General features: G+C 31.2%; 4 long non-coding RNA genes across 5 annotated transcripts; all 4 read right to left on the minus strand.

The window, feature by feature from the left end:
- Window positions 1-5,511: 5,511 nt before the first annotated feature.
- LOC143074754 (uncharacterized) lies at window positions 5,512-7,685 on the minus strand. The gene is made up of 2 exons (XR_012978058.1): window positions 7,530-7,685; window positions 5,512-5,794 (listed from the first exon to the last, which is right to left on the minus strand). It is a non-coding gene; the product is annotated as an uncharacterized LOC143074754 (long non-coding RNA).
- Window positions 7,686-12,198: 4,513 nt separating this feature from the next.
- On the minus strand, window positions 12,199-14,127 carry LOC143074755 (uncharacterized). The gene is made up of 3 exons (XR_012978059.1): window positions 14,039-14,127; window positions 13,305-13,362; window positions 12,199-12,470 (listed from the first exon to the last, which is right to left on the minus strand). It is a non-coding gene; the product is annotated as an uncharacterized LOC143074755 (long non-coding RNA).
- Window positions 14,128-23,970: 9,843 nt separating this feature from the next.
- Window positions 23,971-32,735, minus strand: LOC143074756 (uncharacterized). The gene is made up of 3 exons (XR_012978060.1): window positions 32,636-32,735; window positions 25,518-25,575; window positions 23,971-24,218 (listed from the first exon to the last, which is right to left on the minus strand). It is a non-coding gene; the product is annotated as an uncharacterized LOC143074756 (long non-coding RNA).
- Window positions 32,736-40,716: 7,981 nt separating this feature from the next.
- LOC143074757 (uncharacterized) lies at window positions 40,717-41,883 on the minus strand. 2 transcript variants are annotated; one of them, XR_012978062.1, is made up of 3 exons: window positions 41,842-41,883; window positions 41,446-41,509; window positions 40,717-40,999 (listed from the first exon to the last, which is right to left on the minus strand). It is a non-coding gene; the product is annotated as an uncharacterized LOC143074757 (long non-coding RNA). The 2 variants fall into 2 exon arrangements; XR_012978061.1 differs by lacking the exon at window positions 41,842-41,883 and adding an exon at window positions 41,708-41,785.
- Window positions 41,884-72,089: the final 30,206 nt, after the last annotated feature.

Here is a 72,089-nt window from a genome sequence, read left to right on the forward strand (position 1 = left end):
AGCCAATAATGCAGTGGTAGTGTGACGCATACACTGCACTAATTTCTCTAAACCAAAATATCAAATCTTCTACATTCTTGTTTGTACGCCCTACAGAGAGTCAAGTTGTAAACAAGTATATCACTGCTCTTAACTGATTCATAACAAACTTGACATATATATATTACAGTTAATTGCTATTAATAAGTATTGCAATATGCATTTTGTTTTAATAAATTATCAGTATTTAGTTCTAATATAATCTTAAAGCAATCCTAATTCTATCTCACTTTTGAATTATAGTTTTTCATGTGTGACGTCATGCTGTTTCTAAATTTCATAAATTCAAATGTGGCATAACGTTTGCCTTTTCACCATCGTATGTGACGTCATTTTTTAATTGCGTTGACGCCTGGATTGATTCGGGTGTGTCTATGCTGCATCATGTATTCGGGTTTAGTTTTCTGTAATAAGTTAATACTTCAGTTTCATTATGAATATATCTTTCACATTCATTTGTTAAAATTTACTGTTTGCAATAGCATGAATCGTTCTATATAAAAGTGTTCTTATCCCGGGCATAAAAACAATGCCGTATTTGGCAAAACCTTTTCAACTTTTGATCTTCAGTGCTGTACAACTTTGTACTTTTTTCACTTTCGATCTTTTATATCTGGGCGTTATGTATTCGGGTTTAGTTTTCTGTAATTAGTTAATACTTCAGTTTCATTATCATGATTATGTATATCTCTTTCATATTCATTTGATAAAATTTACTGTTTGCAATAGCATGAATTGTTCTATATAATACGAATGTTCTTATCCCGGGCATACAAACAATGCCGTATTTGGCAAAACCTTTTCAACTTTTGATCTTCAGTGCTGTACAACTTTGTACTTTTTTCACTTTCGATCTTTTATATCTGGGCGTCACTATTGAGTCTTGTGTGGACAAGACGCGTTTTTGGCGTATTGAATTTTAAACTTGATGCTTTTGTTGTCTATTAATCATGCTTTTCTTTGTCTAATATGGTCTCCTTTTTGTTTGTATTGTAGTCCTGTAATATTATGTTGTCATTTCAATGTTATATTTAACTTTGCCATTAAAGTGCGAGGTTTGGCATGCCATAAAACCAGGTTCAACCCACCACTTTTATTCCCCTTTAAAAGTGTCCTGTACCAAGTCAGGAAGATGGCCATTGTTATAATATTGTTCGTTTCTGTGTGTGTTGCATTTTAACGTTGAGTCGTTTGTGTTTTCTCTTATTTTTTAGATAAGACGTGGCACGGTACTTGTCTATCCCAAATTCTTGTATTTGGTTTTGATGTTATATTTGTTATTCTCGTGGTGTTTTGTCTGTTGATTGGTCCGTTTCTGTGTGTGTTGCGTTTCGGTGTTGTGTCGTTGTTCTCCTCTTATGTTTGATGCGTTTCCCTCGGTTTTAGTTTGTTACCCCGATTTTGTTTTTTGTCCATGGATTTATGAGTTTTGAACAGCGGTATACTACTGTTGCCTTTATTTACCCAAATAAAACAAGCCTTATCCAAACAATGAACTACTATGATCTAATCTAAACAATAACCTTTTAAATTTAGTGTCTTCTCCGCATCTAGTAATTGTTTTACTTTTATTTGTCAGTGCTTTTAACTACTACCAAAGAACTTGTTATCAACTTTTATAATAAAGCTCATTGAAATGATGATTAATTATATTTGGAGTGTTAACAATTCTTTAGATAAACTACGTGCTTTTGATGGTCTTTTTAATTCTGTTGACAGTTATGCATTTTCGTATCTCTACACTACACTTCCATTCAACTTTATCGAGAAAAAGTTTAAGTATTAAAATTGTCTCCGGGTCAACATATATGTACATTTCGGGGATAAAGTGTATCGACAGGTGGTATGTAAACCAATGGGTACTAATAGCGTCCATTAAATATCAGTTTTTTTTTCCTTGAATCTTTAGGTAGATCATAAGTATAAACTTTTTGAGACATAATTTTCTTATCATTTGCCAAAAGGAAGATTTTAATATGTTTTTTTTTTAAATATAATCTAAAGTATGGGTCACTATTTTGAAAGCTATAAGTCGTTGAAAATTGCCAAAATTTGGTTAAATTGTTCATGAAAAAACACATTTGTGTGCATAAAAAAAATTCTATGAGATGGAATTTTAAAATAAATTGTGTTAAGATAGGTTTTATTATATGTTTTAAGAAAATAAAAAGAAAAGTGTCACCGAGTTTGTTTTCTTGCTACAAGTAAAAATAAAAACATTCCCTATTAGTCCAGTATAGTTTTGTTACTAAAAAATTTATCTCCCCTTAAATTGCTCATTCGAAAAAAAATTCTATAAACAACAAAATTGATATTTGTTTAAATATTTTGAATAATACAATAATACAAAGGTTATCTTATCAATGTTGTAATTAGACCTTTGAATTTTGTTTACATTAGCACAAATATCGATTCTGTCGTCAACAAATTAAAACATGACTATATTTGGGGGATAAATTAATAGACAACGAAGTTCATGTTCTATAACGAGATTACTTAATCTCTATAAACCATTATACATATTAATTCAAAAGTTAAATCCTAACTATACTATTGCTTGTCGATACTTTTGGAGGTTCGCTTTTTCCCATTGACCTCCATTTTTCTTTTGATAAATCTTTTACATGTTTAATTATAAGCCATTAAAAGTCTTATAAAATCTATTTATTTTAGAGAATTTTAACTTGTCAATGATTGACTGTAGCTATGAAAAATCAAGATAGAACATTTTCCCGCTAAAATTTCAATGGCTAATATCTCAAAAACAAGCACATTGAACTCTATCTTATTTTTGCTTTTTGATTCCTTATTTAATCTCCTATCAACACATACTAGTGTTATTCATTTTGAGTAGCGAACTTCCTTTATTGTTTTTGGCTTTTAAATAGCTCTCAAATCGTACTTTCGTGGTGTTAATTTTGATCTGTTGATTCTCCAGGTAATGAATTATTGTTAATTAATTTTGGGTTATCTCTGGTTTGTGTATGTATCCAACCTTTGGTAAGTAACTAATGCGGTTTGCGACAGTAAAATTAGGTTTTACGAAGGCCAAACTAAAATACAATACTGTTATCTCCATTCTAATGCCACATATTAAAATAATGGCTTACAAATGGCATAAATGAAAAAAGTCCGCGAAACTGTTGCATTGTATTTCGAGTGTAAACAATGTGACGTCATATGTATACTCTGTATGTCAAACTTTTCATACGCTTTCAGAATAGTTTCAATATAGACAGAAAGAAGATTTTAAGGCTCAATATGTGACTCTTGTTTATTTTTTCAGAAATTACATACCACAAAAAAATCGGAATTCAAAATGGTGGCTTTCTTAGTTACGGATTGGTAGGGCGTGGAATTTAACTCCTCAATATATTTGTCAACGTCCTATGAAAATTATCGTTACAAACTAATTGCATTAGAGTGTTCTTTTCTGTTCTCGTACTATGAACAACAAATCTATTGATTTTGTAAATGATGTACCCGTACTCCATGTAAACAAAATTATTTTTATTTGTGTACGCTATTATTCAATTTAACGGTGTTAAATTAATTATTTGCTTTTCAATGTGAGACAGGTTCCGTGTTGAAGGCAATACTTTGACCTTTAATGATTTACTTTTACAAACCGTGACTTGGATGGAGAGTTGTCTAATTGGCACTCATATCACATCTTCTCATATTTTATAGTGTTCTTTAAAGGGGCACTAGCTGTCAAATTCATGTTCACCGATTTGACTCAAGTTATCATATTTGTTTTTCAAACATTGGAAAATATTTATCCAAATCATAAAAAGTCTAAAATAAACAATTTACAGGCCATGGGGTCGATAATAACTAACTTTGTTTCGTGTTTATTTTAGACTATACTCCATCTTATTAACTGTCAAGTTGACCTCCCGGAGACCTCCGATGCCCATATAAGCGATATAAACATAAATATAGATATAAATAGATAGCACAACTCGTGCAACTGGATTCTTCTAGGTCTGTTTAATTTCATTCATAGATTAAAAATATGTGTTAATCATCGTTTTTTTCCTGTATTAGAATGTTTTGTTTGAATATCGAATCAGTCAATCAAACAATTTACTTTTGTTTCACTTTCAATAAAATTGAGAAAGGAAATGGGGAATGTGTCAAAGCGACAACAACCCGACCATAGAGCAATCAACAGCCAAAGGCCACCAGTGGGTCTTCAATGTAGCGAGAATGTTGACATTCTTTTCCTTTAAATAATCAAACACGCACACAATTCATGCGTGATCCATCTCTAGCTAAGGGGCTACATTGACATTCACATGAATACAGAGTCAATGAGGTCGAATTATTCTTGCAAGTGAATATGTGTTGGTATGTGTTTAGGGGGAGTGGACTTATATCTGTCTGTTACATTAACTTGGTAAAATCATCCGCTTATCACAATGATGACAAACGGCTTTGTCATTTCAATATAACCTAGTCCTCAATGCTGTTCAACTTTGTACTTGTTTGGCTTTATAACTTTTTAAAAAGAGGGGCGAAAGATATCAGAGGTACACAAAATATCAGAGATTGAAAATAAACTGACAACGCCATGTTTAAAAAATAAAAAAGGCAAACAGACAAATAATAGTACACAAGACACATCATAGAAAACTAACGACTAAGCAACACAAACCATACCAAAACCTAGTAATCTGAGCGTCACTGATGAGTCTGATGTAGACATACGCGAGTATGGCGTATCAAATTATAAGCCTGGTACCTTTGTTAACTATTAGAGTCAAAATATGTTATCAGGATAATGGTCTAATTTAATGATCATTGTATATAAGATAGCACATTGGTAAACATGTAACCTATTATAGTCAACTTTTTTTGTCGTTTGGTCTTTGGTGGAGAGTTGTAATAGGCAATCGTAACAATTCTTTGTTCTCCTTCGTAATATATAAAAGATAATCCTCATACTCTTCGAAATTAACAAAAAAGATTTCAGACCAAAACCATACAATCCTTACAACAATTCCGATTGAATTCTTGTACAACCTAATATTTATAAAAGTACAAACAGTGAAAGATATCCTTATTGACAGTTCAGGTCAAAATACATAAGTTAAGAAATGAGATGAAATATACATGTCACAGATGAATATAAAATGACCTATGTGTCTTTCAACAACCATCTTAACCTTCAGTTAGAATTTTCGATTAGATATTATAACTTCACATAAAATTTTCGTACACGATCGATGGTACTAAGTTGAAAGGATGTTTATGTCAATGCTCATGAGTTTTATCCTCTTTTGTGACTAGATACGAGGTGGTTTTATTTACCCTTATGGTGATATTTATCTTTATAATTTAACGAACAAGTTAAGAACTGGAGCAGACCTGGTCGTATGTTGTATCTTATATTATAAGTTTATTTGGACAAATGCAATCAACATAATTACTGAACTTAAAAACTAGCATCTGTGAAATTGTGTGGTATGTATTATTACAAATATTTTTATTTACTATCTATTTACAATAATACGAATAAATCAATTTTCAAATTGCGTTATTTATTTCGGGTAAATACGTTGGTAAACATTCTTCTTGTTCTGTATTTCATTTCTGATTATCCAAGTACACAACCATGACAACAGCATTCCATATTTCCGACGCACTCGGCTTTACCGACACATAATTTTTTAACACAGTCTGGTCTGCAACCTTCAACGGCGAATCCACAGTCAACCATACTAAAACACTTTTTTGCAGCGTCAGTATACTTTAATCATTGAAGATAATTTACAGTCAGTTGTTAAAACAATCTTGTAAGTAACAGGTAACGAATATAAATTCAGAAATGTTATTTATAGTTACTTAATGTAAATACTTACATCAATAGATTTAGTAAAATCAAATCATAGTAAATCTTTCCTTTGAAATCACAAGTTGCTATGTAATGTTTACTGTCATAGAATTACTAGAATTAGATAGAACTACTATCATATGATATTTCATTTATTAAAATCTTTGACATTAAAAAATGTACAACCTCCAGGTATAAATCCTGTTCAATGTTTGACTATATTTGTGATCCTAATCAATTGTATCAGTTCTTTGATGTTTATTGTATAATCAAATTTCAAATATAGATCTCGAGTCTCTGACAAAATAGTGTTTATCGAAACCCACATAAGTTACTGCATTGTAAGTTTGTACCGTTGAATGTTATTGACGATCAAGACTTATTATTTCAGCAACCATAAATATTTATGTTCTAATAGCTTATTGGGTGCTTAAAATGATTAATGCTAGTTAAATTATCTGTATCAAATGTTTCGTAATTTACAGGATGGATTTGGTGACTATTTCTATGTCTCTTTGTTTCTAATGTATATTTAACTCATTGAGAACTACAACACATCGCAATACTGTAATATATGAATAACATAAACGTGTTCATGTCATGTATATCAATACGAAAGCGACTTTTTTTTCTAAAAATGTCCTGTACCAAGTCAGGAAAATGGCCATTGTTACACTGTGTGTGTTACATTTCATTGTTGTGTTTCTGTTGTGTCGTTGTTCACCTCTTATACTTGAAAGCGTACTGTGGGTTAAGCTGTACGTTGAGTCGCATTTTAGATAAATACTATCAAGTACTATGTATCAAGCAAATCTCGATCTCAAACGCAAAATAAATATCTACATTAGAGCCTACTAGCTTTATCTCTATGTCCTATCTTTCAATTGTTGCGAAGCAATGAAACTAGAAATAAATGTAAAGCATTGGACCTAGTTATGAATTGAACAGGTTCGAAAAGAGAGGCGAAGAAGAAGAGCATGCTACCCTGATCAGATTTATCAACATTCGAAAATGAATTCTTAATCAGACAAAAATGTACTTCTAGAAATGTTACAATGATGTTCATACATTTAAATGATTAACAACACAATTCCTACATATTTCATACCACATGTCGTGTTTTAAATAACGAATTGTAGGTATTACTAACATTGGACTTGAGTTTGTCTTGTGTATATTTTAAAAGCCTATGATACATATACTAGAGCACTAACAATACGGACGGGTATAAACAGACCATCTTGTATTGTTGTCTCTGAGGACATCATCTATATAACTGAGGCCCATTGAAGACGCAGGTGGTTAGAATAGGTCTTGTTTTCGAAGGAAACAACATTTAAGATATGAAACATGGCTACGTTTTTAAAATTTGACTTTATATGTAGTGAATTAGAATCCTGAATTTCTGATTCATTTTATTTCAAAGGGTAACCAAATACGCCAGACGAGCGTTTCGTCTACATCATTGACGCTCATATCAAAATGGATAGAAAGCGAAACAAGTGTAAAGTTGAAGTGCAGTAAGGGCCCATAGTTCCAAAAATGTGTCAAATACGGGTGAGGTAATCTATGCATAAGATAAAACAAGTATATCGAATAATTCAGATATTTACAATCATTCACGGTTGTCAGTACGGCTAAATTAACTTACCTGTCATACAGAATAAGATGAAACAAACACAAATGTAGGCTTTCATAATGCAGTAAAGGTTGTCCTGTAAAATAAAATAAGATTAAACAAACATAAATGTAGGCTTTCATAATGCAGTAAAGGTTGTCCTGTAAAATAAAATAAGATGAAACAAACACAAATTGTAATGAATATGTTAATGTTAACTCATTCAACTCATTCTCAACTGTCTTCAATTGAAAGGTAAATTTGACCCCTTACAATTGTGTAACCAAGAAAGTTCATAAAAAAAGATGATTCAGATCGACAAAAACTATAAGTTGCATGAAATGATATTCATTTTTTCATAAAGTTGAATTTCATTAAACATACCTGTATCTTTATAACAAAATTCATGATACAAACGAGTAGCATCTGATGGTCTATATATAGTAAATAAAGTGTAGCGGAAACGGATAAAGGATATAGAGATTGTAACTCGATCTCCGTTTGGGAGGGGTCAGTTTTCCAGGTTAGTAAGCGGTTAGTTCTAAGTATCTAAATAATAAAGAAAGGTGTCAAAACATTTTGATTCATCATAATTTGCTGATATTGTGGCATTTCCTTTTGCTTTTCTCTTCAATATTGTTATTTCCTTCAGGATATTATTTTAATATTGTCATTGCCGTTTACATGTCTCTTTTATATTGTCATTTTCTTTGGCATTTCTCACAAATATTGTCATTTTCCGTTGCATTTCTCTTTAATATTGTTATTTCTTCGTTCATGTTCCATCTATAATGTCATTTCCTTATGCATGTCTCTAATATTGTCATTTCATTATGTATGCCTCCATAAGATGGATCGGGTGACTACCACCATATTGAATTTTGAAGTTGGTGTAGATCTTAAATGAAATGTGCAAGTTTGGAGAGTATTTTTTAATTCATGTGGAAGACTTTTAATCTAAACATAAAAGAATTATATATGTGTTTTATTTTATTCATCTCTGTATTTTCTTTAAAAATACAATATTTGTGTGAGATAACTCAGTTCCAGTTATTTTATAATAAAAAGTGTTGTATATGTACATATTTTGATATGAAGCGGCGAAAGGTCGGTCAAAAGTACTGATAAATGTTCAAAAATTAAAAAAAATCATAGGTCACCGTGCACTTTCCCAAGCAAATCGACAATAAGGCATGTAAGGTACTGTTAGTTAATACATAACAAGTTCAATTTATACTTCATATCCCTGATGATGTCTATTTCAAAATGGTAGATAAACTCATTATAGAAACCAGGATTACAATTTTGTATTTGCACCAGACTCGCAGTTCATTTAAACTTTTCTTTAAAATCATTTGATTCATTCTTTTATAGATACACATATTTGATTGTTAAATGTGGCTGTAGAAATTTTTATTTAAAAACTGTATTTAACATCCTAAATTTTACGGTAATATTGCACTAAACGCATAACTTATGTGATCCATGTTAACTCACGGAACCTTTAACAAACGTATTATACTAAGCGATCTCATCAATATTTCAATTAAATTTTTGAATATTATTTACATTGTCCCAAAAATTGATTTTGTCTTCATAACTAATTTTGTTTTCTTTTGGATGTAATAAACATCCGCGTTCATCTTTATATATAAAGATACTTTATTAATAGCAAACGTACGTTATATTTGTTACGTTCAGAGGACGTGTTTTTCATGACATGTTGACATGAATATCAATTATGTGATAATTTTTATACATTTCCTGATACAAAACTTTGAATTTTTCGAAAAGCTAAGGATTTTCTTGTCCCAGGAATAGATTACCTTAGCCGTATTTGGCACAACTTTTTGGAATTTTGGATCCTCTATGCTCTTCAACTTTGTATTGTTTGGCTTTATAACTATTTTGATATGAGCGTCACTGATGAGTCTAATGTAAACGAAACGCGCGTCTGGCGTACTAAATTATAATCCTGGTACTTTTGATAACTATTTTCAACAGACTATCGGCATTCCAATGGGAACGAATTGTGCCCCTCTTCTTGCCGACTTGTTTCTTTATTATTATGAGGATGACTTCATACAGGAACTTCTTTGGAAGAAATATAAGAAGTTAGCAATATCATTTACCTCTAATTTCCGCTATATAGATGATGTTCTTTCACTTAATAATTTAAAATGTGGTGACTATGTCGAATGCATCTATCCCATTAAACTAGAGATAAAGGATACAACATATACAATTAAGTCGGCCTCATATCTTGACTTACATCTAGAAATTGACAATGAGGATTTTACTATTGATTGTTTTTGGCTTTTAACAAGCTTTCATTAACTGCGGATACTCTCAAATGGTTTGACCTGTTGATACTCTTGGTTATGCATTTTTGTTATTTACTGCTTTGTTATTGTGTGTTATATTTCGTCGCATTGTTTTTTTTTCCTTTGAAAAGTATTTAGTAGGTCGATAAAATTTCACTTCTATTTTCGTAATATGGACAACAAATGGATCATTTTTTAAAAACAATATATTCATACTACAATTATTCTTTACAACAGAGTTATTTCTATTTACCTGTGTATGTTAATATTTTGTTTAATGGCATTTTGTCCAAGGAGGGACGGAAGATACAAGAGGAACAGTCAAACTGAATAATCGAAAATAAACTGACAACGGCATGGTTAAAATGAAAAAGACAAACCGACAAACAAAAGTACACATGCCGAACTATAAAACTAAAGAATAAGCAACATGGACCCGTCCAAAATCTGAGGGTGATCTCAAGTGCTCCGGAAAGGTAAGCAGATCCTGCACTACATGTGGCACCCGTCGTGTTGCTCATGTTATAACAAATCAGGTAAATAGTTAAAATCCAAGGTTATAGTTGCATTTCTGGTGTTGGTTAACATCTCACCTCTTTTTAATTGGTTGTGTGTTAACAATGTGTCATAGATCAAATGTATTCGCTCAGTGTATTAATTGAGTAAAGCCAGTTTGAAAGACGATTTTTATATCACCGACTATTGACCAAATGTTTGAACAGGTTACCTTTCCAGTGGTAGGACACACTGGTGCCAAGTCAAGTAATAGCAAGATTAAGAAGTAAAACCAAGCTTTCAATCCATATTCTGGAGGGAATATAATTACTTTATATTTTCCTTACACGACAGAAGCATCGGAAAAAGTTAATTTTCCTCTCAAATACATTAATTATATATGTTGTTCAGTGGTTGTAGTTTATTAATTTGGTTCATATTGTTTCTTGTTTTAACATACAATTTATTGTTCGTTTTCCAGTTTAAATGGTTTAACACTAGTCATTTTTGGGGCCTGTTATCGCTTGGTTTTTGGTCTGAGCGCAGGCTCCGTGTTGAAGATCGTACATAGACATACAATGGTTTACTTTTACAAAATGTGAATGAATTGAGGTTGTCTAATTACCACTCATATCACATCTACTAATATATATTTATTATTCCATAATTTGTCTTTTATAAATTAATTTTAGTTTGGATTATATCAATTTCACGGTGCTCGCTAAGTTTATATCCTGTCTTTGTGTTATTGTGCTATGGCAATGTTTTTTTTATTCTTGCCTAAAGTGCTTTATCGATATGCCTTTTTGATTTCATTTGTTGACATAATTGTGTTTTTACAGTGATTAAGAAAATATTACTCAATGTTGACTTCTGTTCCCCTATTTTTGACATTTCTACAGATTCAATCTGTTTGCTTAGTTCATATATCGTCGTCAATGTAATGGTATTTTCATTAGGGACTTTTCGTTTTTAATTTTATTCGGAGCTCGGTATTTTTGTTTTATTTTACCTTTGATTACTATAGTAGAAACCTTGTTTTGAATGATCTAAAATGTTTATGAAAATGTGTACAGTTACTTGCCGTGTCAATGCCTTTTGATTTCTTCTTTTCTAGCTGGATGATAAACCCGTCTCTTAAGGTTACAAAACAGATTGAAACGTCTACACTAGAACACCAGCCTAACGATTCAGTGAACAAGACATACAACTTGCAGTTACGCACGAATCACTCCGTTAACATTTTGAGTTAAGATATGTATTTACTCATATGGGTCGTTATTGTAACTGGTATAGATTGTATAAAAAACCCCACTTAATGTACCAAATAACTTCTATAGAATTAAGTTCTAAGGCATGCATTGTATTGTACTCAATAGCTTTCAGTTATTTCCCAAATCATAAAATTACAAATGGGGAATATATCAGGGGGACAACAACATCCATTTACACATTTAACACTATTCGTAACCTTTGAACTTAGTTACTGGAATATTGGTAGGTTTTTAGTTTATCTAATGTGCCTTTTCCAAACCAATTCAACATGTTTTGTGAATAAATAATGCAGAGCCGACCTCTCCTTAAATGTTTAATGAAACAAATCATCCAAAACATCTGAAGAATTGAAAAATTCATGTATCCAATGTGTGCGTATGGTCATCTCTTGAAAACAACTAAACGCTTTTCCGAACATCGGTCACATTTATTTGTTTATGCGAGGCATTTATGATCAAATAAACCAAATGCGCGAAGAAATAAACAAAAAGCATGACGAAATAAACCAAAAGCAGTCCGGTTAAAAATCATGTTCAATAAGTGTGATAAATAATAGTTAAGTAGCAACACTCTAATTCGTGAATCCATCGACAAATAAAAATGCTAGAATCATTTAATCATGTTTATTATTAGATCGTAGATTAATATAACAGATTCAATATGCATAAATAAACACGTTCTCTGCACTTCAGAAAATGTTATGATTTGAAATTTTCCTGTTGTTATTCTGACATACAACCATCACAGCAACATTTCTTTTCGTTGATAGAACAGAAATGTTTGGAGCCACATCCATGGTCGAGACATCCCTGTCTGCAACCATCATTGTTTTTACAGTAACTACTGAAGCACTTAACAGCAGCATCAGTATGATCCAAACCTATAACATATTGTTCCTTATACATTAGATAATCAGTTAAATAGTCGGGTTACGATTTTGATTTTCATATAAAAGGTGAATCGAATAATACAATATATATATATAATTAGAATGTGAGTTTCCTATAATATGTTGGGGTTGGGGTTGTTATCATGCTAAGTCGCTTTGTCAATGATGATTATGTATCATGTGTCTTGTGGCTTGTATCTAAATGCAGTATTTAAGAACATATTATCAGTATGAAAGACGTTCGCTTTACTGATTTTTGAACAGCAAGCTTTTTAAAAGATTGTTATAAATTGATAGTTTATAAGGAACGGAACTTATGAAGAAAACAAAACGAAAAAAAAAAAAACCTGAAAAAAAACAGGAGCAGCCAATATCGTTAACATCTAATGTTTTGTTTTATTTGAATAAAAAAAAACAAAAAAAAACGGAAAGGGTTGGTTAACGGCTTTAATGAGTAAAATTTGAAAGCTTGGGTTGGTTATTATTCTTGTAATAGTACAAAAGTACCAGTTTGAGTTCGTATCAAGCAATCCTGCCATAGTGTGCCATCGCTCTTCGTACTTACTTGAAGAGTTTTCAGTAATAGTAGTTAATGCAGCTATTTAAATGCAATTTCTTTTGGAAGTCTGATGATTATCTCAGTATTTCAGTTAAACAACCAATTGATATTGAAATATTTTTCTGTCATGGACACTTGTTCGTTGGCAACCATACAAAAAATGGAGTTCATTGACATTTTAATCGTGGTTTTAATAGTAGAAAAACTGCAATATCTATTAACATTCATATCTTTCAATTGTTTTTGTGATAATGATATGAGCTTACCTGACAAACAGATCAATACGATGCAAAAGACACAGAAGGCTCTCATTGTGCAGTAGTCCTGCAAGATAGATTGCATTAATGTAAAATAAAAGCAAAGAACTTTTCAGTTCATCAATATCAAAGCTTTTGTTCGGAAATTTATCAAATGGAAAATAAATGTATATTAACATTTTCACCGTCTTTGTTTTTTTTAGCTCTAAATATACATATTACCTACACATATAAAACACATTGACTGACATTAACGACAACTTTTGCACAACTGTTCTATGGTCTAATTCGAACTTGTTCCATTTGCCTTCATTTACGCTTTTAAAGAGTCGTTAGTCAATGAAACACGCTTCTGGCGTACTACTTTAAAAGTCTAAATATACATAAACAGATGAATTTTATGTAATTTCGTGTAAAACAGGTAAATAAACTTATCATGAATACCAGGATTAAATTTTGTTTCTACGCCAGAAGCGCGTTTCGTCTACAAAAGACTCATCAGTGACGTTCGAATCCAAAAAAGAGGACAAATAAAGTACGAAGTTGAAGAGCATTGAGGACGAACATTCCTAAAAGTTAAGTCAAATACAGCTAAGGTAATCTATTCCTTAGGTAGAAAAAGCCTAAGTATTGAAAAAAAATTGAACAGTTTATAGTAAACAGTAAACAGTTAAAAGTGAATAAACTCTACAATTGCAGTCATCGGAACGCTAAAACATAGTTATAAGGTGATAAAAACTTACCTGTCTTGTTTGAGTAATGTATAATAAAATTAAACGATATTCGTCTACAATTATAATAGTTTTTTTTCTTGTAAACTGTTATATAGTGTAACATAAGATAAGACGGAAAAGGATATAACTATCAACGTTATTTTTTATTGGTCGGACATAAGTCCAGGATATGTGGTATTTCTGTTTAAGGAAAAATGATTCTATTTAACGGGAGCATAATGAATAAACTGATTAATTTAACTCAGTCGCTTGAGGACTTGTTATGTTATTCCATCATTTGATAATTTGATCACAGGATTTGTGAGGACGATATATATTATTTTATACGTTTTTTCTTACGTAGTACAAGAAACCTGGTTTTTTTTTTAACTTAACATGGTCTAAAACTGATAAAACCTTGTCAATGTACACGCATATTAGCGGAAATCAAATCATCTTCATTACTTATAAAATTTCTACTTTTTACAAGTTAGTTATAATGCATAAGCTTTGAAAAAATTAAAATAGAACGATTCAAATCGAATACAATTAAAAATACTAAGAACGACCTGCATGTCTAATATTGCGTATGGAATTTGATACAAGATTTCATTGAGTTAATTTTGCTATCATGATTTCATGTGCAAAAGACTGCTGATCACAAGAAAAATATTGAACCAGGAACTTATGATGGTTAACTTAAAGTCATTCCTGAAAACATTTAAGGACACAAGGAGGGTTTAATTGCCTTTTTTTTTTTTTTTTTTTAAAGATGTGAGACTCGGATGAGGATGGATATCTTCAAATTATTGTAACTCAATCCTCTTTTCCTCGATTGTGACATAACCTTAATTATACTAACCACGACACAAACATGGATGTCAGACGTGGTGAAACATCAGGACAGCGTTTTTGATAAACCGAGAGATATCACCCCATTTTTTTTATGCGGTGCGTGTTTTTCCGTCTTTATGTGTTAATGAATTGGTTTTCTTTTTCTTATCAATTTAGATTGTGCCTCTGTTATTAGAAACCGCCATAAGTCGAATTATTTTTAAGTGCTTAATTGTATTTTAAAAAGGATGCGGTCCGGTATCAAATAAGGGTATCTGAAAATCTTGAAAGAACATCATTTTTTCGAAACTGAGAAAACAATTACGTTCCAACTACTTTGTTCTTTCAAGGGTGGTTGGAGTCTGGTCTCCCCTTCCCCAAGTTTCTTTGTTCTGCATGTTTTGATTTGTTCTGTAAAATTTAAGCGGAAATGTCGAACACACAATAAAACATGGAAATATTTCTGCGGGAATCAAAATCAAGACCTTCAACGTTTGAACCCACTTTTCCACAGGACGATTGGATACAAACTCACTGTAACTTTAACATATTCAAACATTGTATCTAGGATTATTAAAGTGTGTATACTCTATTAAATAATGTATAAAGTATATTTGATCATTGTATGGTATTCTAAAACAGATGTTATCAAGCTTTTTAAAAAGTTTGAATTTAGTATAGAAGATCTAGAGCTTTGGGTGTAAAATAGTTATCCTACTCGACGTTATTGTGTCAATGGATATAAGAATATGTGGTGTGAGTGCCAATGAGACAACTCTCAATCCAAATAACAATTTTAAAAAAGTAAACCATTATAGGTCAATGTACGTAGCCTTGGTGTATGATCAGTCTTTGACCAGTGTGGGGATCTTATTCTGACACACCATCCCCTCATATAATAACTGTTTCGAAAACTATATGGTCTGCTTCATACTTTATTTTTTACGTCATTCTAGCATCCTTTATGAACTTTTTGAAGACGAAATGCACGTCTGGCGTATAAAATTGTGATCTTTGTAATCCATGATTATTTTATTTTTGTTTTTCTTTTTTTTTCTTTATAATGACATAGATGGACGACTTTAAATAATAATGTTTGACAAATGTGATAAATCAATCTTTCCGATTGCCAACTTTACATTTCATAGTAGTGAAAACCATTGCTTAGCAGGATTATGTTTGTACATCTCAGCGTATACTAGTTCCTTATGTCATGTCCGTGTATGATACACTATATAGCATTTGTTTACCGGCTTTTGCTCCCAACACAAATCTGCACTAAATAGAAAACAACACGTTTAATAATTTAATGCGTCCGAAGCGCTTTTCTGGATTTACCTTCATCAGGAACGCTCAAAGCCAAACATTTGAAATCCGAAGATGTATAAGTACCGAAAATCGTTGAAGAGCTATATGTCAAAAATACCTAAAATAAATAGCCAAATTCATCTAAAGCCAACTTTGCCTGAGGGAGTTGAAACCTTAGTTTCATAATAATTTCAAAATTTATAAACGTAACATACTCGTTTCAGAGTTTAGAGGACTTACATTGATAATTCATAAGCTATTAATCACCATTACGAATTGATTTACTACTACATGTATGTGTCTCATTCTTAGTTTTAAATACAGGCAACAGTAGTATACCGCTGTTCGAAAGTCATAAATCGATTGAGAGAAAATAAATCTAAATTAAAAACCAAAACCAAGGAAATCAACGAATCAACAGAACCCTGAATTGCAGCAAAAACAATAGACAATGTAAAAACACACAGAAACGAACTATAAGATAACAACTGCCATTTTCCTGACTTGGTGTAGGACATTTAAGAAACAAAATGTGGGTTGAACCTGGTTTTGTGGCTAGCCAAACCTGGCACTTTTATTGCTTTGTTAGATATAACACTAAAATGACAGAAGTACATGACAGGACTACAATACAAAAAAAAAATAAAATGCAAGATTATTCAGTACAGAGAAATACACAAATAAACAATACAATAGTATATTTTCACATGCTAATAGTTATTAAAGCTACCAGACTTGTAATTTAGTACACCACACGCGTGTTTCGACTTCTTAAGACTCATCAGTCATATTTGTTATTTTCATCGGATTTTGTCTAATGCTTAGTCCGTTTCTCTCTGTGTGTTACATTTTAATGTTGTGTCGTTGTTCTCCTCTTATATCTAATGCGTTTCCTTCAGTTTTAGTTTGTTACCCCGATTTTGTTTTTTGTCCATGGATTTACGAGTTTTGAACAGCGGTATACTACTTTTGCCTTTATTTATTAATCAGTCACGCTCAGATAAAAATAGTAAGACAGCCAAACAAGTAAAAAGTTGAAGAGCACTTAAATATCCAAAATTCCAAAAAGTTGTTAAAATTTCAAAGACAAGAAAACCCTGTTTGTTATTCAAGAAGATTTTGATAGCTTTTTCTGTAATTTATCGAAGGTGTAAACTCGTGTCATAAAGTACATTTTGTATGAAGCTATTCAAGACATGAAAAAGGCCAACTCTTCTGAAATATTGATATACATTTGTATACTTATGATAATCATTCTTTCCAATTCTGATTTTGTACAATGGAGGATAGGGGAAAGGAGTCTGAGTATGTATTGTTGAAAAAGTTGATCGAAGGAATCCAAGTAAGCATATTGTGAGGAGACGGAATGGAGTATAGGTGAGGGAAATGGAATCCAAAAATCCATTGTCAAGCTTAAGGTTAAGGGAATCCTAATATTAATTGTGGAGGTGTGAGAAGAGAGTATCTTAACTATTAACATTGTTGCTCTTCAGTGTTTTTGTTGTTCCGTTGTTTTTCTCTTATAGGTGCTGTGTTACCATTGTTTTTTTTTTTTAACTCTTAATCGATTTATGACTTTAATAAAATTAACGGTACCAATTTTCTTGCACCAGATGCGCATTTCGACAATACATGTCTCTTCAGTGATGCTCGTGGCCAAAATATTTGTAATCCAAAGCTTATATAAAAGATGAAGAGCTATAATCCAAAAGGTCCTAAAAGTATAGCCAAATCCGTGAAAGGAATCAGAGCTTTGCATGAGGGAGATACATTCATTAATTTATAATAATTTCTATCATTTTGTAACAGTAAATTTTAATAACACAAAAAATCCGTATTTTCATGCCAGTACCGAAGTACTGGCTACTGGGGTGGTGATACCCTCGGGGACTTATAGTCCACCAGCAGAGGCATCGACCCAGTGGTATTAATAAAATTAACGGTACCAATTTTCTTGCACCAGATGCGCATTTCGACAATACATGTCTCTTCAGTGATGCTCGTGGCCAAAATATTTGTAATCCAAAGCTTATATAAAAGATGAAGAGCTATAATCCAAAAGGTCCTAAAAGTATAGCCAAATCCGTGAAAGGAATCAGAGCTTTGCATGAGGGTGATACATTCCTTAATTTAAAATAATTTCTATCATTTTGTAACAGTAAATTTTAATAACACAAAAAATCCGTATTTTCATGCCAGTACCGAAGTACTGGCTACTGGGGTGGTGATACCCTCGGGGACTAATAGTCCACCAGCAGAAGCATCGACCCAGTGGTAGTAATAAAATTAACGGTACCAATTTTCTTGCACCAGATGCGCATTTCGACAATACATGTCTCTTCAGTGATGCTCGTGGCCAAAATATTTGTAATCCAAAGCTTATATAAAAGATGAAGAGCTATAATCCAAAAGGTCCTAAAAGTATAGCCAAATCCGTGAAAGGAATCAGAGCTTTGCATGAGGGAGATACATTCCTTAATTTATAATAATTTCTATCATTTTGTAACAGTAAATTTTAATAACACAAAAAATCCGTATTTTCATGCCAGTACCGAAGTACTGGCTACTGGGGTGCACTTGCACTCAGCAGTAAGAAAATTTGGCTTTCAAGGATGAATTTTGAAATAACACTATTATATTAATGTTGCCTTTAAGTTTTTGAGTTCCATACTCAATGCTAAAGATGTTCCTGAAGAGTCTGACATGTCTGACGTAGAAAGTGTTGATTCATATGTAGAAGAATGACATTAAACGTGTCTATGAATGATTTAAACAAACTCCTAGCAACTATTATTGTTAATTCATAAGATGTAAATTGCTGTTATAATCTAAATTGAAAGAAGGTCATTTTAGAGACGTGCTGTTTTCACATTCAATATGTAATCACATTTCTATAATTTTCAAAAATAAAACAAGTGTGTCTTTTAACTAATGTCAATTTCCATTAATACTATTGGTTACAACAGTAACTTACTATTAAAGCACGTTTAAGATATCTTATCAATTTAAGATGTAGAGTTTTAGTAAAATATTTTATGCCTAGTACATTGTTATTACTGTGTGCAACTGTGACAACTATCTATCAGAGACGTTGTGTGTTAATTTCAAGAAATCAGGCATTATAATATGTTTTAGAGAAAAATGTTATAGTTCATGGAGGTCACCTTTTTTACGCATTTTCCTTATATGAAGTGTTGACAAACACTGAACTTTGCAATCGTTGTAACGCATTTAAAATGTCCCTGTAATTGATTAACAGTTCCCTAACAGATAAAAATCGAATTCTAGAAGCAACACGCTTTTGTTATAGAATACTTTGTGATCCGCTACTCATTTTTCAATAGTATTTTAAGTCGCTTTGTGTTTAAATGTAGTTTAATGGTAAGGCAGTCTATGCTTTATTTATAACTCTTACTATTGTTTATAAAGATAAGTTCCCCTAAAAGTTCTTTTTTATTACTTAATTTGTTATTACATGTATTACTAATGTAAAGAACATCAACAATAACTGCTGACTCATACAAGTTCATGTGAAAGTCTATTTATTAGAATAAAAGTGTATCAACAAGAGAATTACTCATGAGTTATTTGTATGTGAACGCCGATGGTTAAATATGAAATTGACACTTACCAATACTATGTACAAACGTATGAATGAAATCTGATATGAAAAAATATCATCACTTTAAATTAACTTTCTTAAATCAATCCATAAATGGCACAAACTACATAATTTTATGATTATTATTTACAGTAAAGCAAACAATGTCGATATGGCAATCTTCTCTTCTGCATATGCTTTAGCTGGATGTCAGTATGATAGTTACTGAGAAAAGTTACAATTGAACTGACTTTTTTTATTTCTATCAAGTCTTTTAAACAGAACTAGAAAATCGGATGAGTGTTTATCTGTACAATGAAAATAGTAGTTGTATTTAATTTAAACATGATTGATAGCTGCTTAGCAACATTTGTGTTGCTTTGCAAAATATACACCTCTTAATAAAAGACGATTGATGAAGATATCAATAATATAGTGTAAACAGTGCGAAAAAAAGTTTTTAAAAATTACCAAAACTCATGCTTGAGATTAAAAAAAAAGAATCATTATTTAACTGTTGCTAGACACAATATTGTTTATTGAAAGGTTGTTGATAGATATGAAATTCAATGGAAATTACTTTTATTTCTAACAGTTATGTATTCTTATATGTAATCTTTTTGTTTTTATTTTAATTTGTACAATAATATGATTGTGCTCACATTTCTCTAATTATCAGTTTTTGTATGTTGCTAAGAAATATTTGTGTTGCTATGCTCGATATCAACATCCACAAAACAAATAATGATGACTGATCAACCATATATATCTAAACACCAATTTAGATTTTAAAATCTACAAATATTGCTATTATTTGATATCCCAGAGGGAAAACTGACGAAAATTTGAACTGTTCCTAGGCAACAATCTTGTTGCTAGGTTGTTGCAAAGTATTTTAATTCATTGAAATTTAACGTGAACATTCGGTCGTAGCTTCAGGTTCCTATAAAGTAAACAATAACATTTGGAATTCAGTTCATTTGTTTAGACAATACTGTCCATAAGAGATTATTTTGATTTTTAATAAAATCGTTGCTAGGCAACCATCCCTTGACCGAACATACAAAAATCATTGTTTTCTCAAGTTTCTATATAAAGGCTATCAATGATATGAATATGAGCTTATTTTGAGAGGGGCCAAAAACGTCCCGTATCATACCTTGTCCTTTATTTGAAAGTTTCCGTACCGATCCATTCTTTCCAAATAATGATGAAAAATATTCTATAAGAGTTCTATACCTATTATATTATTTACATCAGATTGTCATAAAAAAATACTTTAGCAAAAGAAAGGGGAAGGACACCAAAGGGACTTTTAAAGTCAAAAGTAAAAAATAAAACTGCCTACACCATAGCCAAATAGCGAAAAAATTATACAAAATGCATTTTTGGTGAAAGTGTTATATAAAATGATTGTTTTTCCATAATGACCGACAAACAGCAGCTCATATAAGTAAATTAAAAAGAATAAAAACGATCTCAGTTTACAAAAGTGAGTAACTCGTTATCTACTCTATTGAGCGTTTTGAAATCAACGAGAGAAAAAACCGGTAACATACAATGCCAAAGTGTACACATACTCGTAGGAGAATACCCATTGCGCGTTTTTTCATTGGCACTCACACCACAACTTCTTATTTATATAAAAAGTAAAATCACAAAAATACTGAAGTCTGAGGAAAAATCAAAACGGAAGATCCCTTATCAAAGGGCAAAATCAAAAGCCCAAACACATCAAACGAATGGATAACGACTGTCATATTCCTGACTTGGTACAGGCATTTTCTTATGTAGAAAATGGTGGATTTAACCTGATTATAAAGATAGCTTAACGCCTCCCTTGCATTACAGTCGCATCAAATTTAATTATAGTGACAACGATCTGTGAACAAAACAAACAGATACAATTGGTAAAAATGTCATCAATATTACGTTGATACAATATTAAAATTTTATCAATTTATAGGTGGGATCTGTTACATAAACGTTTGTTTTCCCATTACGAAAGGTTAGGTTGATCAACAACAGTGTTAATATAAAGAGGATTTCTTTTCTAGTGACAGTTTTATTACATATCAATGTTGTCGTTCTAGACTTTATGTTATGTGAATTGTTTGTGCAATTGAGTGTTTTTTTTATATATCTTTCTATAATTTATGTAGTAGACAAGTGATGAGTTGAACTATTTGATAGGTATTTGATTGTAGAAACTTAAAAGGTTTATATATATCTTAACATTTTTAACTAGCTATTACTGTTATGTGCGAATTCAAATATTAACGAAGGGAAGTTGCTATTTGCACTTTTCCATTACAAAATGTCAATTCCTTTTTTTTAAGGTAATATGTCTGCATTCTAATAAAAAAGATCCATTGAAGTCATTATATACCAGAAAAGAGATGATAGAAATGGTCAAAATCGAGATCGTAAAATTTTACCTTGACCTACTTCTCAATTTGAAGTTTATAAAACAAAACTCTCGCTCAATGATCTATATATGTACGTCAAGATTAAGTTTACTGGCGAGTGCTTCTCCTTAGAAACCATATAAGATATCGACAAAATATTATAGCTAAATAGTTTGCCGTACCACATATATCTTATTTGATAGGGCACGTTGACATCTAATTGGAAAATTCTCCCTTTTATATTTAAATTAACCTGTAATAAAGTTTGGGATATGGTGATATAACTCATTCACCACACACACACACATATATATATATATATATATATATATATATAACTATAAAGTTTATGGTTTCTATGGATAATCAAACTAAGCAAATACTCATAGGTTAAACCTTGTCTTTGACGTATGAAGTTCTTCTTATATTTCTATTGGTGGACAAAGTATATGAATTCAATATAAAACTGATCATTATGATAACCGGTAAGATATTTACAATTATACATCACTATTGTCAAATACAGAAGCGGAAATAACTCTGATATGTAGTTTTAGTATAGAATATGTCAAAACTGAAAAAAAAAACATTTTGAAGCAATTTGAAAAAATAAAGTTTACAAAGAAAGATTTAAGTTCCATAACTGCTCGATATCATGTAGACATTTTGGGTACACAGCTAAGTACAGTGTAGACTATTACCTGAATCTGTATTTAAACCTGAATCCTAAAGAACAATTACACATTAAACTTTTAAACCCAATCACTGCACATAACAGGTAATTTTGGTCAATTCATGAACACGCACGAGCTCTATTGATTAAACTGCTCCAGCAGAGTAATAAGGCAGAACAACTAATAAAGACAGGGTTTTCAAGACTTATTTCTTTAGATACCCATCATATATTTCTCTTCTCTAAATTTGTCAACTAAAATGTCGTATTTCCCGATTATTACCTTTTGGCTGAGTTTGAATTCGCATAGTGGGTGAGGAACGCATAATTTTCACTGACTTTTAAATACGTGTTAACATGAAAGCTACTGGGTGTTGGAGTGTACTGTTTGACTTTTTGTCTTTGATTTTTATTTCTTTTTATTTCTTTTTATTAGCTTTGAACTTGATTTAAGTAACGGTCAGTCAGTACTCTGTATGTTTTTTTGTTCTTTATATCGATCTGATGAATTAATCGATTTGCAATTGATTTTTATTGTTGCATGGTTAAAAGTCTAATTATGTATATGCCTATTCTAAGTAGAGAGAGCCTGTGCTTCAATGGTTTTAGCTTGTTGATGGGTATCATGTTTGTTTTTATGTTTGTTGTTTTGTACACCAGGCCGTTGGATTGTTTAGCATAAGTCTTTACGGGGACTTATATAGCTTGCTACGTGATATGGGTTTAACTGATTGTTGACGATCGTACTGTGACCTGTAGTTGCAACATAACTTCAATGACTTTGGTCTCTTAAAATGTGTTGTATCATTGTGAATCATACCACATCTTTTTACTGCTAGAAACATTTTACCCTGTCGATACATTCAGTTTTATTAATTTTTCTTTGTAACCTATTCGTAGTCGATTGATATGATACGTACACTGGTTCACTACTGCTTTAATTCATATTTAAACTGATACAATTTGACTAAATTTTATGTTTCACGTCCTTAATAAGTTCGGCTTCGTAGTAGTTTCTGTAAAACGAGTAAAAATTGGGGGTTTTAAGGAGATTGAAAAAACAAGCATTAACTAACATAAACTTTCTAAAAAATTGCAATATAAAAGAAATTTATAAAAATCAGAATAATTCACCAAATAATTTTCTTTTACATAATACATGATTATGCAATATTTTAATATGCTTATATCTACACGGTTCACAATTTGATGTTCTGTTTATTTCTGGTTATTAATTATGTCTACAACCATCACAGCAGCATTTCCTTCCTTCGACACATTGATATTTACTGCCACAATAATGGGAACGACATACGGATCTGCAACTATCACCTCTAGGACTACAATAACTTTTAAAGCACTTCACAGCATCAGTATTCTCCAAACCTAAAATATATTGTAATTGTTAATTAAAACATCACAAAAATAAGGTTACGATTTTCATTGAAAAGACGTTTTACTATAACTATTTGATAGTACATTTGATGATGCTATATCAACAGAATAGGAAATTATTATATCGCTGTTTGAAAGATAATAAATGTGTTTTATTTAAAGCTTCGACAACATTAATTGGTGATTTGATGGTCGGAAATTAAGTTAACGGGTAAAAGGACAGCGAACGCAATATCTTCACATGACGCATAAGAGAGATTACGTAAGTGTTTGATATAGCATAATCCAATTGTTTAATACAAAACCCAGTATATCTAAAACTTATATGACAGGTAAGAAAGTTTAAAATTAAGAAGTGATATTATGTTTTGTTTGAGGAAACGACGGAAATACGTCAGCTCTGTATTGATTGGTTTGTGATTAATCTTATTTAAATATGTTCTTAAATTCTTCTTTGAAGATGCAGAAGTTGATCTTTTGAGTTCGTCAAAAAAAAAAATATGCGTGTTTATGTGTATTCCATATGATTAGTTTCCAAATGTTTGACTTTGACCAATTATGATAAAGGCTACGGACGCACGAAAGTAAATGATTGTTTTTTGAAAATACATTTAGACGTACTAGCTCACAAAATACATGTTATAGCTTATCAAATGTTCACACTAAAAATATGACCTATCTTGTATAGTCAACGGCTCCTAAATATTTCAAACTAATCAATTCCAGACACTTAACAGAAAGAGAGTCCACACGCCAACATCGGGCACCCACTATTGTATAAAAAAAAAAGACTGAAGAGTTGACCTCTTTTTTCAAAGCAATGTAATGTTATGATAAATTTTACAAAAGACATTACAAGTTTCGTTTAATGATCTATCACTACAGTTTGAAACTGAGATTTAAGTGAGATTTTGTTATTCATTGGCAGACTTACTACATTTCCTAATGTTTCTAATTATATTTTTTGACGCTTCCGTACTCTTACTTTAGTGTAGATATAAGAATACAAGTTCAAACCTTATGAAGAAATATGAATAGTTCTAAAAGGTACCAGGATTATGATTTAATACGTCAGACGCGCGCTTGGTCTACAGAAGACTCATCAGTGAAGCTCAGAATTAAATTCTAAAATGTTGTGCGCCAAAGGTAATCTATGTCTGGGGTAAGAAAATCCTTAGTTTTTCGAAGAATTCAAATTATTGTTAACAGGAAATTTATAAACATGACTATATAAATGATATTCATAAAGACTTTAATAAATGGACATTTTCTTTAGTAATGCAAACTTACCCGACAGACAAATCAATAAGACACATATAGCGAAGTAGGCTCTCATTTTGCAGAAGTTCTGGAAGATAAATTCATGTTATCACATTAACATAGGAGTGATAAAACCTTTCGGCTTGCACATATTTAGACACTTATGTGCACGACAGTTATCAATAAATTCTGCTGATAATTTTATTCATCATTACACAAAATATTTTCGCCGAAAAACAAACTTTGCGATTATTTGTCGCGGATAAACAAGATTTATCATACAACTGAGATTCATTTCCCGTAACAGTTTAAGAACTTGTCTAATTGATCTTATCATTTCATCCTTTTGATTATATGAGTAGGTCGAACTATATATTCCATACTTTATATGTAACGTTCATTTACCTTTGCACAATATTTGTGTTTTATAACGATTAAACATTCTTTTTTTTTTAACTTTGTAGATCTGATATATTTGGACATGATTGACATAATATATGACATACTAATAGACATGTTACGAAAAGGTATATTCTCGACGCTGAGGTTGACAAATTAGACTTTAAATTTGGGGACGGTGTCAAAACATTGATTATAGATTTAAACAGGTAACATTTAAATTCTACACCTCTTGGTTACTTCAAATCACAATTATCTAGAGTCTCATTATGTAACATCCTATATGAAAATTTCTTTTGTGTTATCATTGCTTGCAGGGGCGGATCCAGCCATTTTAAAAAGGGGGTTTCAAACCATATGTCCCCATTCAAATGCATTGATCGTCCAAAAAAGGGGGTTCCAACCCCCGGACCCCCTCCCCTTTGATCCACCACTGTCCAGCCTATCGTGACATGAAAAGTGTACGCGTGGAGGAATAGGCGGGCTAGAAAAGGGAGGGCTGAGAGTTATACATGTTCATTCGATTCCAGATTGATAACATAAACATAGTAAGCTGGTTAGATATTAGTCAGTTTTATTTTTTGTATTACAGTTCCTGACAAGTTCAACCTGTCGCTCCACTAATCCCGCACAAAGCTCTACAGTCTGATTGATTCGTCAGTCTGTTGTCTCCATAAGCTTCCTGTGACATACCCGATACTCTGATATACGCAAATTAATTTTTTTTAATATTTTCTTCTTTCTGCTCGTGGTTTAGCTCTAAGTTGATGGCGCCTGTAGCGGATAAAGAGGGGAAATCGACATGGATAATGTTTTTCCCGCTAAGATGACAAAATTCTGGGGGAAATCGAACTCCAAACCAGGTCTAATTAAAGGCAATAAATTATACTGTTGGGCATCATTTTGGTGTCCTATATGTGAAACCATTTCGAATAAATCTTGTATGATTTCTGTTGTCCACAATAACCTATGTATGAATGCAATGTCCGCAAAAGGTGGAGTTAAGGTGTAAATGCAAAGTCATTATGCAATGCTTTTGAAACTTTGCAGGGATGTTCAACCGGTGAGTAGTGAGTCATATTTTACACAAACCTCTTATCGTTCTGAACATGCATGAAATATTTGCCACTGGACGTTAAGCAACCAACAATCATCAATCACATACCCCTTATAAAGAAAATACTAATTGAGCTGAAACTGTTTAAATTAAGACAAAGTTGGAAGGAAATAAAGAAAGAAAATACTTGCCTTCGCCGCTATATGACCTTGAGTAAATTTTCTACAACTATTATGCAACAAGTTTCAAGTTAAAATTGCATAAAAATCGTATTTTAAGTGTTTTAAAACATACCCTGTTAGATAAAAATTTAGGTGGCAAACAACTGGATCAAAATACATACACTCCTTTCTTTGCTTTTCATAACTATATAAAAATAACCGTTACATATATATTCACGAGTAGGTATAAAACGAATTATAATACTTTGATTATTTGTAAGGTCTATTAAGGACTAGCACAAGAATTCACACACTCCGTCCCCTCCCCCCCACATATACATCTACTGCTGCATTTACATGACCGTGCCCCTCCCCCCACCATTTTTTTGCATTATAGTTTCTTAAAAAATATTATGGAATTTATTAATATCAATTTTTTCTATATTTCTTATGGTACAAATGTCATTTAATATTCGTTCCATACGAATTGCCTCTAAAGGATTAATGCAGTTTTTAAATTATATTCAATGTATACAGGTAATATATTTTGTGTTTTGATACAGTCCCCACATTTAATATGTTATTTGTCAATTTCAACGTCGTGAATATACCTTTTCGTAACATGTCTAGTAATTAATAGTCTTTTTTTATTTAGATTGTAATACACTCATCATAAACAAGACAAACAAATAAGTAAATACGCGTCATGTTCAATATGTTTTAGAACTCCAAAGACTGTACTATTGCAAAAATTAGTAATACATAGACATATAATATGAGTGTTGAATAATTTGAATAGACTAAGAAAACGTTGCTTCTAATATACTGTACCCAATACAATATCGGAAAAGACGTGCAGTTTCACTATTAAGTATTGAATATATACAGATCCGGATTGATTAGATTCCAAAGAGTGTATTAGTGATTACCTCAGCAATTAAAAAAAAGATAGCTAATAACCAAGGGCTTCTATTGATTTAGTAGATGCATTCAATTAAAAGAAATGTTGACGTAATCTGAAACTTACCTGTATTATGAAAAAAAAAATTATTATTGAAGCAAACTGTTTTTGAAGGCCTTTAAATAGTACTAAAACCTGAGGTGAATATAAACCAGATTAAGCAAATATAAGTTAATAGGTAGGATCTGTGGCAGAATATGTTCGTTTTCCCATTAACAAAGGTTTAGTTGTTAAATAAAAGTACAAAATAACGGGCATTTATTCCGCTTTTCAGTTTTAATACACATCAATTTTGTCATTTTATGTTTTTGTCATTAGAATTATTTGTGCAAGGCATTTTTTGCATAACTTTCTATAGTTTATGATGTAAATGATTACTGGTTAAAAAAATATAAGAATTTTATTGTTTTTATATTTTGACATGTTTATCTATGTACTTTTGTTCAGGGTGAAATAAGATATAATAAAGTAGAATATAAAACAAATACTGAATATTGTAAATTCTTAACGGAAATTTAAAGTCCATGATCAGATTGCAAAATGAAAAGCTCGGAACACATCAACGAATGAACAACAGCTGTAATATTTCGAATTTGGTATATGTATTTTATTATGTAGGAAGGTGTGGATAAGATATGATTTAAAGTTAGCTTAACCTCTCTCTTATATGTCAATCACATTAAACTCCACTATGTTGACAACATTGTGTGAACAAATCAAACAGTCATGGGAAAAAAACTATCAAATTAAGGGTAGGACAGTCGAAATGTGATATAACTTAACCATAAAAACCAACAAATATGTAATCAAAAACAGTGAGAAAGGCATATTGTCAAAGTACATTTATTTTGAAATTATGAAAGACAAGTACCAGAATTAACCATATCTTAATAACACAAGCATGGGATGTATAAGTACCGAGTCAAATGGATATTATCAAAACTATCACTTAGCAAAGTATGAATATGAAAAAAAAAACAACATGTAAACGTGAATGAATATTATCTATAAAGTTACTTTGCTAAAAGAAAACATGTTTTCCTTTACGAGTACACTATTGAAATACTAATTGAAGGTACAAAAATGGGAAATATATAAAAAAATAAATGTAAAAATACCTGTTATTATGCCCATTAGATACTTACAAGGATGAATAGTTTTCGATAGAAAATAAAAGAAACAAGCATTAATTTTGTGCTATTTAACCAACAATTTTCCCCGTATTCGTACTAAGTAATTTTGAAATTGAATAAAGGGAGTATACATTGTAAAGGTTGGGAGAAAAGATTTCTAAAGTTTCTGTTTCATTTAGACTCGTGTGAAGAGTTGTCTAATTGTCAATCATACCACATCTTCTTTGTTTTAAATCAGTATGCGTTATCGACGATGGGGGCAACGGAATTAAAGTATTCTTGTCGAGGCTGGGAAAACGGATTTTTAGAATGCGGTGTCAAAAGTAAAGAAACTTCAGCCTAAATGTGAATTGTCAAGAGTTATGGAAAGATAATTTATTACTCATTGTTAAGGAAAGAGATATGATTCCTTGTTGAGGCTGAGGTTAAGTTTGAATTGCGATGCTGAAGTTAAAGGAGTTTCAGTATGTATTGTTAGGGGTGGGCCGAAAAGGAGGCTAAATATGTATTGTCGAGAATAAGAGAAAGAAAGTCTATATATGAATTATTGAAATAGGAGTGGAGGGGTCAAAGTCTTTATTGTATTGTCTGAAGGAAAATGGTATAACCAACATGTTGTGTCGAAAATGAAGTACAGGGACTCAAAAGCTGCATTGTCATGGGAGAGTGAAAGGGAGAATAATCTGCATTAAGAACAAAGGAAAAATATAGTCTTGTTTAACATTCACAAGGTAAGGGAAAATGGTTTCTAAGGAGACATTGTCAAGATTGAATGAAAAAAACCCCACATAACTATTACCATACATTGCCAAGATTAGGAGAAGGATGTTGAGTAAACAAGTTCAATTTCAGTGTGGATAAAAGAGAAACCAATGGTTAGAGAAAGGAAGTTATAATACGCATGGGCGAAGATTGTCGGAAGGTAGTTGAGATTGGGGAAACGTGAGATTTATAATGAATTATGGGGATGAATGTAGGTCTACGTATACATAGTTGTAATAGGAATGACTGACTTTGTATTCTTGGTCGAGGTTGCATAATAGGGCTAACATCATGTCTATACATTTAGTAATGCAACACGATAGGTGCCACATGAGGAGCAGGATCTGCTTACCCTCCGGAGCACCTGAGATCACCGCTAGTTTTAGGTGTGGTTCGTGTTTTTTATTCTTTAGTTTTCTATGCTGTGTCATGTGTACCATTGATTGTCTGTTTGGCCTTTTCGTTTTTAGCCATGGCGTTATCAGTTTATTTTCGATTTATGAGTTTGACTGTCCCTCTGGTATCTTTCGTCCTTCTTTTACTCTTCATCTTCGTACTTGTTTGGCTTTATAAATATGTTTATATGAGCGTCACTGATGTAGACGAAACGCCCGTCTGGCGTACTAAATTATAATCCTGGTACCTTTGATAACTATTTTACTACTTATAACTTGACATTGTACAAGATCATACTTTTCATAGATTTCTGACGATATATAATCACCCAATTACTTTTTTAGCGCATTACATTAAGTTAGATAAAAAACCATGCATAACTTTTAAATAATCCATAACTTTTATTGGTATTCCTGTGTCGTTTTCGTTTTGCTATTGAACTTTGTGCTTTTTATCAACCAAATCGGTCAAGCATTTTCCAAATAGTTTTAAAATGATTATTTTCTTTATGTTGGGTTCTGACTTGCACTCTGTAAACCAATATTACCAAAAAAAAAAACCAAAAAAACAAACGAGTACTTTGTAGTCAAATACCAAAAAAGGTCAGAAAAGATACCAAACAGTGTTTACCAAAGTGTTTTATCTGGATTCATATGGTCACTAGAAAGCAGGTTCCTTATTCAAACTAACCATTAAAATGCAATATCTATTCAATTCAGGTACAGATAGGCCCGTAAAATAAGATAAATAATCTTAGAAGAACCGTATTAACACAAGGTTTTGTCTGCATAAAGTTCTGAATGCAAAACTTGGGATACCTATTTACATAGAAAAAGTCAACACAACTAATTATGAATTAAGTTCGGTGATTGTAAAATATTGTCATAGATACAAGACATATAATTGAGTACATCAGACGTAAACTACTGGTCTTCACATGACTCGAATACCAAAACATGTAAACCATAGTTTTATAAATCAGATATGTACTAACCAATTCGGGTATATAAGTAAGTGAAGTGAAAGTTTTTACCTAAATCTGTCTTAAAGCGTGAATCATAAAGTACAGGTAAATATTAGACTTTTAAACTCATTCACTGCAAATAAAAAAGTTATCTTGGTCATTTACAGGTGTGAGTTTCATTCACAAAAGCAGCTCCAGCAGAGCTTTGAAGAAGAACGACTCATATCTATATGATTTTATAGACTTATAGATAAACACCAGCCCAGTAATCAGTACTTCGGTGTTGAAATGCATATCAATTATTTGGTAGTTTGATAAATTTTCTGTTTACACAACTTTGAATTTTTCGAAAAATTAAGGATATTCTTATCCCAGGAATAAATTGCCGTAGCAGTATTTGGCACAACTTTTTGGAATTTTGGGTCCTAAATGCACTTCAACATTGTACTTATTTGGCGTTTTAACTATTTTGATCGAAGCGTCACTGATGAATCTTTTTAATTCTTTATATACTAGCATATTCTTCTTATCTGTTAATTAAAAAGAAAAACTAAATTGTCTTATTTTCAATTGTGACATTTGACTGAGCTTAAATTCGCCTGACAGGTGTTCAATGCATAATTTTCACTGTCTGCAAATGGTGTTTGCTCCACTTGAAAGTTTAGTAAATATTCGGAATTCTGTTGTTTTATCTATGTTGTGTCAATAATAGTTTTGCCAATTTACCCCTTCTTTCCTTTTATCAATATAATATCATATAGTTTTTATAATCAATGTAGAAAATCTTATAAAATCCTTGTTATATTTTAACAGTTTTTGAAAGACAAAACGTGGCATCGTTCAATGTAGAAAAAATCGAGATAGATTTTGTTTCCTGCCAAATTTTCAATGGCTTATATTTCGAAAACAAGCACACGGACTAATTGATATGTAAGTCTTAGATATATATTTCATTTTACGTGCATATGGCGAACAAAATAACGTATAGCGGGTTATTTCGTGGCTTGAAAATGTTCGATTATTTTCGTGGATAGAAAAAATTCACTAAAACAACTTCTTTCAATTTGGGAGTGCACATGGAAAGGTATTGATAAAAGTTTTGTATACGCCAAAATAGTAACCTCCAAAATATTTCGTATACCTTATTCAATGAAAATCGCGCAAGTTTGCACCAACGAAAATAACCCGCTATTCGGTAAGTAAAAGAGGTAATATTTATATTAACTTTGATCATGTAAGTTCGTGATAAGCATGTTTATGTGTAGACAAAAATATACAATTACGAACATTGGAACGCTATCACCAAATTTCTTACCTTCCGTACTAAGTTGAGTTAACTTATTTTTTGTGTTTAGAAAAATGTATAGTACATTTCAAAGTGTTTTGTCTGCCTTTATACAGTGCATAGCAAAACATAAGACAGAAAAGGACACACAAATACAAAGTTATGTACATTGGTTTGACATTTGGTCCAGGATATGTTTGTTTTCCGTGAACGGGAAACTTATATTATATGTTATGACACAAACACTACAATGATTTATTTTTCGTGGCCGGCTAAGTACTTGTCATATTACTTTGATCAATTTATCATTGGACCACAGGTTATGTTAAGACTGTATATTTTATTCTGTATCTGTTAAGATGTTTTACCTTGCACACGAATCCTGTTTGGTTTTACCTTACATTAACATGGTGTACAACTGTTTTTGTCAATTTTGTCATGATTAACTAATCGCCAGTCATTAAAAGTCTTTGTTTGGATGAGGACTAATTTGCTTATAAACAAGAGATGTAAATTAGATTAATTTGCATCAATTTCGATATTTGTAAAATATTCATAAACTATGTTATTGAAACATCTCGTAATTAATGCATGGGTGCTGAAAAAGTCATAGTGATGACGAAAACGGGCAATTTAAACTTTATCGAAATTACCCAAATTAGAAAAAAATATATAATATTAAGTATCCTATATTTACATATAAAAATACGTCTTTTTATCATGATTTCGTAAATATAAGGTTACTTATTCAATAGAAAAATATTAAGACAGGTGATTATAATTGTAATGTTGGATCTTTCCTAAAAACCTCAACTAATACGGATACAACCAGGATTTCATGGACCTTTTTTCTTAAGATGTTTTAAGTCAGTTATGACGAAGAATGTCTTCCCATTTTCGTATCTATAATCCGTTTTGATTCTATTCTTCCCTATTAAGACTAAAACCGCAGATGCCACATGGGGTGAATGATTTTTAAACTTTCCCTTTTTATTAAACACTATAAGTCGAATGTTTTAATCGGTACGAGGACATGTACAAAAATGCATGAACGTACAGACATCTGATACGTTCACAAATTTGACAGTTTTACAAAAAATAATTGATTTCATTCAAGAGGTTAATTCATCGGAAATGCACATAGTTTACGAAATGTAGATTCGTATGGTTGGTATTACCTCTCGACATAATCGATATAGTTTCTTTAGAATTAAATAATGCATGCGACATTAATTTGTACTTGTATAAATACCATAGATCTGCAAAGTTCTGTAACTATTCAAACTTAACATCTTTTTTAACTAATATCTCACATTAATATATATTTGAGTCGTGCTGTCCCCTATTCTATTAATAAAAGAGATCTATTTCAGCTGATATTTGTTTTTTAATTGTACGATCGAAATCGCAATGTTATTGATTCATATAAGATATAGTTATGGCTTTTATAAGTATATATGTCATTAAAGACGCCCTGTCTGCCTACTGTAACGTTTGGTGTAAACGTGAAAAATCTGATAAAAAATCTTTAGACAGTTACATGAATAAAATTATGAATACTGTTAATATTCGAATATCTAATTTAGAAAAAAATTCTGAAATTAATAATAGGAACGATGATATTCCAATTTCTAGAATAAAACATAATTTCAAGGCACTTGCAGAGCGGTTTGTGTTCGTACCGGCAGACAAGGAAGCCAATAATGTAGTGGTGGTGTGATGCATATACTACACGGAAGTTCTTGAAATCGAAATTATCAATTCCTCTTCATTCAGGTCAGTGCGAACCACAGAGTCAAATCGTTAACAAGCATACCACTGCCACTACCCAACTTAAAGGATATTCCGAACATGTGAAAGTCCCTACCGTGTACTGGTTACCGAAATTACACAAAAAACAATTAAATTCCGTTTCATCTTTGCTTCGCGTAAGTGTTCTACTACTAATCTATCAGTGCTTCTAACTATCTCCCTTACTACTTATGAAAATAATGGTATGAATTATTTTTGGAGTGTTAAAAATTCTTAAGAGGTTTTAGATAAAATACATGCTTTTGATGGTCCTTATCATTCTGTTGACAGTTATGATTTTTCTACTTTGTACACTACACTTCCACACAATCCTATAAAGAACAAGTTTTTTTTATTTGATAAAATGGTCTTTCGAAAAATCTCATTGTAATTTTATTTGCTGTAACTCGTTTAAAGCCTTTTTCTGTAACGAAAAAGGAAAGTATGCTAGATACACTTACTGGAAATGTTAAGATATGATGGAAGCTTTAAATTTTCTGCTGGATAACATTTATGCACGTTTCGGTGATAAAGTGTATCGTCAGGTAGTAGGTATTCCTATTGGCACTAACTGTGCCCCTTTAATAGCAGATTTATTTCTATATTGTTATGACTAAACTCATTAAAGACCGGTCATTGTTATATTTGGTTGATACATTCAAAAATACCTACCGTTATATGGATGATATTTTTTCGTTTAATAATCCAGAGTTCTCTAAATATACTTCCGAAATATACCCAAAATAACTTACTGTTTTTAACTAAATCTAACATTGTTGTCTAACACAAACAGCAGCAGTTCTAAATTTAGACATTTCAATTTCAAACGGGAAACTTCATACTAAAATTTCCCATTGTTAATTTTCCTTTTTTAGACGGTGATGTGCCTTTGGCTCCATCATACGGTGTTTATATATCCCAACTTGCTCGGTTTGCCTGATGGATGTCATAGAGTTCAACGAACGTAATCAATGCATCACTGGGAAATTATTGTGTCAGGGATTTCGATACCATAAATTACTTAAAACGTTTACTAAATTCTCTCATAGATACATTGATTTGATTAGTAAATTTGGCTGTACCTGTAGAAAACTTATTAAAATGGTATTTTACATCCTAAATTTTACGGTAATATTGTACTTAACGCGAGGAAATCACTATGTGATCCGTGTAAACTCATCGAACCTTCAAACAAACTTATAAGTAAGGGTTATCGTAGCAATAATGTATATAGTTTACATTGACTCTAATACCGAATTTGTCATTTAATAATTAAAACATGACTAAATTGTATCTTCTTTTGAAGTGAGATGTTTAGAGACACAGACACGTTAATTTTTTTCTCTCTACAGAAGTCTCTCCTCACTATCCTACTACCTGTCGGTACATTTATTTTTGGCATTACACAAGTCATGTCTTCTCTGACTGTTCATGGCGTTAAAATACTGAATCCCTGGGATGTGTTTTAGTTGATTTAGTCTCTGATGCATGACTTTTTATTATTAATTGTGTTTGGCTTTTAACTAGCTGTTAGTAACTGCGAGTACTCTCAAATTGTATTTTCTTGTAAATTCGACCAGTTGATACTGTTAATAATGCTTTTTTGTTATTTTATTTTAATATGGATCTTGTCTATATACAAGTTTTAATTCTTTGGAATATCTTCTAAATAAACTCATCATTTTTCACTTCTTCGTACTATATTTGTATAGGCTTCAAGATTTACTAGTATTATTAAAACCGTTTTTTTTTCAAAAGTGATTATTTTCGAAGGGTTAAATATATCGCAGTGGTGTCTTGCCATGTCTTTGTATGGACATTTTCCGACTTGTTTGGTATTCAAAAGCTTTCAGCTTATACCCAGACTGTATAAAACGTCACCAGTGTCTGGGCGAAAGGTTGATAAACCAGGGGTATGTTAAAGAACGTCTTGTCCTTTTCCTAAAAAGTTCATATGAACGTCCCAAAAAGTAAAATCGAAAAAATACTGAACTTAGAGGAAAATCATTTCGGAAAGTCCATAATCACATGGCAAAATCAAATAACAAAACGGATCAAAAACGAATGGACAAGAACTGTCATATTCCAGACTTGGTAACAGGCATTTTCAAATGTAGAAAATGGTGGATTAAACCTGGTTTTATAGCGCTAACCCTCTCACTTTGATGACAGTCTCATCAAATTCCGTTATATTTACATTGATGCGTTAACGCAACAGACACAATAAATGAAATAGTCAAAATGTGGGTACATCAGTCATCATCGTATCACAACTTTAAAAGGATCAATTTAACAGAACACAAAAACATCTATCTACAATCACACTCATTGATTTGTGTGTGTGACGTCAGAATTTTTTTTAACCAAGACTGTGATATATATTCTTCATTAACTTTACAAATTATACAAGATATTCTTGAATTATTTGTTCTGGTCACAGACGTTGTTTCTCATCTTAATAACGTGTGAAAGTATTTTCTTTTTTGTCTTCATAAATTTTACTGTTTAGTTTGTTTTTGAAGATATTCATTTGACGTGACACTGTACTTTGTGTTAATGTTTAATGATACATTTTGTATTTTTGTCTTTCACTTTTACTATAAGGTTTTGTCTATATATATGCCTTTTGTGTTTCTTTAATTTAAATGATATGGCTCTGTACTTATACGTCCCGTCATTGTGTTATTGTTGTATGGTATATTTTTATGTTCTTGTCTTTAATATTTGCTAATGTGCTTTGTCAACATGGCTTTTTTGTGCGTCTTTGTTGACTGTATACCTGTTTTTGTCAAGTTTTACCTATGTTGCCTGTTTTTCGTGTTCATATATTGTAGTCAATGTAATGGAATTTGATGCGCAGTCATACAAGTGAGAGGTTTAGGTAGCTTTAAAAGCAGGTTAAATTCACAATTTTCTACATAAGAAAATGTCTGCACCAAGTCAGAAATATAACATTTTGAACGAATCTATCCCATGGAACTAGAGCTAAAGGATACTACAGATACAGTCAAGTCTGTTTATAATCTTCACTTACATCCTAAAAGACAAGGAGGGTCAGTAAAAACCAAAAGTTTACGACAAACGACCGTACGGTGACCTATAGTTGTTAATGTCTGTGTCATTTTAGTTTGTGGACAGTTGTCTTATTGGCAATCATACCACACCTTCTTTTTTATATGACAAAGAAGATGATTTCAGCTTCCCAATTGTAAACTTTCCATTTCTATGTAGCAACATGCCAGCAGCGCTTGTATACGGAGTATATCTCCAAATTGATACGATATTCCCGGGCTTGCATTTCCTATCATGATTTCCTTGATAGACGGTTGCTGCTCACAAGGAAGCTATTAAACCAAGAGTTCCAAATGATGACGTTAAAATCATCCCTTCGTACATTTTACGGACGCCATCACGAGTTAGTTGACCGTTATGAAATAATCGTTTCACAGATGATATCGGATATGTTCCTTATGTCGTAACTAAACATGCTTAAATACCCTCCCTGTTCATGAATGTGACCTACCGAATTAGACTATTTACCGGATTTGTAATAACATAAGCAACACAACGAGTGCAACATGTTAAGCAGGATCTTTTACCCTTCCGGAGCAACCGAGTTCCTCCATGTTTTTGTTTGGGTTGGTGTTGCTTAGTCTTTGGCTTTTTTCAGTTGTGTCTTGTGTACTATTATATTTCTGTGTGTCTTTTTATATTTTAGCCATAACATTGCAGTTTCATTTCAATCTATGAATTTGACTGCCCCTCTGGTATATGTCGTCCCTGTTTTGTTATCCATTCGTTTGATGTGTTTGAGGGGTTAGAGCTTTTGATTTTACTATGTGATTAGGCACTTTCCGTTTCGAATTTTCCTAGGAGTTCAGTAATTTAGTGATTGAAATTTTTGAGATATCATTTGAGTAATTAAGTAAATCGTTGCTATCAAATGGTTGCTTCATGTATATTTGAAACTGTTTTGAAAATTCACATGTACAAATTTTGCATCAAAGGAAATAGAGAATCTCCGACAATACTATTACTTATAGTAATTATAATTTTTATATTACTACTTATAATAATACTATGGTTATTCGAACTCTTGCATTTAGATTTTTCTAGGTTTGTTTAATTTCATATTATAGATAGAAAATATATGTTCATCGTCTTTTTTACATGTAGAAGAATAAATTTTTGTGTATAAAATCAGTAAATCAAATGATTTACCTTTGTTTCAATTTCAATGTTGACATCCGTTTTCGTATAAGAAATCAAAACGCATAATTTTATGTGAATTCGTCTCTAGATAAGTGTTTTCATTTAAAGTCACATGAATACGGATTCAATGAGGTCGAACTTGCAAGTGAATAGTTCATCATTGATCTCTCTTAGCCAAATTGAACCAAGATGGTTGCTAATTATTCTAAAACAACTATTCCACTTTCATTAATGATTGAACATAAACAATCATATTTCATTTTTCCTAAATATTTTAAAGCTAGTGCCGCCATAAATTTATTTTTTGTTTTTTAATATATAATTGATATAAAAATCAAATATTAGAAAAACAAATATTTGTTTTTCTGAAAGAAAACTTGCGGTTAACATTTTCTCCCCAAATAGTATTATTACCTTACAGTATTGCATACTTTCATTTAGGATTGTTTTTTAACTAACCTGCGGTATAAAATTGTCCATTTTAGTATACTTTGGATGAAGATCTTCAATGCATGCACGAGGACAACCTTTCAGAAATAACCAAAAAGTTATAAGCTGTCACATTCTTGTTCACCGATTTTACTCCAATCTTTGGTTTATTGCATACCAATTGGGATATCCAAATAACAACGAGTGTGTAAAATCAACAATGCATGACTAAAATGATATATTTCAGTATTTTCTGCGTGTTTTTTCGTCTAGATGCCATCTTATTAACTATCTAGACGATCTCTGAAGACTGACGACGGATTAATCACAAGATACCAACATATATATATATATATATATATATATATATATATATAGAAATGAAAACACTTTACTCATAATAATCCCTCTGCAACAATACTGTTGTCAAATTTGAAGCTAAATCTCTAATCACAATTCACTTTAAACACCTTTGAAACATATATATCTTTGATTGTGTCTGATACCTTAACTAATCTGAATCGACAGTAAACAAACAAAAAGTAAAACAACTAAACTAAAAAATGTACCGAACTCAGAGGAAATTCAAAGTCAAACAAAGGAAACGAATGGATAAAACATGTCATATTCCTGTCTTGGTACAGGCAGTTTTATGTAGGAAATGGTGGATTGTACAACGTAAAATTGAAGATTAGCTTCAAATCAGTTTTATCCTTTTCTCATTTTTATGTTTTGTGTCAAAGACATATTTCGTGATAATATTATGGAGTGCGTATATTTTTCTACAATTTGTTAGTTAACATATCTTGGCTTTAGAATATTAATAGGTTTTACATTGTTATAATATACACAGGTAATTATTTTGACATGTTTTACTAGCTTGTTATGACGAATTCAAACATTAGAAAAGTGATATTGTTTTTAAATGTAAACGTGCGTGAAATATAAATAAAACAACACCTTACTAAAATGCACAATGTTTTACTATTCTACAAACTCTTAGTTTTAAAGTGAAATATTTAGAAAATGGGAAATAGTAAAAATACCTTTTTCGATTCTTTATATCAAATAAAGAAAATTTGTTTATCACAGAAAATTAAACAAAGTTCATTTCGCCTATACTCATCGTTGGGTTCTGATAGCTATAGAAAGATGAGTATGTAACAAAATAGATGGTTGTTATTTGGAAAAAAAAAAAACAACACCCACAGTTGCTAGGTTGATCAATGACAAATATTCCTCTTAGACATAACGAAAAAGAATAACGAAAAAGTTCCTTAGTCAATGCCATCATCCTTTCATCTTAATTGATCGCGATTGAGCTACAACCATTTGCAAATTGCTACCAAAACTTGAAATGCCAATGTTAATGAGAATAAATGAACATGAACTTTATATCTTAGTCTTTTTTGTATGTTTTTGAATGCGTTGACAGTTTATTTTCAATCTATTAGTCCGACTGTCCCTCTGATATCTTTCGGCCCTCTTTTTGGCCTAGTGACGTCTTTTTTCGACTAGTGATCATTGATTGTCGCTTGGCGTCATTTTTTTTTGTCTCTTGTTGACTTATCGTATATTGTCCAAATTTATTTGCAAAATACCTTATTATAAATCTGTTCAATTTTATTTCATATGAAATTTAGAAGATATAGTGAACATATATTTAATCAACAACCATGATAGCGTTATGTTATTAGCATCTTCATTTATGCACTAATAAAGTACATCCATTATCAATTTCAAACTTGAATGGTCTATAATGTGTTGGTTGAGATCCTTTTTGTTCTTAATATCTCTTCGGCGGCTTTACAACACAGCCACCACAACAACACTGGTTATTTCCGACGCACCTCGCTGATCCTGCACAGAATCTCTCAACACAAAAAGAAAAGCAACCATCAATGTTGAAACCACAGTCCACTGTGGGAAAGCACGTTTCAGCAGCTTCAGTATACTTCAATCCTAAATAAAAAGTAAAAGTAAAATAATACAGATTTTCCGAGGAAAATATAAAACGGAAAGTCCCTTATTAAATGACAAAATCAAAATCTCATACACATCAAACGAATGGATAACATCTGTCATATTCCCTGTCTTGCTACAGGCATTTTCTTATGTAAAAAATGGTGGATTGAACCTGGTATTAAAGCTAGATAGGCTTCACACTTTGAAACAACAATATAAGGTCAATTTCATTTTAAGAAAAGGTAATCATAGTTACTAAATGAAAACACAGAACATATAATATCGAAAGCTTGAAACTTTACCTAATAATTTCTCATTTTTGGAATTATTACACACTTGTTGTTGTTTTTGTTTGCTTTTAATACCCATTAATGAAGAACGGAAAACAATAACTTACTCGTCAATTTTGGTAAATTATTTTAGTACGGAAATAATTAACTTACCTGTGAGGCATATCAATATGCAGCATAATCCAAGGTAGGCACTCATTATTCAACAGCAATAGTCCTGCAAAGTATTATATGCTATAAATTTAGCAGTTTATTTATATAAATAAGTCAACCAATCGCTCACAAAAAGTGTAAAATAAAAGTAATTTAAGAAAAAGCAATATAAAAATGTCAAATATCACGATATTAGAATTTAAGACTAAAGATTAAGACTCAAAATTGCTAAATTGTTTTTGTATTCTATAAAATAACGTACACTTATTACACTTAACTAGTAACACATGTACAAGTTTCCACCTAATTGAACTAACACCGATCGACATTTACAAGAAAATAATATCACATGATAATTTGTGTTGTTGCATACATGTATCTATCTCATTTACCTACCTGTATATAGATCAATGTTATGCAATGATGTGCTATAATGATTTTAAACAGAAAATGACACAATTGAAAGTAACGTTCATTGGAGCGAAATTTCTTTAGGGAGGAGTCTGATGCCCACAAAGGCTATAAGAATTAACGGGATAAACACAGGTGCAAAAATGTTTTAATTTATTTTGCGTAACTGAGGAAGTGACAATTATTTCTGCATGTCTCTTTTAATTTCATTATGTCCTTCGGCATGTCTTTTCAAATTGTCATTTCTGTCGACATGTCTCTTTAATTTCGTTATTTACCTTTTTGGTCATGTTGTTTGTTGGTCCAATGGACCTTTTTGGTCATGTTGTTTGTTGGTCCAATGGAGTTCGTTTCAATGTTGTTATTTACCTTTTTGGTGATGGTGTTTCTTGGTCCAATGGAGTTCGTTTCAATGTTGCTATTTACCTTATTGGTCATGATGTTTGTTGGTACAATGAAGTTCGTTTCAATGTTGTTATTTACCTTTTTGGTCATGCTGTTTGTTGGTCCGATGAAGTTCGTTTCAATGTTGTTATTTACCTTTTTGGTCATGCTGTTTGTTGGTCCAATGGAGTTTGTTTCAATGTTTTTATTTATCTTTTTGGAGATGCTGTTTGTTGGTACAATGAAGTTCGTTTCAATGTTGTTATTTACCTTTTTGGTCATGTTGTTTTTTGATCAAATGATGTTCGTTTCAATGTTGTTATTAATCTTTTTGGTCATGCTGTTTGTTGGTCAAATGGAGTTCGTTTCAATGTTGTTATTTACCTTTTTAGTGATGCTGTTTGTTGGTCCAATGAAGTTCGTTTCAATGTCATTATTTACCTTTCTGGTCATGCTGTTTGTTGGTCAAATGGAGTTCGTTTCAATGTTTTATTTACTTTTTTGGTCACACTGTTTGTTGGCCCAATGGAATTGGTTTCAATATTGCTCCTCAGGCAGATCCTGTATTTCATGCCTTACAATTATTTGTTCGTTTTATATCCTTAATAATTTCAATTCAAACGGTAAACAAGATCGAGAAATTGCAATCATGTCATATTTTTTTATGATTTTAGTAATAAGATAGAATATTTTGCTTTAATTTAAAAAAAAATAATTTGTTGATAAAAATTAAAACAAGTAATTTGCACCAAATTTCATTCTTAAAAAGTTGGGTCTATACACTCGTTTTAAAGATAGATCAGTCTAAATATCAAAACATTTGAAACATACATCTTTTCTCGGAATGTCACAGTAAGACATTCCGAAAAATACAGTTTAAGGTTAGCGACGTCATTACCTCTCTGTAACTGTATCGTATGCCCTTTAAGTATTTTTGTTCATTTTCCCGCACGCCCGATTCTCTTTGTTAGGCTGATTTCATTTGCAAAATTAAGAACTCTTAAAATGACGTTCAAAATAAACAGGTGATTGCGTTTCTTCGCTAAGCTTACCACTCTAAAAGTAAAGTTCATTTGAACAGCAAGGAAGCTTCTAGTATACCCAGATATTGTTTAAACGGTATAACTTATAAGACACCAAGATGCTGCAGAATATGAATTCTTTCTGTTTATCTGGCCATGTGAACAATGTGTCATTTGTTTTTCTTTAGACAAATGGAAAGAAGAACAACCTGACATAAAAAAGTTGGTAAACATGACTGTAATAATGTAATAAAGTTCAATTTCTTCTGCTGTATCATACCCCCCCCCCCCCCCCACACACACACTTTAGTCCTGCAGATCTGTGACAACATTGTTGGTTCGATAATTAAAGCACTTATTTTGGCATGGTAGTAATGCTGGCTGTTCCAAACAATATTAGCTCTGTACTCACAATAAATATTCAAAATGGTGAATATTTCAATAATGGCCACCACAAAATATCACGGAAATCAATATATATATATATATATATTACTAGTTTAAGGTAACACATTTAACATGAAAGGTAAACAATGACAAAGAAGAAGTGCAGGTACATTATGTTTTGTAGTCTATAAAAAAATATATAAAAAATGAATCAAACTTAATTTATTCAAAACAGCCACCACAAAATATGAAATGCAGTAAATATCCCTGATTCTAGTTCAACTTCGTCCTATTCATAAGATAATTACTGCTCTGCTTCGAACAAAACTAGGTATGGACTCACGTTAAAACGTCAATATATCTGCCATAAGATATCAAAACAATTAATATCCATAAGGTTTCAAATTGTTTTGAAGGTCCTTAAGTAAGACTTAGTGCATTAATTACCAAGCGTATGTCACATTTATTTATTAAAGTCAAACATCAAAATATGTGTGAGTAATACATAAATAAGCGTAATTCTTGTACTTTTCTTTGAGAACAGAAGCTTGCGACAAGAGATTATGTACAGACACTTGCGTTATATCAATATTTTAGCTAGAAAAAAAATATAAAAATATTTTGCCTCAAAATCTTTTCTCAATCGGAATAGTATGCAAAATGTATATTGTAAGGATCTTAAAAACAGCAGTAGTTTAAGCTTTCCAGGCTATTAACAATGTTTGCTTCTTTTGTTAAAACTTATTTCGGTGGTGAAAAAACAAAAAAGTTGCTACAACAATAATTGAAAAGCTTACACATTCAGAAAATTCAAAAAAACGTAATGTAGATAAAAGTCCTTTCAGAGTCATTGAAACATTAGTCTATAACTATTTGGCCAAATAATCAAATGCAGACAAGTTAATCCATTTATGCACTTAGATAAAATCATTTCTTAATGTTTACAATTCGCCAAAAGTAAAGCACCACGATGACTATAATATAACTGGCAAATTCCATAACTATTCTCAAAAAAATATTAACTCCGATAATTCTGTAAGAAGTCATCTGCACTTTTTCAAATACACTGTGTCGATACCTTAAAATCATCTTCCTATTTTCCCTCGTACAGGTGAAGTTTGACGTTTATCAAAACCTTTGACAATTTTGAAAACCAAAACAGTTCAATTACATCTAAATAATCGTTACATAGTACGCCACTTTTCAAAATTGCAGCATTTTACTTGCCTAAATTGGTAGATTCGTCACAACCACATGCTTTGGAAAAAACTCCGCAATTTAACCGATATCGATCATGTGCCGACGACCTGTGCTTATTATGTCTTTAACTTAGAATATCATATTCCAAAGGATAACGATAAATCATTTATACCAACCAAATATAATCATACGTTACATATTTACATCTAGTAATTACCACTTTTACGAACATGCACTCTGTCAGTTATTTAGCAAGAAATACATATATGCCAACCTGGTATAACAAGTGAATCGTGCAACTCTATCCTTACATGGTATGAAATACTTGGCAAACAGATGGATTGACGCAGGTTATAATGCAAACGTTAAGTATGTCGGGACAGCCTTCCATACATGAAAAGTCAAGAATAATGGTCATCAGCTATCAATCTATCATAACAAGGTGCTCGATCAGCTGTTCGTGACTAGCTCAAAATTAACGTCGACGAAACGTTCTAGCAAATCATGTGTCGATTAGTTGAGAAAATGACGTCAGATTTAGATTGCAATGCAAACACCGAAAATTATTGCAAATTTTTTTTAAACTGCATTTATCTGCATGCGAACTCCTCCAGTAGTGGCATCAACCAAGTGGTTGTACATAAACTCATCATAAATACCAGGATTTACAAAAGATTTATCAGTGACGCTCGAATCCAAAACAATTAAACTCACCAAATACATTTGTATAGGATATGATACTGATAATGCACGAAGAGGCTGAAATTGAGAACTCAACATGTTGAAAAGTTTTGCCCAAAACAGGTCATCTCTTTCTTACTTAATCATTCTTAATTATTTAGACTAATATAGAATTTGTAAACAGTTAACTTATAAAACTTACTATAAGTGTTGGCTACTGGGCTGGTGATACGTATAGCCTCCGTGAGAAACACTAATCCAGCAGTGTCTGTGACCCTCTGTATATATTTAGTACTCGCGGTCTGTCTTTACATTCTAAGTGAGACTCGTATGAAATAGGATTGAAGGCAACTTAAGTACACATTTGACGTGAACTGTTATTGATTTTTGCGACTTAAACCTAGGTGTTCCTTGTCTTAATTAAAGGACAAGGTACAATAAGACCTGTTTTTGCCCCCCCCTACTTTCTAATTTTTCAACTTCTATTTTTAAAAGCTACTTATTATGTTAAAATATTCCCTAATGCTTGAAGTTTTGTTAGGATGAACTTCAAAACCACTAATTTTAGCGACTGGGTGAGGTGAGGGGGACACTTTCTGTTATTATTCAAATATTGTAATTATTATTCACCTTTCAGTGTTTTGTACAACATATTTTTAGTTTTTAAGTGCCTACGTGACCCATGAATTTGTTTTATTCGAATGTCAGAGCACTGTTTATGCTGTCTAAATCGACGAATTTTTCTCTGGTTACATACGCGCACCCTATTAAATTTTAAAAAAGAATGACCGAAAATCGTAATTTTCCCTTCTTTTGGCCTTTTTGGTGCCTTAAACCTCCCAACCTCACCCATTTTCTGAAATTGATGGTTTTATAGTTCAGTCTAACAGACTTCAAACCTAGGGAATATTTTAACACGATAAGTAGCTTTCCAAAACATTTTGAAAAATGAGAAAAAAGAGGGGCCAAAAACGAGCCTTATCGTACATTGTCCTTTGAAAATTATGAGATTAAATATCGGTGATTCGGGTCAGAAAAGACTAAAAGTGAAAAAGTATCCGCAAAAACAAGTTTGTGTATAGTATTGAAAACAGTACATTCTAAAGTGTGTTTTTTAAATACAGGTCATCTTTTCTGGTGTTCAAAAAACTTTAGTATTTAAAAAAAGTTTTTGATCTTTATTACTACATCTTGTAATATGAGATGATTCATGATTGTCAATGAGATTTGTCACTTCCTCGAAATTCACATCAACAAGAACTAAACTATCGTCATTTTGAAAATCTATACCATTGGATTTATCCATGTTTACATCTATTTTTTTTAATAGCAAAACTTGTTCTGTACAAACAGATTAAGAACTGGACCTAATACACCTGATTGCTATTTGTCCGCCATTACTGAACATCACAAAAGTTCCCATTAAATTTTGACGTCATAATAAACAAATTCTGATGCCACAATTGAAAGGAAACAAACGATACCGGAAATACCAGAAGGAACTTGCACGAGAGGTCCCTCATATGGGTTATTAGCCCGAGTGTGAAATTGTTGCTTTTGTACTTCCGTTCATCACACATACGCAATAGCTGTCATATTAATGCTTAGTATATGATAAATTGGTATAATTCATCTCCTCGTAGATAATATATTAAGATTTAGTACACCAGACCCGTTTTATGTCTAAAGAAAGACTCATAATTGACGCTCGAATGAAAAAAGTGAAATAGGCCAAATCAAGATATTCCGTTAACGGTATACAGTAAAGTTTTAATGCCGAGTTGATTTGTTTAATTTAAATACTAGCTATTTGTTTACCTACATAACTAAAACATGTTATTACAATTACATACGTGTGCCTCTGTTTAATGTCAATATTTTACAAATTTTCTAAAACCATTGTTTTCATGGACGTTTCTATACTTCTATAAGTTCTTTTGTTTTGAAATATTTTCTGTATATTCTGAAAGCATATATCTATTGAAGTTTAAATCTCAGCTTCCTTACAGACATGGTATTGTTAAAACTCCCATCTATAATTTCAAAAGGAACACAGTGTAAACAAAAGGGCAGGGAATATTAAACATTACACTGGACATAGACATACCGAATAGTGTTTTCAGATACATTTGACCACAAAATGCAGGGTAACGTTTTTGCTACATCATTGAATATAATGAGTATGTGTCGTATCTAGCTGAATCTTTAGTATCAAGATACATGTATGGGCGAAAAAATTCTTTAAGCAAATAATCAGCATAAAATTTTTGGAAAATACATATCTGTCTTGAAAATATGGCCAGTAGTAGCATTTGATCGCAATGCAATTAAGAAAATTTGAAATTGAGATTGATACACAAACAAAAGATATAAGACTAGATCATTTCGCCGCTTTGTGGTAAATGCACGATTAAATGATGTCAAGATTGATTAAGGATAATTACTCCTTTTGTTTTCAAATGATTGCTAAATTTACTGAATCTTCTGGTTCTATCAATGCGTTGCCAAAGATGGGTCTATTTCAAAGACCTAAGTACTAAATAATCAAAAAAAAAAAAAGGCCGTATAGGACATTTTGTCAAAAACGATGATTGTGTGCCATTTTCAGAACTAAAAGCTTCAGAAACACCTTGGTCGCCACCTACAATTTAACATATTTTGTAACCAAAAGATTCCAATTTTAATATATTATTATATATTATTCATCAATATAAAAACGTTTTGGATCGTGGATGGCGGCCAAGGTTAATTATGACAAAAATAATTCAAAGTATGGAAAACATTAACAAAAATTAACCTTACAATACAAATAATGTTTATTTAAGGGATCATGGCTTAATGTTTTTGCACCTATTTGTACTGTAGTGCTGTCATGTAATGTTGTCATTTTAATGTTATGTTTAACATTGCCATTAAAACTCAAGGTTTGGCTAGCCGCAAAATCAGGTTAAACCAACATTTTGTTTTCTTAAAATGTCCTGTAGCAAGTCGGGAAAATGACCATTGTAATAATTATAGTTCGTTTATGTGTTACACGTTAGTGTTTTGTTTCTGTTGGGTCGTTGTTCTCCTCTTATATTTGATGTGTTTCCCTCAGTTTTAGTTTGTAACCTGGATTTATTTTTTTCTCAATCGATTTATGAATTTCGAACAGCGGTATAATACTGTTGCCTTTATTGATTCATAGATTTTAAAGGAATGTGCCAAAAAAAAAAAAAAAAAAAAAAAATTATTAGTACGTGTAGAAGTAATATCAAAAGTATTTCTATGTGAAATATGTTTTCTTTTGAAGGCCCGATTTAAAATAAAACATAAACATTTATTTTTTACCCTTCCTGAACCTTCTCCTTCTGCCCGCTAACCGCTACTTTTATTTTCATAATGATACAAGTATAACAAATCTAGAGCGAATCATTTTCCTCCAGTTTTTCAATGGCTAATATCTCAAAAACAAGCAAACGAACCCTTAATATGTTTTCTCTGTTTTTTTCAGTTTTTTTAAATTTTATACCATGTTTTTTTTCGAACTATCTTTCAAAAAGCTTATTGTTTGGAACCAAAGTAGCCAACATCCTTAAACATGTTTTCGAGAATGACGATTTTTGTAAATTTTGAAATCATAAAACTCTGTACTATTCATAGCCTATGGAAACCGTTGTTCATCTATTTTATACAGGTTATGAGAGGCTTTATAAATTATGTTGTGTATGGTACTATGTAAATTGTGTCTTACCATATAAACTGAGAGCAACAACTTGTTGACAAATTACATTTAGTGTGACGTGAATACACAACTGCAAATAAAATGAATGAAAACTTGAAAACGACAGGGACAATACATGTACTGGTTAGTAGGTCTATAGCAGTAGACATCAGATTCAATAATTGATATGATAGTAGACGAAGGATTTTGGAAGGAAAATTAGTGCGAATTTGAAATTATGATGTGGATTTTCTTTTTTTTCTTTTTATGTTGTCACTATTATTATTCACAACATATTATTTATTGTTTTTGGTATAGTTCTACATCCTTTTTTTGCATTTACAGCATATCATGTCTTATTTTTGCTTTTTATTGATCTTGTAGATAGTGTATTGTAAAATATATTTTTATTTAAAATTTTGCATAGCATGTTTGATGAACCAGTGTTAATTTGTATCGTCATTTTAATGTGACCATAACTATATATTATCTGTTTTCGACGATTTATTTTTTATCGTCCACTTTTTAACTTTTTGTTAAAAACCAGTAATTTTGGGGCCCTTTATGACTTGCTGTTTGATGTGAGCCAAGGCTTCATGTTAAGGACAGTACTTTAATATAACAATCATGTTAATGTTAACTCTTTATAAATTGTAATTTAAATAGAGAGATGTAACATTAATAGTTAATCATAACTAAATGTTTAAACTATCATTGGCACTCATACCACGTCTTTTTATCTATATTGAGTTAACTAAAACAAATAAGAACGCGTATTCCAAACTAAAAAAAAAAGAAGATACTTGCAAGATTTATATCTACAAATTACAAGATTTGGAGAACATTCATTTGAAAATTTTATATACAAGTTTTATAATTAGAACATATAAGATTATGTCATTTTTCTTAGATAATCCTGACTGTTCTAATTTTCATGACTAAAGATTGGATACTACATTATTTTGAAACTGTTGATCCCTCAATAGACTTGATTGTATTTTCCCTTATCACTGTATATTTAGTTACTTTACCCTTATTTCTCGAAGTATGGTACTGGCTTGGTTTATCAGTTACGATATGTGATATATTTTTAGTTTCTGTTTTAGAATGGGACTTTTTTCACGTGTCGTGCCGTATCTCAAAGTCTATTTAGGAGTATTGCATAAAACTTACACACTTTTTAGTGCTGCTAATCTAGAGATTCGAATACGGATTCTTAAATTTTACAGCAAAACAACAAAAAACAAAATGACCTGGGATTCAGTAAGCTTAATATAGATATAAGATAGCTGATTAGTTTGATGAAAATCCAAGTTGATTTGAAAAAGTTATTAAAACAATTAAAGTGTACTATCTCTATTTTGTCCGAATAGCAAATCCTAGCTTTCTTTTACTAAGATTAATTTAATTCTTAAAACTTACAGCAACACAGCAAAAAAAAAAAAAAACCAAAATGATATGTGATTCAGTAAGCTTAATATATATCTCAGATAGCTGCAAAGTTTGATGAAAATCCAAGTTGATTTGAAAAAGTTATTTAGAAAATTAAAAATGCCTATCTGAATTTAATTAATTATTTTTATTTTTATCTATTGAAAAATTAAATTCTTTCATTTCACAGCAATTAAATCAAATTACCAAATAAGCTTGAATTTTGTAAGATCAATATTTTATTTAGTTAGATGGGCTGATTTACACTAGTCAAAACTACATTTAAAGGTATTAAGGAGTTTAAGGAATTTCCCTCGACATGATTCAGATAAATTCTTTCGACCTATACTGAATATATAATTTGGAGTACCTTGAGTGTTGGGCCCGTATTATTTTCACTAAAACACACAATTATAATACAAAGTAAGACCAATTTTTTTAAGGTTTTGTTTGCATGACAGCCAAATTGATTGAACATTTTATAAATTTCAAACGGTCAATTCCACGAAAGTGTTTTATTTCCAAGATTAATATACAATAATTGTTTTAGCAATTTTTTTAGCAGGAATTAAAGGATGATTTTTTCTTGCAAAGTTTAAAAACGAATATGTTAACCAATATGACCAAAACTCTAGACTTATTCATTAGTTATAAACCACACATTTTAATGTACTGCAAAATATGTTTCTACTACACATTTTAACAGCAATTAGAACATTTAATCCTGGTATCTATGATGAGTTTATTTGCAACTACTGGGTCGATGCCACTGCTGCTGGAGATTTATTTCCCCGAGAGTATCACCAGCCAAGTAGTTAGCACTTCTGTTGTTACGGCCAGAAATCGCCTTTAAATTGTAGCCAACAAAAGACACAAATCAGTTATAAAAATAAACAAGATTTATTATACAAAAGTTTACAAGAAGTATTACACAAATATTACTGTCAACTTAACTGTCAAAATATGAGTCCAATCTTTTATCTTTATCTGTATCCGGATATCTTTCGGAATCCAATCTGAATATTACGTTCACTACTAAGGTCAAAATCCAGTAAGATGTTGTTTGTAGAATTAAAGTGTCAATCCAAATGCGGTGAATACTAATGTCTATCGATGTCTAAGTCTAAGTGTAAGTCCAAGAGTGAGTCTTTAACTTTAGTGTCTGTATATGTATAGTTGTGATGGAAGATTCTAGAACAGTCTATAATGGAACATCCTAGAAAGTTACAATAGAAGTTTCTAGTAAAATGTAGAAGTTATATAACGCATCTTTTATTAGGATTATTCTGGAAAGTTCCAATCATTCTGTAATTGTTCCAGTGATTTCTAAACTGCACAGTTCTAAGATTATTCTGTAAACAACTATCAGGCCACACAACACAAATCAGGCCAACATAAATAAATACAATAATTACAATATCATAACACTGTGTTGACTTGAGTTATCATTGATATGTTCATAATTATAAATCAACAGTTAAAAAAAACTTTGCAGTTTTTAAAAAACTAAGGGTTTTCTACCTCAAGAATAGAATACCTTAGCTGTACTTGGCAAAACTTTTAGGAATTTTGGTCCTCATTGCTCTTCAACTTCGTACTCTATTTGGCCTTTTAAACATTTTTTGAAACGAGCGTCACTGATGAGTCTTTTGTAGACGAAATGCGCGTCTGGCGTAATTATATATAACTTTAATCCTGGTATCCATAATGAGTTTATTTGTTAATGATAAGAAACGCACAAAAATACACAATTGTAAACGCCTACTAGATTTTCAACCTTTTTTAGACTACACTTTGGTCATTTTCAATAAACCATACCCATAACATGCAGCGGTGAATGTCAACAAGAGTTTTGCCGACTATGAATGAGGTAAATAACAAAGAAAATAGAAGGCAGAAAAATGTTTAGGTTATTGAGGCCTATCCCCTAAATATGTTTACTTCTAAGCTGTTTAACTCACACAATGACATAATATTATGATACTTTAGTGTCTTTTAACAATTGTATCAACCCAACTGTAGCAACATAATTACAATAACCTTTTATTAGAAACAGTTATTAAGGTCTTCCTTTTTCTATAAGGAAAGACCTTACTGTATTTCTTCTAATTATTATTATTATTCTTTCTGCCAAACTTTAACGAAATTTCCCCAAAAAAGTACGCGACATGTTGAAATTATATTAGGTATCTAGTATCGGTTGACCAAAGGCTATCTTGTGGTGAGGGCACGACCCCGTAACATTTCCTTCATAGCGGTTATCTCCCCTAACACCGAAAACCTTGTTATCATTCTAACTCCATAACCATAATTGGTAGAAAAAAAAGGGTGGAATTTGTTAAGAAAGAGACCCTGGTTCTTTGTTACATTTGGATCGAAAAGATTCAACGACTCATTGGTAGGGTTATGCCTCTTTGAAAATTAACCATTGTCGGTTGGCCACTAAAACTCCGAAACCGTAAGTTGTAGCCACCTAGGATCTTCACCAATGAACATCAATTTACGTGACTAAGAAAATTGATCTAAGGTCAAAGGTCAAGGTCATGACCTAGCTTTTGACCTTAAATTGTTATCAGATTTACTCAAAACCGTAAAAGATGGCTAATAAAGTATAACGAAGAAAATGTGTGTCTTGTCGAGATTTACATTTGTTATATTGGGTTCAAATTCATATTATTTGACCAACTGTTATGGAACTAGGGCACCAAAACTGTTTTTTTGGGGTCCGAAATGATGATTGTTTGCTTATAACTCAAACGTGGTTAGAGATAGAAAGAGACTTTGAATTGCAAAAATATTTAGCATAATAAGATCTACAAAGTTAGGTTCAAGTCAGAGGTCAAATCCATAGGAACGACATAAAACACCTTAGCAACCATATTTTTTTGAACTAAGAAGGCTATGAATAATATAAATATGAAAATTTTAATACTAGAAATGACATTTTTGTCCCTAGCAACGACATATAAGTCCTTAGCAAATACTTATTTTTTAACTTAAAATACTATGAATAGTACATATGACATGTGTAATACTGATAGTAATATTTTTATCCATAGGAATGATTTTTGTTCATAACAGCCATTTTTTATGAACATAAAAGTCCTTAGCAACCATATACTTTTGAAATTAGAAGGCTATCAATAAAAGAAAAAAGAAAAGACCTTTCAATTGTTCATGAACAATTGATTTTTTAATTGTGTTTGTCATTCTATTTTAAATTCTTTTGAGCGTATTTGATGTAACGATATGTTATACAGGGCTGTTTTGCTGTTTGATGAATCACTAATCATTGGCTTCTTTCTACTTAAAAATATTCATCATAACTTTCAAAATAAAGTTATCAAAATGCCATCATTGTTTAAATAACTGCATGTAATATAAAAAAGATGTGGTATGATTGCCAATGAGACAACTATCCACAAAAGACCAAAATTACACAGACATTAACAACTATAGGTCACCGTACGGCCTTCAACAATGAGCAAAGCCCATACCGCATAGTGAGCTATAAAAGGCCCCGATAAGATAATGTAAAACAATTCAAACGAGAAAACTAACGGCATTATTTATGTAAAAAAAATGAACGAAAAACAAATATGTAACACATAAACAAACGACAACCACTGAATTACAGGCTCCTGACTTGGGACAGGCACATACATAAATAATGTGTCGGGGTAGCTATTGATCATCGTACAATATTAAGCAAACCAATATCGTATTGTCAACTAGTATATGCAGACAGAAGGTCATACGAGTTCTCAGAAATTATGACAACAAATAAGAAGATGCGCTCAATGTACACGGATAATGAAACGAGGGCTCATATACAGATTTATTTTTATTTAAGCGTCACTTACAGGTCTTTTGTAAACAAAATGTTCGTCAGGTGGGGCAAATTGTAAGTGTAGTATCGTAGATGAATATATTTGCATACAAGTTGTTTCATACGTAGCTTATATAGACAACATATGACTAGTTTCAACTTAATTATGAAGGGCCCACCTTTAGACTTGAAGACACACACCAATAAAAGATTCAACAGTAGCATGGATAATTCTCCTACAATAGCACTTTTACAAGTTAGTCACCTTTCATTGATCCCACAACGTCATACTATTAGTTATCAACAGTTCGTTACACACAAGGACAAATAGACCGCTTCGTGAATCTTGTCAAAGTTTTACTTTTGTAACACTGAGGACACCTTATGCAGACACTATATCATCTGAAACTATTCAATAGAAAGATTTATCAAAATCTTTATTTGCCTCCATATTCCTTTAACAATTATTAGTAACTGTTTTAGTCTTGCAACGGTCATCTTAAACTTAACAACTATTAAATGCCTGAATTTACCGCAAGGAAAAATCTCGAGATCTTTTTCAGTCAATCAGTACATGTTATTTTATTTAGATTATTTAACCAAAGTAGATATCATGCTAGATATCGAATTCTCACAAGTTTTTAAACCTATTTCTCTTGTTGCCACACTCATTGCGTTTAATTACAAATGCCTTGATTGTTGATCTTATCTTTTGCTCATTGCAGCATGACGTCATATGTCTGTTTTTTTTGTGTGAAACTTTAACATCAGACATTCTAAGACTTTTTGTACGTTTCAGAATTTAATAAAAATAAAACTGTCAGGTGAAAAATGTTGGTGTTATATATATAATGAAGAAATATACCGTCCATGTCCCTCGACAAAATGTTCATCGTCATAACCTTTAAAAGTCAACAATGGCCTTATTAATAGCAAATGGAAATGCCTTAGTATTGTTTTATTGTGATGGCTAATCCAAACAGATAAACTATGATTTTCCTATCACTTTTTCATATCACGCTCTATGCAGGAAATATATTACAGACCACAACCATAAAACAAAGATTATATTCAGCTATCAAATTTGACAAGACGTATGTCAGTTGTTTATATGTTGTCGTCTACAAACTATGATGGCTTTTTGTATGATAACCTAAGTCACTTGCAGTTTATCTTTGTATTAAGATACAAAAGGAAATGTCCAAATATTGTGCAAATTACAAAACAAAGTAAATGTTCTTTTTATGAATTTGTATGATAATAATTTCTTATACTTCAATACAGACTGTTAGATTTCACTCCCTTTAAAACAATGTAATGAATGTTATGAGGTTATTTGCCTCATGCGTATAGACAACTTTAAAATGAACCAATTGTATTACATTGCAGTAAAAAAATCTTTATACAACCACTATACTGTACTAAGTTGATATCACACAAAGAATAAACCTAATTTAATTTTCAAACATGTTATACACACACATTGGAAAGAATTACATGTGGTTCATACGCATTGAAGAAAAGCAATAGTATTGCCGAATTTGATATTTCAACAAAAAATCGAAATATAAGAAATTTGAAAATATTAGCCAAACATCTTTATAAACATTGGAAGTATACACGTGCTACTTAACCTAGCCTTGATATGTCACTTTGTAAATTCAAAAGCTAAGCGCCTTTGCTTTAACTTTACATAACATCAGAGTGGGCGTTTCGCCATAGAAATTGACAACATTGAAAATATAAGTAATACTTTTAACCATTCAAAAGACAGTAAATTCACCAAATTTATCTATCAATGTATAATTGTTATTCAGGCTTTCAAATGTACAAATGTTTACATTCCCTGCCATGTACCAGTTTCTCTTGTCGCTTTGTAGCTTATTGGGTGTAAAGTTGCTACATGTATTTTTCATTGTAATTTGACAAAAAGTAGCAACAAGTACAGGAAGCTTTTTTGTGGAATGTGTAAGAAAGCGAGTGTTCTAAAAATACACAATGGCGTGACTAAAATTATATGACAACCTTTGTGCAGTACGTGCTAAAACATTCGAGTTATTATGTGATTCGTTTTATTCAATATTTGATATTGTGGACTGTACTTTGTTTTGTTAGTAATGATGATTCGACATACGGTAGCTACCCCTCCTTTTCGTCTAATGTGCTGTAGATACATGAAGTGTAACATTATAATAACAACTTGTTAAACCTTGAATTTAAACAGATGTATGAAGACACAACAATTAGGAAATTCATGCAAAGAAACACAAATTAATAATCGAACACACTTACATATATATATATTCCAGCAACATATCTTCGTCCTTTGATTTTCTCTGTCTGCAAATGTAGACCCTACTGTAGACAACGTAACACTTGTAATTTTTGCTATACCTTTTGCATTTTTTTGCATGTTTGATGACTCATATAGAAAGTATGGGGGAGGGGTGAAATTACACTAACAAAAACAGGTCATAAACTTTAAAGTATAGTAGTGATTTTGACCGGTCGAACAGGATGTAGATCAGTATGTATGAAGACCCCTTTAGCACAAAATACGAAACGAAACAATTGTATTTAAGGGACATCATAGATTCCAGGACTAACTTCTTTTTTTAGATAAACCAGACGCGCGTTACGTCTACAAAAGACTCATCAGTGACGCTCGAATCCAAAAAAGTTAAAAAGGCCGGATAAAGTACGAAGTTAAGAACATTGAGGACCAAAATTCATCAATGAATATTTCACCGCTGGTAATCTGTTTCGGATTGAGAACTGTCTGAAGTGTTGGGTTCGTTTGACAAGTTACTCATTAGAAGAACATATGGAACAGACTTAAATTCATTTTTTAATCGAATGTTTGAAATAAATCAATGTCTTACAGTCAATTACTTCCCGACGCAGCCCAATAAAAAATGTTAGTAAAAAGGATAAAAAAAAATGTGTTGCCAAAATGATGAAATAATAACGAAGAGTGTTAACTTCAAATACATCGGATACATATTTAGTTTTGAACAGCGTAAGTTAAACATATTATATATTATGCCACTCATTGGCAAGGTAAAGAATGTTTTACCGCTTTCTATAAAAATCATTCCGATTCTGTTATAGTGTAAACGGTAATAAAAGAAACAAACGAAAAGTGTCCATTAACTGCAAATTCTCCTAATAACGAAAGTAATAACATATGTAAATATATAAAAAAGTTTAATTAAAACAAAATCAGTATATATAACAGAATTTTCAACGAACGTATGAATAACGTTACATCATATCGATACATTTATCGTTTTAAGAACATACAAATTTTATAATGCAAATGTTATGCATTAAATCATATACTAGACATGAACAAGTAATTATACTTTTTACACATACATTCACAACAAAAGTCTAAAAGTCTGAAAAGACCAGTTTTTGTCTGAATTAGCATGAATTTTTACTCGACATTCTTAATTTGCCTGAATAATTTTTAAAAATTCTTGACATAGTATGGATTTGTCTGATAAGGTTCTTGATTTTTCTTGACAAGTGTTTTGACAGTATGAACATTGTCTAAAAATTTCTCGACACTTCCTGTATCATCTGATAAGAGTCTGGATTAGTCTCGACCAATTCTTGACTGTCTTAAATTTGTCTCGATATGTCTTAACATATTCTTGACATTCTTAATAATGTCTGAATATGTCTTGACATATTCGTGACATTCTAAATAATGTCTGAATATGTCTCGACACATTCTTGACAGTCTTAAATATGTCTTGACACTATCTCAACAGTATAAATTTCGCCTGAAATGTGAACAGACTTATTATTCCTGGAGTTAATAATAATTTATTTTTAATCTTTGGAAATTATTCAATTTGTTTTTATGTTAAAATAATTAACTTCATAATTTTGATGAAGAAAATTCATTTTAATTCAATTTTTCATCATCAAAATGATGATTTTCATTTTCATCTATCAACAAACTTTTTAAATTGTACTGGCATGGTCAGTCAAATGATAAGTTGTATGGCTGATTACAGGTAAATCAGTAATTTCTATTTGATAGTTGCATGTACTCTGGGGTGTGGAATACCTTAATTTTATGGGGAACATCCTTTCCATGTGTATTCCAACCGGTGACATTACACAAATTGTTCTTTTATTAAATGAATGATTTGTATATCATCATGATTTGCTATTTATATAAACCACATTTTGGTACAATAATTATTTACCATATAAACATTGAGAATTATGAATGTTTAATGAAATATGTCTACAGTATGATTGGTTTTAATCATTTGATTAAAAAAATTTAGGAATCAAAATTTGTAATTATTTAAAAACCCACATTTAAATTATTTCATACTTTAGATTTCATAGCCATATTTGCATTTGTAAAAATATTTGTATATCCAAATTTTCAATTATTTTACCAACTTTTATTTTTGTTGTAAAAAGTGTAACTTGAAACAACAATATATCATATAAAGAGAAATAAAGATAAAGTAAGTATATCATGTATAATGGTCATGATTTGTAAGACTCAGAACTGTCAAGTAAATTTTAGACACAATTTAAAATGTTCAGAATATGTCCAGCCATACTTATAAAAAATAAGAATGTCAAGAATATGTCGAGAAATTTCAAGACAGTATTCAAATATCTAGAATTTGTCAAGAAATTTTAAGACAATATTCAGAATGTCGAGAATATGTCGAGTAAATTTAATACAAATTTAATATAAATGAGAATTTGTCAAGAAAAATTAAGACACAAGTCATACTTTTGGAGAATGTCGAGTAAAAGTTCATGCAAATTAAGACAAAAACTGGTCTTTTCAGACTTTTAGACTTTTGTAGTGATTGCACTGCGATATTTTAATCTTAAAATATAACGTATAACCGAAATATGAAAAAGGTGATCTGCTGCTATCCCACAATATGCCTCTTTAAAAAGATGGTCTTTTTGGTTGTGGTTGTGTGAAAATTGAGACCTCATCCTCAATGCTCTTCAACTATGTACTTGTTTGGCTTTATAAATATTTCGACTTGAGCGTCACTGATGAGTCTTATGTAGACGAAACGCGCGTCTGCAGTACTAAATTATAATCCTGGTACTTCTTAATCCACTAGGTCTATGCCACTGGTGGTGGACGTTTCGTCCCCAAGGGTATCACCAGCCCAGTAGTCAACATTTCGGTGTTGACATGATCATGAATATCAATCATGTGGTCATTTTTATAAATTTCCTGTTAACAAAAATTTGAATTTTTCGAAAAACTAAGGATTTTCTTATTCCAGCCAAAGATTACCTTAGCCGTATTTGGCACAACTTTTTGGAATTTCGGATCCTCAATGCTCTTCAACTATGTACTTGTTTGGCATTATAAATGTTTTGATTTAAGCGTCACTAATGAGTTTTATGTAGACGAAACGCGCGTCTGACGTACTAAATTATAATCCTGGTACTTTTGACAACTATTCTAAAGAATCATGTAGAAATATTGCGAATCTCTCTTCAGCTTCGGAACATTTTAAACAAGTGTATACATGTTAAGAAATGGACTGTTGATAGACATTTTGGTTTATTACAAAACACTTCGCCTCTCATTGGTGTTCAAATTCTCCATGTTTTATTATGCAATTTCTTTGGTGCTTGAAGATGTATATTCAATCTTTCAAGTTGAAAGTTTTGTCCACGTGGTATATGGAAATTACAAATGTTATACTACAACATTTAAAGTTTACTATTTGGCTATCAACACTTCACTTCAAGAGAACAGAATATGCTAAAAATTTAAAAACCAGAGGATTTGCACAAGAATTATATAAACTGTAGATCACACAATGACGCCTTTGAAATAAAATCATGCTGATCATATTATTGATTTTGAATAGAAGTCGAATCTGAGACAGAACTTATTGTAACGCATCATGAATAATTGTGAAAAAATAGTTATTGTTGAAAAGTGATAAGGTTTCGTGAATTCTAATCCGCCATATTCTTGTAATTACATATTAAAAGTATGCTATAATCATCACTATGATTGAACAACCAATTTACCTACCAGTTATAAATATGGCAATACACTTCCTATTTAATTTTCAAAATTTTCTTACCCATAAAAAAAAAATTGTACAGACTTTGTTAAGTATTTCCCCTGTTCCATATAATTTGCTACACATTGTGGATATTATTGTTATCTTGCAATTCAGTATTATAATAACACACATGTCTTTAACTATTCTGTCCTACTATGTACAAATATTATTTTTATCCTTCAATTTATAATCGATTTCAAATTATTTACTTTTGATACATCTCCACCACTGTACGAATGTTGTTTTAATCCTGAATTTAATGTTTAACTTACATGTATAGTTTAATGTCGTCGTTAGATGTCGCACTGAGCAAAATGTGTCAACCAAATTGGAATCGTATAATATTCAAACTTTCAGACATTGGGTTTTGAATGTAAACTTTACTAGACAATAGTTCTAGAAGTATACAGTAAAAGTAATTTACAATTTAGTAGTCAGGCAAGAAAGACTCAAAAATTGTACAGCAGTAAGACAGCAAATGCAACATGTAAGGTTTCGTTGAAATTTTATTCATACTCACGAACTAAAAGTAAAGTATTTCATAACTTATATTATCACAACTTTGCTAAAACAACTCTTTCAAAGAACATTGCATCGTTTAGAAATTTAATAAAAAAAACAAAAAAACAATTTTAAACAACGCAAACATCATTTTATTATATCTTATAGCTTGCCGTTTGATGTGAACCTAAGCTCCGTGCCGAAGACCATATTTTGACGTTTTTCTGATTAAAAAGAAGAGAGGCAATGTAAACAAATTTAAGTATCTTTTACATAAAATTCAACACAGTTTAAGTAGATCAATCCAGCCTGATGTTCAAAAGGTACAAACACCAGAAGACAATTAAACATTTTGCAAATGACATTGAATTATTTTTGTTGTTATAAAAAGTAAGACATATTGGCATATTTAAACAATACAAACACAATGTTAGTCGCTTAACTCTGATATTTATCATTATTTGTAAAATGTTAGACAAAAATCTATCTGAAAAGTGATGTCAAATGGCATCTTTGATAGATGTTTAATATTTAGGTAAAACGTGAGCGTTCTGTAATGACCAAGACAGTCCAAACATGTACTAATATCCAATTAAATCGAATGAAAAAACCACCCAAGTGTTTAAAAATGTGAAAACTCCATTATCAGATGTACTGCAAATTTTAGGCCGAAATAACCCCTTATCGGACCTTCTCTTATCAATGACGGATCATGGTTTTAATTAAAACGAACGTTAGTTTATATTATGTTCATTATATTCAAACTACGTAGATTCTTACAATGTTCACATTTTTTTTTATAAACACTTAACCATCACCAAGCCTACGTGTCTTGTTGTGACCGGTTTAAAACTACCGATAATCATTGATTGATGGATATGTATAAGAATTAAGTCTTAATGAATATTTTACTTACTACAAATGAATGTCTCTCTATGTGAACACTACCTTGATAAAAAATACAGTATCGAATTCTCCAATCCAACCTCTCTCAAACGTACAATCTAATAGCGTTTTTTGAATTATAATGTGCCAGGACGAACCGGTTTAATAAGAAAATATTATTTTCAAACCAACTGCAATCGATCAATATGTATCGCCTTCATGTTCAAGAAGGTTACACGTCTCTGAATTGTTATGCAAGATATTGATTTTTCTTTCAGAGACAGTAACTGTGGAGGAAAGATTAGAAATAATTGGAAAAGTACACGATTATCAAACAACCACGTTTAAACAGTGATACTTTATTTTGCAAATATGGAATCATAGCTGAATGTTTTATATAAAACGGATGAAAATATATTGCAAAATTAGATGTGTAGAAGTATATTGAACGCAAAAAAGTATATGATAACCGTTTGCAGGAGAAAACAAGAACTGTAATGTCCGTATTTCTGTGGTGCAAGATAATAACATTTGTATTATTAGTTGAAGTAAGTTGCAATGCCAACGAAGATTGTAAGACAATACCAAACTGTGAAATGGATTGTTATATCATAGGACCTTCGTACCGTTGCAACAGAAGAGGATTAATAGAAGTACCAAGTTTTCCTGAATCAACGGAAGAAATGTATGTAGCTATCGTTTAAATGAGACTGTTATACATCCTAATTTCTTACACATTTTATACAATTTGTCATATTATAACATGTATAATGTCATCAATTAACTGCAATACTAAACATGCATGATGAATTGTTGAGACTAATGACGACACTCCCAAACAGGAAGACCTGCATGCCACAATTAAATAAGAAAACATGCAAGTCGAAAAAATTGTCGCGTCCTGTTAAAATGTAATCTCTATTTTTGCAAAAGAGGGACAAAAGATACCAAAGGGACAGTCAAACTAATAAATCTAAAACAAACTGACAACGCCATGGCTAAAAATGAAAAGGACAAACAAACAACAGCACACACAACACAACATAGAAAACTAAAGAATTAACAACACGAACCCCACCAAAAAACTAGGGGTGATCTCTAAATCATTGAATTGATTTTGTTTTTATAACAATACAATATGTTTCTCTCTTGCTAAACTTTTATTATCGAATGATAAGATATAAGTAAAAAATTATTGGTCGGGGCTTAACGTTATAATGATGTTACTAATGGTCGGCTCTTTATGCTTAATATTTTACCACGAACGATAACGAGTATAAATTAAAACTCTCGTCAATTATTTTATTTGTATAGTTCAAATTCGGCAATTCATTTGGATTGAAGCTAAGGGCGTGGGAGTTTGATATGAACAGTCCATGCAAAAAGTAAAATCACAAAAATACTGAACTCAGAGGAAAATTAAATCGGAAAGTCACTAATCACATGGTAAAACCAAATGCCAAAAGACAAAAAAAAAAAAAAACAAAAACGAAAGGACAACAACTGTCATATTTCTGACTTGGTACATGCATTTTCAATCTATTCAGTTTTTACCACGGATGTGTACTCAAATCGTTGATAAATCGTCATTTAAGAATAAAATTTATCACAGATAATTCTTGGTTACTGAAAATGGCATGACCATTCAATTAAGCAAATTATAGGAAAAAAATCATTGTTTGCAATAAAAGATAATTAAATAAAAAACACAGATGATGTGCATGATGTAAAACAAACCTTAATGTTTCCATTAAATATTAACATACCTACTAATTTGTTTTAAGATTGTTTGTCATTATCCAATTGTTTATTTGAATTCGATTTATGAAGAACTGTATTAATATATTTTTGGATAGCAGTAAAAAGAAATTTGACAAAAATGATCCTTTAATACTACACTGAAGAATTTAACTGATTTTCAAAATTTATACAAAGTGGTCCAAAGAGGATAATCATACAAAATTCAATTTATTTGATATGAATTTGATAAAAAAAAATCATGAAATTTTCTTAACATATATCACTGATGAGAAGTTTTTCATTCCAGTTTTTACTTTCATCCAGTGATTTTCTTTTTAAAATGTACGTGCAACATTTTTTTAATAAATAAAATGTAAATCGTTTTTAATAATGAATTTTCAGACCACAGCCCAACATGATTGTTATTGAATTAAGACAGACATTTCTGAAACATGGGGAAAAAATGAAAGAAGGACTCCCAAACGCGTATGGCGGAAATAAACTGACAACGCCATGGCTACAAAAGAAAATAAAAACACAAAAGACAAACAATAGTACACAAAACATAGATCTTTAAGGACTAATCGGTCTTATCTATGTGAAAAAAAGAGAAACGAGAAACATGTATAAATTACATAAACAAACGACAACTATTGTACATCAGATTACACATACACGCATACAATGCTAACTATATAACTTACTAGTGTACATAGTTATTGTTATCAGAGTACCTATCAACATATAAACAAATACTACTGAATTATTTATGTAAAACGAGCGTCAAAATTTTTTCATGTACATCAACATTATTATTTTCCCGAGCAAAAGTGTATTCACATTACTAATATTGTTTATTCTTTATGTACAACCAACAATATTAGGAGTAAGTTTCTTACATATAAATTTGTATACTAGTATATAGTTCGTGCTACTATAAAAAAAAGATTTACGAATAGGCTATATGAATAGAAATAAAAGAATATCTGCTCTTTACTGATGACAAAATCTCTGTTAAAAAAAAAGTAAAAACACAAAAATACTGAACTCCGAGGAAAATTCAAAAAGGAAAATCAAAAATCAAAAGGCAAAATCAAAAGTCCAAACACATCAAACGAATGGATAACAACTGTCATATTCCTGACTTGGTACAGGCATTTTCTAATGTAGAAACAATCTTATTTGCTGGAATAATGATGACAAAATTTAAACATAATTTGACAACCATAGAACAACTGTACAATAGTTTCGTCGTCTAAATTTTTAAAAAGTACACGAACTTTGATCCTTCTTCTTTATTTTATACAAAAAAGAGTTCGTAAGAATTATTTGGTGCAGTAGCCTTTATTGAAACACGAGTCTGGCGTATTTAACTATAACTAAACTAATGTAGAAACCAGGACTGAAATTTAATATTTGCGCCAGATGTATATTATACTCTTTACTTTGAATCTGGGATCAATTTTGTAAAGCCTTGAGAAAACGAAGAACTTTGGTTATGCCTTAATACCGAGTAATGAAAGTTTCCTATGTTCCCAAACCTGAAGTGGTTATAAAATTTCCTAGAGTTTCTTTGTAAACTTTTATCTTTTATAAAAGATCTATTCATAACAGTTTGAAATTTGAAATTGCCCATTGAAGATTATTGCTAGGGCAAAGCATAGGGTCAAAATATTTTGTTCTCGAACTGAGAAGCTTTAATATTTAGTACAGAGACCCTTTGTATAAAAATCAAAACATCATAAAATATTTTTTAAAGATTTTTTATTTCCATCCATAGCAAGAAATATGTAATCAGCATACTGGCTCAACACTAATTGTTCAATTGTGAATAAGAATACGTGGATGTCAGATGTCTTATAGGGATATTAATTCATCAACTATAATGAATAAATATGGAATCTCTCTCAAGATTTGAAAAAAAATTATGATTCCATTATTTCATGTATTTATTACGCTGGTTTTATATAATCCTGGTACCAATTAGCCTCTGAATAGAGAGTCTCAAACCATTTGCATATAGGTTGTTCTACATTTAAGCTTTTAAGAACTTTTACTAGAAAATCCCGCTTCATAGAATCAAATGCTTTCTAAAAATCAGCTAGTAACAGTCAATCAATTCTTATTATGCTTTTCTGGATAGTTTATAGCTCAGACTTATTTATTTATAGTGGATTTGAAAACAAGTTATTACAACTAACATCTATCTTTTTCAAACATTTCGTGCCCCTTCCGACGGACTTTCCGCAAACCATACTCGCAATTGGTGTCAAGGGAGAGCCGAGAATTTAGTCCCTGAAATTTTCTCCCCGAAGCGGGGATCTAACCAGGATCCGTGGTGTTAGTAGTCCGATGCACTAACCACTTCACCACGGCTCTCAAGATAGTTCATCAGTTCATACAACATGTACAATATGCGAATGTTTCCTTAATTAACCTGTTTATTAAACTCATTCTGAGTGTCACTTATAATTAACGCCAGCTAAATTAGAGCACAGGTAGATCATTTTGTCTTAGCTTATTAATTCTAAATGTATCAATATTTTTTAAATAAGAGATTGAAGTTGTAAAGTACAACTATTTATTTCATCTTATTTTAGAGATTTGTCTCACAACGCCATTACAACTTTAAACAGTGATATTTTTGCTGCTTACTTAAATATAACTTTGATGTAAGTATTAAGCTATAGGTGATGCATATTTTAAGGGCTCACTTGTCGTAGAACACACCGATGGTTTCAGGATTGATCAAATGAATGACCGGCCGTAGTTATGTCTTTCTTTGTGCTATTCTGATACACCGAGGTGTCTTCTACGACTATTAAAACCTTACAAAATAGGGACGAAAGATACCAAAGGGACAGTCAAACTCATAAATCTAAAACAAACTGACAACGCCATGGCTAAAAATGAAAAAGACAAACAAACAACAGCACACATGACACAACATAGAAAACTAAAGAATAAACAACACAAACCCCACCAAAAAACTAGGGGTGATCTCAGGTGCTCCGGAAGGGTAATCAGATCCTGCTCCAAATGTGGCATCAATCGTGTTGCTTATGTTACAATATGCATTATCTAACTAATTTACCGTAAAACAATATCTTTATAAAGATTTGCACTAGTAAGCGTCCTATTTTACCGACCATAAAACGCTCTACGGCTCATTTAGAAAGTTAAATAAAACTTACTCATTTTCTTGATATAAACTTTATGAATTATTATCCATACACAAAAAGAATATTACTGTTACTACATGAAGTAGGACACATATGAATGGTTACCATCCGATAATGGTGTATGAAAAATTAAAGACACTTTGTAAGTAATTTATTGTACCAGCTTTATTTATCATATGAAAGTACGCAAAGGGGGAGTGGTTTATGGAATGTTATTTTGTCCCCTTTTATCACCACCCACCCGACCCCATTGAGGTGTCCGTGGATCTTATTCAATACCATATAAGACTATTTCTTTAAACGGTCATTTGGAAAATAAAAGGTATACATAAATGTAAAAATGTGAAGAACTGACACGAAGGGAGCACGAAATTCTGATAACTGTACATGTAACAAGACAACGAATATTCATATACGTCTCTGTGTGACTCAAAAAGATTTTCATAAACTAACACACGCATATGATAAATCTGGGTTTTTTTTAAGTGTTTAAAGTTTAAATGAAAAATCCATCTCACATGTATGATAATGTCTCCGTATTGAAGTGACAAATTAACAAAACTTCACATTAGTTGTTTCTAAAATTAAAATGCCGACAATGATGATTCTTTTTATCACCTATCAAAGACTGAACTTTAAAATAAAAATTCACAAACCGGCAACAAAAAAAATATCAGATGCATATAAATTTTAATTAGATTATAGTTTGCATTTTCATCTAGGAAAATAATGACCTCACACGGGTCATTATTATATGCCTGAGAGCATATTTCATTGGAACATAGTATCAATGGACAAACCCAAAGCTTAAAACCAATTTTGAAAGCTTAATCTTTTTTCTGTCGAAGCCGTAAATTTTCTTCTAATGGGACGATAATTTAATTATAGTGGGGGGGTCTGGCAAACATGAAGATCAGGATACCTATTACCCATCCCCCATTTGCACCGCAGCATTAACAATCAAATGCGGTGTTGTACAATACTATTTACTTTTATAAAGTTAGATTTAGCATCTTAAAGTAGCAAATGAACATAGCAAGTCCGTTATAACTACGATTTATAAAGAATAAGGCATACGCGATTTAGCAAAACCCCAATACCCAATGAATATCGGAACGTCATGAACGTAAAAGAAAACGAAAAGTCTAAAAAAGATCAAACAATTTTTAAAAAAGTTATAAATAAATGAAAGTGAAATAAAAAGGACATATGCCTGAAACTGGTACCAAGTTGTCAAATAACAGGTACATTAAAAGTGCACATAAGACAACCAAAATAAATATGTTAAAGGACACCTAAGAGATAACAAGGTAGACTATAAAATTTTAATTGGTTTATTCAAATCAATTTACAATTGCTATACACATTGTTTCAATTAAAGGGGTATTAGAATAAAGATCTTGTAGTAAATTTCTGTTAGCATTTTATATTACCTAATTGTGTTTGTTAGTTTAAACAGTTCTTTCTGACTATCGAACGTTATATATACTTGAAAAATTAATTCAAAATTACTTTCCTCTTAGTTCTTCTTTCTCTTTACTGTAATTTTTCGAAAATAAGTAATTAAATTAAATAAAAAGTACTGATTTATTTTATTCATTGTAGATTTTTATCGAACACCACTCTAAAAAGCATATCTGAAGGTGTTTTCAGGAACAATACGGCAATGCGTTTATTGTAAGTGAGATACAATTGTAATTTTGTGTGTATGTTTGCTGACATAATAGAACTGACCGAATAAAAACAGTAGTTATCGTTCAATTTAAATTTGGCATTGCAAGCAAGCATTTACCCTGGCAGCTGATGTTTGTTTATTCCAAACATAAAAGTCTATCAAGACAATATAGATACACCAAATGTGTGTTAATCATAGTTTCATGTTATCCTCATTCAAAATATATGCCTTTACCAATTATGACTTGGATGGACACTTTGGCACGTATACCACTTATTCTCTTTGTATGCTTGAAAGAGCACGAAGTAAAATAAGAACATTCATGCAAATGGTAGATTATCACAATAAATATCAACAGTTAAAACCATATAAATCACAACGTTAGTGTGGACTTGCTTGACATACAGTTGTTTCGACTATTTAGACTACTAGTCCACAGAGGCACATCCGAGTTTAGATATTTAAGAATGTTTTGATCATTTTCCCCTTTTTATTAATTTTCATATATGTAGCAATATTTCTTCCAAATTAAAAACAAAAAAAGCAATATCAAACATATTCAATATATAATCTTACTGATTGAACAATCTCGTGTATGCTTGCTTCCTGTCTAATTGACTGACTGACTACAATATACTCTAGTCGCTTACAGTACATATTTTTACAAGTCAATGATAAGTAAAAGATTAAGTGTATAAGATCATCATTTGTTTTGCATCTTCTGATGTGTTGTTTTGAGTAAAATCTGTATTGTTTTTATTTTTAGGTACGTTAAAAACATGGAATAATAATATATCGAAATATATAAGTTACAGCTATTGTTTAACGCAGAGTAAATAACTGAAAAAAATATTCAACAAAAAAAAAAATGAAATCCAGGGAAATTTGACAAAGGGGAAGGTCTTTTATAACTGAAAAAAAAAAATGAAATGCTATTAACCAATGGAACTAGTAAAAACATTTGTCATTTTCTGACTTGCAAAATACGCTCTTTAAAGATGTTGGGGAATTGAAGCTGGTTATCTTGCTAGCTTAACATCTCAATTGTATATATATGCTGATTGTTTCGTGACAATGCCATACAAAAAGCGACTTAAACAGACATATGTACCAATATTTCTTCCAAAATCAAAAAAAAAAAAAAAGTAATATCAAACATATTCAATATACAATCTTACTGATTGAACTATCTCGAATATGCTTGCTTCCTATCTAATTGACGGACTGACCACAATATATTCGGACTCGGACTTCTCTTGAACTGAATTTGTTTGTGCGTATTATTATGCGTTTACTTTTCTACATTGGCTAGTGGTATAGGGAGAGGGTTAAGATCTCATAAACATGTTTAACCCCGCCGCAATTTTGTGCCTGTCCCAAGTCAGGAGCCTTTGGCCTTTATTAGTCTTGAATGATTTTTAATTTTAGTTTCTTGTGTATCATTTTGAGTTTAGTATGACGTTCATTATCACTGAACTAGTATACATATTTTTAAGGGGCCAGCCAACGGACGCCTCCGGATGTGGGAGTTTCTCGCTAGATTGAAGACCCATTTGTGGCCTTCAGCTGTTGTCTACTCAATGGTCGGGTTGTTGTCGCTTAGACACATTCCCCAATTCCTTTCTCAATTTTATATAATGTGACAATTATTTCAAATCCAGCAGCCAAAACCGTGAATACATACAAAACAGTTATACTCCACTGACATAAAAGTTCACAAAAACAACAAATAAATTCAAATAAACTAATATACATGGTATTTGCATTTTTTTCTCAGTTTGGAAGCTGTTGAAGAATGTTATATAATATACACAGATTACTTCAAATTCCATTTATTGAGCCTGAGAAGTCTTGACCGACGGTACAGAAATGTCTCAAGAAGACATTTTGTACTGTTTTATCAGATTACTTCAGCATACTGTCTATATTTGCTTCGAATCAAGGTGCAGAGCTATTAGTTTCAGTCGACATACATGCCATCTTGAAATATATCTTTTCACATAAAGATTCTGATTGGTTGGTTTAAGTGCGGCTAAGATACTGCAATAGCTATTGGCTTAAATGAGATAACGAATAACAGACTTTTCTTGTCTTTGGATATGATGTCAAATGCCGACATATTAGCTCTGTGTATTTCAGTTCCAATCAACTGTGATTAGTTCCTATTCGTTTAATTGCACATATATTGCACCCTGAAATTCAATATTGAAGTATCAATTATTAATACATGTTTATTGTCTTTGTTGATATGCAAATCGACGATTTTTAACTAAGAAATGGTCCTATAGAATGTTTACAAAAATTTATTTTTCTATATTTTATAACTTATGCTTATTTTAATGTAGGGATTTATCAAACAACTTTCTTACAAGCCTACCTGTAGCTGTTTTCAGGAACAATACAGCATTGAAAAGTTTGTAAGTAACACATAACGATATTTATGTAAGTAAGATTAAACCTGTCGAAACGGTTAATTCACGATGGTACACCTTTCAGTAGCCTGTGGTCTATTCGTTGTTTAGTGTTAAGGTGGCTCATAACTGTTTCTCGGTTTCCCTTTAAAAAAATGTTTCCTGTTACATTGCTTTACGCCAGACATTTCTTGGACCTCTTCAAAGGTAACTTTTCAATGGTTGTACTACAACCTTTACTTGTTTACGTTTTAAACATTGTGACCTGGATGGAGATTTGCCCCCCCCCCCCCACCTAATAGACCATACCTATTATACCAATTTTCGTGGCTTTCTTGGGTAAAAGTAAACCACGAATATAAATATCGAACGATTATCATATCTTAAAAAAAACTGTATGTACAGAGATAGGCAAAACCACAAAATCATATATCACCGAAAAATGTAAGTTTTCAGAAATCCATTAGAATTGATACCCATGACAATAAATGAGTCCACAGTATTTTTGTAAGTCTTACTTAAACGTTCAGTTGTCTTTCTTAATGCAAAAACCTTTTTAAATCGAAGTTACCAGTGCTTGATATACAAATAACACTCATACAACATGTGCAAGTACTTCTTTTTTACGTAAGTTTTTTTTAAAATCTATGACAAAAGATCGAAAATAATAGGTTCTTTTACTTCATATAGGAATTTAGAGAACAACAATCTGACAAGTTTACCTGATGCTGTTTTCAAGACCAATGTGGAGTTGTCTGAGCTGTAAATAAACAGTGAATATAATCATGTCAGTATATTTTGCTGACTTTCTAAGAAGGATCAAAAGTAACTACTAGTATTATTAAACTTTACTTAACTTTACTACCATTAAATAATTCAAAATGCAGTGGCGATGTAAAAAATAATACAAAGTAAAATACTAAAATACTAAACTCAGCGGAAAATCCAATCGGAAAGTCCCTAATCATATGAAAAAATCAAGTGACAAAACAAATAAAAAACGAATGGACAACAACTTTCATATTCCTGACTTGGTACGTGCATTTTCAAATGTAGAAAATGGTGGATTAAACCTGGTTTTATATCGCAAAACTCCTCACTTTGTATGAC

The sequence above is a fragment of the Mytilus galloprovincialis genome, chromosome 5 (assembly GCF_965363235.1).
Source record: "Mytilus galloprovincialis chromosome 5, xbMytGall1.hap1.1, whole genome shotgun sequence".
Taxonomy (NCBI): domain Eukaryota; kingdom Metazoa; phylum Mollusca; class Bivalvia; order Mytilida; family Mytilidae; genus Mytilus; species Mytilus galloprovincialis.